The 72,089-nt window shown below is 36.1% G+C and overlaps 2 protein-coding genes and 1 long non-coding RNA gene across 3 annotated transcripts; 1 reads left to right on the top strand and 2 right to left on the bottom strand.

The window, feature by feature from the left end:
* Window positions 1-8,051: 8,051 nt before the first annotated feature.
* Window positions 8,052-24,312, bottom strand: LOC110713807 (transcription factor ICE1-like). The gene is made up of 4 exons (XM_021892247.1): window positions 22,934-24,312; window positions 21,489-21,707; window positions 8,878-9,048; window positions 8,052-8,444 (listed from the first exon to the last, which is right to left on the bottom strand). Exons 1-4 carry the CDS (start codon window positions 23,936-23,938, stop codon window positions 8,361-8,363), a joined length of 1,479 nt encoding a protein of 492 aa, XP_021747939.1. The 5' UTR covers window positions 23,939-24,312; the 3' UTR covers window positions 8,052-8,360.
* Window positions 24,313-30,623: 6,311 nt separating this feature from the next.
* On the top strand, window positions 30,624-31,884 carry LOC110713800. The gene is made up of 2 exons (XR_002510057.1): window positions 30,624-30,712; window positions 31,637-31,884. It is a non-coding gene; the product is annotated as an uncharacterized LOC110713800 (long non-coding RNA).
* A 13,021-nt stretch (window positions 31,885-44,905) lies between these two features.
* Window positions 44,906-49,258, bottom strand: LOC110713836 (probable DNA double-strand break repair Rad50 ATPase). Its single transcript, XM_021892272.1, has 11 exons — window positions 49,092-49,258; window positions 48,973-49,017; window positions 48,787-48,885; window positions 48,587-48,697; window positions 47,731-47,905; window positions 47,507-47,563; window positions 47,124-47,419; window positions 46,968-47,042; window positions 46,325-46,476; window positions 45,630-45,913; window positions 44,906-44,991 (listed from the first exon to the last, which is right to left on the bottom strand). The coding sequence occupies exons 1-7, from the start codon at window positions 49,161-49,163 to the stop codon at window positions 47,271-47,273; spliced, it is 708 nt and encodes a 235-aa protein (XP_021747964.1). The 5' UTR covers window positions 49,164-49,258; the 3' UTR covers window positions 44,906-44,991; window positions 45,630-45,913; window positions 46,325-46,476; window positions 46,968-47,042; window positions 47,124-47,270.
* Window positions 49,259-72,089: the final 22,831 nt, after the last annotated feature.

Raw genomic sequence — 72,089 nt, forward strand, 5'->3', positions numbered from 1 at the left:
TCTGAAGCTTTTCAATCTTTTCTCCATTTTAGACAATATGTGCATACTCAATTTGAAAGACCCGTAAAATGATTTCAAAGTGATCATGGTCGTGAATTCGATAATGATCCATTCAAACAATTTTGTCTAGATAACGGGATGGTTTTTAGATTTTCTTGCCCTCATACTTCTTCTCAAAACGGAAAAGTCGAACGTATGATTCGAACCATAAATAATGTCAACCGCACCTTACTTTTCCATGCCTCTCTTCCCCCGATGTTTTGGGCTCATGCTTTAGAGACCGCTACTTATCTTCTAAATATATTGCCAACCAAGTCATTACAAAACTTGACTCCGGCACAAGCTCTCTTTCGCAAAAAAACCCATCATATGATCACCTTAGAGTGCTTGGTTGTCTTTGTTTCCCAAATTTGGCCGCTACGGCTCCTCACAAACTTGCTCCTAAATCTACCCCATGTGTCTTCCTAGGATATCCTTCTAATCACCGTGGTTACAAGTGTCTCGACCTTTCCACAAATAAAATCCTTATTTCAAGACATGTGGTGTTTGATGAGTCAACTTTTCCTTGTAAAAATTTGGCAAAATTCAAATTATCGGATTACGAGTTCTTAGGCTATGATGATCAATCTCCTTTGCTCACTCACCCCCACCTAAGAAATCACCTCATTAGCCCAAACCCTCAAGCCAGCCTCCCCACTGGCCCAACTCAGCAGGCCCCCACGGATTCCCACCAACCTGGATCAGCGCACGCTGATTTTCCAGCGGGCCATCCAGCCTGCACTCCCCCCCCCCCGCCGCATCCCAATTGCAGCACTACCAGCGGCCGCAACAGGCCTGCGATCCCCTCTGTTTTCCACGCCTAGCCCAGCTGCCACACCTACCACCCCAGCTGCCACAACAAAGAGCCCAGCCGTACCACTGTATTCACCGCCACCTTTGCGTGGCATTGCCCCCTTGTAGCCCACTCGTCCACCTCCCCCTTCCCCTCGAGTCACCCGTAGTCAACGGGGCATATTTAAGCCAAACCCGAAATATTGTAACCTCTCTGTTCAAAACTCGGGTCCACCTCACCACAAATCCCCAACCTCCAAAATCATATAAACAAGCTTTAAATGACCAAAATTGGAATGCGGCGATGCTTGATGAGTATAGTGCTTTAATTAAAACAGGGACATGGGAATTGGTGCCTAGGCCTGCGGGGGTGAATATTGTTAATTGTATGTGGATTTTTAAGCATAAATACAAGTCTAATGGTGACCTTGAAAAGCACAAAGCTCGTTTTGTATGTGATGGCAGGTCGCAAGAAGTTGGTGTGGATTGTGATGAGACCTTCAGTCCGGTAGTAAAACCGGCCACTATTCGTACTGTTCTCAATTTAGCTTTGTCTAAAAAGTGGTTGATACATCAACTAGATGTCAAAAATGCCTTTTTACATGGTGATTTGCAGGAAACTGTTTATATGCATCAACCTCCAGGTTTTGTTGATCGGAGGGCTCCTACTCATGTTTGTCGGCTCCGCAGGGCTCTCTATGGTTTGAAACAAGCTCCTAGAGCTTGGTACCAATGCTTTGCAAATTTTCTCGTCAAATTGGGTTTTGTCATTTCCAAGAGTGACAACTCTCTTTTTACTTTCCGACAGGGTGATGATATGGCATATTTGCTCTTATATGTTGATGATATTATTCTAGCTACCTCTTATGACAGGTTGCGCACGGGAATTATTTCTCAGTTGCAAACTGAGTTCCCTATGACTGACTTGGGTCCTTTGAGTTATTTTTTGGGGATTGCGGTGACCCGCAAACCCTCTTATATGCTACTTTCACAGGAAAAGTATGCACATGAGATTTTAGAGCGTGCAGGTATGGCCTCTTGTAAGCCTGCAACTACTCCAGTTGACACTAAGTCCAAACTTAGTGCAGATGCAGGACCACCTTTTCGGGATCCTACTTTGTATCGCAGTTTAGCAGGTGCTCTTCAGTATCTCACATTCACCAGGCCAGATATTTCTTATGCGGTACAACAAGTGTGTCTATTTATGCATGATCCCCGGGAACCTCATTATGAGGCTTTGAAACGCATTCTGCGTTATGTTCAGGGTACCATTGATCACGGCTTACATTTATATCCTACTGTTTCACATCGATTGATTACTTACACTGACGCTGACTGGGGAGGGTGTCCCGATACCCGGCGTTCTACTTCGGGCTATTGTTGTTTCCTTGGGGACAACCTCATATCTTGGTCATCTAAGCGTCAACATACTTTGTCTAAATCGAGTGCAGAAGCAGAATATCGAGGCGTCACAAATGTTGTCTCTGAGGCGTGTTGGCTACGTAATTTATTACTTGAGTTACATTGTCCTCTACGGCAGACTACTATAGTTTATTGTGATAATGTCAGTGCTATCTACCTTTCTGGAAACCCGGTACAACACCAACGCACCAAACATGTGGAGATGGATATTCATTTTGTTCGAGAAAAGGTTGCTTTGGGAGAAGTACGGGTTCTGCATGTTCCTACTAGATTTCAGTTTGCGGACATTTTCACTAAAGGCCTACCATGAGATTTATTTATGGAATTTAGGTCCAGTCTTAGCGTACAACCTCCTCCCGCTACGACTGCGTGGGTGTGATAGATATTATATTTAGGATAATATTTGTCGCAGATTAGGATATATTAAATGTATATTTTGTATGTTTATCGTATCTAGGATTCCTAACGGAATTAGGCCTAGTGTTGTAAACTCTATATATTTGATCAATGGTACACACTCCAGATTGAGAAGTTTTCCCGAAATCTAACATTATTAACCTTCTAGTACAATCTTTAATGTTTAAGAGATTAAATTAGAGTCTTTTCACTTTCTTTCTTATATAGCTAGCTAGGCTGATCATGCAATAATTGTGTGTTTTTTTAACCTTTTTTTTCATACACAGTAAATCTAATTTATCTAATCGATCCTAAATTATCCACGCAATTATCCAAGTGTTTTTTTTTAAATAAAAAAAAAATAAAAAAAAAACTCCTTTTTTTTAGTTAATTTTGTAATGTATAGGGCTGTTCATCATCAAATCAAATACATGAAACAAGAAAAAAGTACTTTTCACTCTTCTAATTATTAAATTTTCTTAATAATCATGATTTCAACAAGTCAGAATATATTTTTTTATTCTTAATATGACACATACACGTGACTTTATAAAACTAAAAACCATAAAACTTAAAACTATAGTGATTGATAAAGTATATAACATATTCCTGGACCTCAACCATCAGTTTAAGCTTTTGGTTGAGACCCAGGAATATGTTATATATACTCTATCATTTACTATCCCCATTATCCTAATTTCTACCTGTACATTGTTAACTTGGCTTCAAAAACTTAGAAATATTCAAATTGGACACCGTTCAAGTGAGTATTTTACATTTAAAAGAGAGAAAGAGAAAGAGATCAAAGAGTTTTATTATTTACAATAGGGTCTCATAACTCATAAGGTGAGGTAATAAAAGAGTATAAAATGAGAAAAAAAAAAAACAAAAAAACACAAATTTTTATGTGTGGATGGTCACACGGTGTAGCTGGCCATTATATGGGTTACTTCGTCAGTGTAATAGGGGTTATTTGGTGAGTATTAAAGGAGTTACTTCGTCGTTGTGATAGGGTTACTCGATCAGTGTAATAGGGGTTACTCGGTCAGTAACTCCGGGGTTATTTGGTCAGTATAATACGGGTTACTTTGTTTCTTTATAAGTGGTCACACAGTATAACCGGCCACACACAAGACGAGTAAAAGTAGAGAAAACTTTAAAAGCATGGATAAAAATTAAATAGTAAAAATTTAAGAAAAGGTTGATAGGCATGATAGGTACTGTAATTTTGATTAAAGGATAATTGTATATTTGTATAAATGTTAATAAATAATAATAGTAGATTTTCTAAAAAAAAAACACAAAGGGTGTGCTGCATCCACTTTTCAAGCTCAAAGGGCCTTTCATGTGAGGGGGAGTGATAGATTATATAACATATTCCTGGGTCTCAACCATCAGTTTAATCTTTTGGTTGAGTTGGTCCTCTAATAGTAAATGTAATGTAAAAAGTGTTTAAATCACTTTTAGCTTTTTCTTGCATTTGTAGAAAAAGCCATATACAACTATCTTGAATTGGAGAAATTAGTATTAGACTACTTCAACGTTCTTCAAATTTAGTGGTTGACAAGTATCACTTTTGCCACAAAGTTGTAAAGGGTAAATAAATTTTTAATTAAAAAAAAAAGTAACACTATATTTAATTTTTGTAACAAAATCAACTTTTCACCGTAGGCAAAAGTAGTTAGTTGTTACATAAATGCAAGTCCAACTAGTCTCTACCTGTGTATCTTCACTGCCATATTTTCATCTTTGGAATAGTAAGTAAGAAGTGTCCCAACTACAAAGGTACAACATAAAGAGATGCCGTGAGTTTTATGGAACTTGCAACTTTTTTTTTTTTTTGGTCAAAATACAAGATAATAAGATAAATGGATACACTATATGACATACATGACCAATCAAATTTTGCTTATATCACTATAACATATTTATCTGATATTTCATCACCACCAAAATATATCTATCAAATATCATTATCGAAATCAATATCAATATCAATGCATAAGGTTAAGGTACCGACATAAATATTCAAGTCTCATCGTTTTATTATAATCGTTGTGAGGCAGTGCTAGTTAGTACTCACTCTTCTTCTAAATAAAGTCATACGCGGAGTATAATCTTTCGTAGAGGTAACAAACGAATTTCTTAAATTAGATTTGGTTATGGTCATTGGTATATTATGGGTCGTTTTGTTTGTCTAGCATTCAATGGGATTGTATTTAAATGCATCATGATGATATTTTAATTGATACTTTGTATTACATGTTTCTTTTGCTATCAAGTTGAAATTAGGTCATACTAATAATTTAAGAATAAAATTCGAATTGAAAACAACTAATACTCTCGTAATTGCTAGCTTAGGTGTAGTTTCTCATAGTACACCAAAAATATGAATATATAAATATTACCTCTATTTTTTATTAGTTGACACATTTTGACTTTAGCACTATTCACACACCTCACTTTCACCATGTTTTGTGATTTATATGTAAAGAAAAATATAGTCAAGTGGGAACTTGTTAGATTTGTCACACTGTATATTTTCAAAATATCAATTTTTTATATTTTTTGCTTATTGGTAATTAAAGATATTAATGATTAAATTTATTCGTTGACAAACGTAACTAAAGAAACGTGAAAGGAAGTTTTTGACAAGACATCTCAATTAATAATAATTGAAACACAAGAGTGAGCCTTAAACGCAACACCTAATAGTCTTCCCGTTCCATCTTTAAGACAGCCGCATGGTTTTCTTGGTCGGGTTTCATAACAATGGTTTGAGTAACTCTAATCACCTCTAAAAGCCGCACCCTTTTAAGATACCCTCATGAACTACTAAACGACCTCTAGTAGTCGATTATGTAAGTTGGTAATGAGAATGAATTTTAGTATAATTTCACCTGTAAAGTTGGAAGTAACATCCTAAATGTTACCTTTCACAGTAATGTTTACATCATTAATGTTCACAGTAATGCAATCACATCTCAAACTTGTACGGTAATAAGATGCTAATAAAAATGGTTGGAAAAAAAAAAAGAATTTCAAATACACTGACAGAATATTTATTGATTTTTCTAACAATTTTATACATTATACAAATTCACCAGGACAACCTTGCTTTAAAGAGAACTGCTCTTACACTGAATTACAATTTTGTAAAAAAAAAGGTATAAGCTATATAACATGCTCTAATTTAATAGCTTTACAATAGCACTAAAGCATCAATATATGCATTAAACTAAATTCTTTGAAGCTAGTCCAATACAATGTGGATAGATTCATCCTTTAGTTTGACTACCAAAATCCGAATATTCATTAAGACTGTTCTTTAGAATTCTCTCTTATGCTTTGCACTTCGTATATGACATTGACAGGGCATCGGCCTTAAAACAGTTTCGCCTTCCACTTTTTCCATGAAACTATGTGGATGATACAGAAGTTTTCTAAAGTGTGACCAGCATATCACTTTATTTCATCTTCCGCAAACAACACTTTTCTTTATTCTGTCTTTTCGGAACATTTGCGTGCTTCATCTGAGTTAACGCTTCTTTAGTAGGCACTACCAGGTGTTCTCCCCACCCTGTAACCAACAAAAAAAAAATACAATAACCAAAGCTCTGTGAATTTTGTGATAAAATGGAGGTTGATACAAATTTGGGATTTCTGCCACACTTGCAACTCTCAGTCTTCACAGTCAGTAATCCTGGCACTCTGTATCAGCAAACCTGCATGGTATTGGTATTGGTGCAGCAGATAAATAATTGGATCCGGCCACTAACAAAGTCTGTGTAAGTTCATATGTATACAGTGTAAATCTACAATTATTTGCAAAAAAGACAAAAAAATAATTCACTGAAAAACACCCCTTTTCTCTCAAAGCTAATGGAAAGTAATTACTGTATTTATAAGACAGATAATGAAAGAAATATGGCACCTTGGGGCAAAATGATGAACAATGTTCTACAGCACAGAAATTTAGTTGCTTCAGCTGGCTTCACCCCATCAGAACTAATGAAGATCCTTTGATTCCACGGCAGTGATCTCGATCTCCCTTGCTTGCTTCTGAGCTGTCTCTACCATAAAAAAGGCATGCACGCTCGCCCGCACGCGTACACATACACACACGCCCGCACGCGCACACACTCACATTTTTAAGATTCAAATTGTCCATATATATATATATATATAAAGAGGAGAGATAACTCTCATAACTTATACAACACATTTAAGATTCAAATTGTCCACATAGTAAAGACTTACTAAACCTCATGCTATTCATACGTTGTGTCAATTAAAGCTTATCATGACGAATCAGATAGCAAAACAGGAAACAGAAAATTCTTCTTCAAACTTTCAATACAAACACTGAAGACGGAAATGCAAATTGACTTCAGGCACCATACATGATTTAAATTTTACATGGTCTAAATGAAGAATGTAGGTCTAGCAAGAAAGTGGGTGCAGTAGACAACTCCTGTCCCATTTCATAGCTCACCTCTGAACCACTGTCCACCACAATGCCACATCATCCACATTCATCAATTATATAAAAAACGTTACTTTATATTGGTGATGTATCTAATGAAAGGGGAGAGGGGGCACTAATTGGGATACATGATCCCAAATATTATACGAATTGAAGAAGGGATAATACCAATGCAATCTAAAGAAAAAAGGGGAAAAAGCTGCAACTCACACGGTACTGGGCTTCTCAGGCATTCTCCTTGATTGAACAGCAACAATGCTAACAATACTTCTGACCTGCATTCTCTTATATATATAGAACTATAAATATAATGATCAGTCAATCAAACCAACAATAGCAATGTGGGGTTGAACATAATCTAATTATGGTTCACCATACATGCAAACAACATTTTAATTCTAAAAGTAAGAAAATCATGAGACACACAGCAAATTTCCAACTCGAGTGATAGATTGGCAAATTGACCCCATGCAAGTCATCTGTCAACCCACTATATGGTACGGTATTAAGGCACAATAGAAATGGACATTCCAAAAGGAAGACTCAACTACAACCTCAATGTCCTCAAGTAGCACATAACAAGAGTTGAATGGTGACTTTATGTGATGCTACTGTCTTCTTTCTGTACTACTGCATGCCACAGATGGCTCTAATGGATGGCCATGTTTGAACCCCAAAGTACGCTCAAGTAAGCAACACAGGCTTTCGGTACTTACATGAAAGTTCAAATGTACTCAAGAAACAACTGAGTAGTAACCGTCAACCAATTCATAAGGCAATCCAAAAACAGGACTCCAAGTATATATATGCAGCTATATTATAATAATATATATACAAGCTTCTGAAACTAAGGAGAGTACAGAGCAAGTAAAGAAGAAATCACAGGATAATAAATAAATAAATAAGAAACTCATTCTTCCCTACAGAAAGTAAAATTCCTTTATTCCATTTTAAGGTGCTCAAAAGAAACAATAAAATCTACAATTGTCAATCTTCTTCAACAATTTTAGCCAGTAGCCACTATAGAATGCAGCTAAGGGGAAAAGAAGGAATTTCCTTATCTCCAAGCAGGATAGATAAATTACATACTTTATCATATAAAACAAATGAAAAACTCCTAAATGATTAACCATTAACTGAAAGTAAAGTGAAACAGATTGCCAACAGAGCCTACTTGAAGGGAAGCCTTTACACAGAAGTTTTCATATGCGAGTATGAACAACTGCTACATGACACCATGGAAACCAGCCGAATCCAACAACACTGCTTTGATCTGCTCAGGCAAGATTTCATTCCCTTCCCTGCATTGCTGATTTCAAAAATAAGAATTGTGAATGTCTGTCCCTTTAATTGCTGACAAGACATATATTTGAAACAATCTCTAGTAATTAAATTTATTTCAAATTGCAATTGCTTCCATCTTGAAACATTGCCTAAGACTCTAAGAGCATAATACCCAACTCTATGGAAGATTGGATAATAGCCAAAACTCAAAAGTATTTGAAAAATTAGGGGACTGATCAGGTTTATAGGGGCAACAGGAAATTTTCATATTTCTGAATACAAAACTAAACCAAGTATAGATGCACATATACATTAATAATTTAATACAGCATCAGCAGAAATAAGTCTTTTTATAAGAAATTGATAGGGCAGAGCTCATTCAGTGAAAACAAGTTAATCTAAATCAAGCTATTCAATCTAATATTGCCTTAGATTATTGTTAAATAATATATCCTTACCTCTGCTCGAAATATATCCAATGCAAATCCATTAAAACAGCTAATAACACCTTGCTGAATATCCAGCCCAAGGTTCTCCAAAGCTTCTAAAGTGGACAGCAACAGACCAGGTCTACGAGCACAAAACAAGTGGATATTAACTGCCCTTCCTTCTCCAGCACTGACTTCAATCTATACATGGTGAAAGGAAACATGGAACCATTTAGATTACAAGAAAAATGGCCTATATAATTCCATAAATTAGCCCCAAGCATCAAATTGAAAAGCCAGGGAACATTATTGCTGATTAAGGCCAGCTGAAATCACTTTACTAAACAGAGTTTTGCTGATTTACTTCTACTGAAGTACGGATTAAAGCAATTGTTTTTCTTGTATACAAAACTGAATGCTATTCTAAAAATAAATAAATAAATAAATAACCTCCTTGAGGCAGTTGTTAAGCCTTGGATACTTCCACACTTTAAGAAGAAAATCTTCTGTCTTAAGGACTGTTTCACAAGATTTATCCAAATCAAAAATTAGGTTTTACCACCATATTAGTTTGTATCAAGGAATACAACATTTGGGCGTTTGTATTTAAATAGGTCAAGGTTTTGATTATATCTTAACATTACAACCTTTGGAGGATATTAATTTTAAACAGCTGAAAACCAAATACAACCTGTTAAATAGGTCAATCATGTCACATATCACACTAAGATTGGTTTAAAAGTTATTTTAATTACATTTTTCTCTCTCCTCCCCCATCCATTAAAAAAAATTAAATATATTCTTTTTTCTCTCTCCTCCCCCTCAGGCCTCAACACCACCACTGCTTCACCCACTTCCGAAACCCCACAACACTGCCACCCCTCTCCACCACCGCCCCACTACAACACCACCTCCACCCATCTTAAACCCATTCAAAACCACCCACCCACACACACGATACCACTCCCATCTACCACCAAAACAGCCCAACCATGCCCTAATTCATCTCATCCACCCCTAATACCACTCCACCATGCCTGAAACCATCTCCCTGACCCCTAAAACCACCCCTTAAGCCCACTAGAAATCCCCCTTTTGCGATAGTTCGTCAGCTAGGTTCATTTGTGGGTTGGCTTGGTTCGTGGTGGTCGATGTGGGGTGGTTAGATTTATGTTGTTCAGTGTTAGGGGGATGGGTTCATGGTGTTGGGCATACGGTAATTGGGTCCATGGTGTTCGGCGTAAGGGGCTGGGTTCGTAAGGGGGTCGTTGTGGGCTGGCACACCGGTGGTGGCCTGAGAGGCGAAGAAAAAAGAAAAAGAAGGGCGGTGGCTGGTGTGTCATGGAAGGGGAGGAGAGAGAATGAAGTTATTTTATATTATTAATAAAAAACAAGTTTTAATTTATTTTTAAAAATATAATTTTATAATTTACACCTATGATATGACGACACGTGTTGTGATAACCGTTTAAAATCAATACCCTCCAAAGATTGTAATGTTAAGAATTAATCAAAGATTGACCGGTTTGAATACAAATCCCCAAATGTGCGGAGTTTTAAGAGAAATTGGAGAAAGTAATAAAATATGGAGGAAGTGAGATAAGTGGAAGAATAAAAAAATTGTAAAAAGCAAAAGTAGTTGACAGAATTGGAGGAGAGAGAATATGAAATTAATAAAACATGATTTATGATAGGTCCACTAAGTAAGAAATTAATTAAATATTGTTAAAGTTTTCCAAATAAGGAAATGGAGCAAATATTTAAAAACGGCCGGAAATGAAAAGTGGAGCAAATGTTTAAAAACGGAGGGAGTATTACTCTTAGCAATTTTTACCATTGTTAATAATCCCATTATTTTTCTTCATGGAATAAGAAGAAAATATTAACTAATACTAAAATAGAAACCGTTGACATCATCTTATCCTAAAATTGTACACATGTCATGTTCTCATTAAAAAATTTCACTCCAAAACTATATATGATAATTTTAATTTTATTTTACTAAAAACGGGATAGCTATATGATTATTAGTAGGAAAAATTTAAAAAAAATAAAAAATCCAAACTATTATCTCCCTTCTCATTTTAATCCCAACTAAAGTTTTAATCAAAATAATCCCAACTATAGGGGAATATTCTCAAATTAATCTCTCTTACCTATAACCTGTGATACCGGTTAAAGTTTTTTTTTTGGTGAGAATTACTTTTTATTTATATAATTTAATCATTGTCACCGACCATTCACTTAACCATCACCGGATTCACCCCCAAAACTTGCGACCACTAACAACTGCCCTTCCGTCTACCACCTCATCAGTCATCAACACCCTAATCATATCCCCTTCTGGATACCATAATTTCTTGCTATCTAACCGGCCACAATGGACCCACCACCTGTCCACCTCCCCCTGCCACACCATAACCACAACAACCCCTTGACACAAAGGGTGGGGTGGGCAGGTGGCATAAAGGGTGGTTTGGCTGGAAAGATACGTTTGGTGGCTTGGGTCTGGGGGTGTAAAGGTAGTTTAATGGATGGACTTGGTTTGGGTAGGTGGTGAGATCAGAGGGTGGTGGTGGCTGGTGGGAGTTTGGGTTTTGAGAGTGTGTGATTTTTTTTTTTTTGAGGGGTAAATAATCAAACCAATTATATGTTGACACATTGTTCAATTTACCTGATTAATAGGTTAGCAAAAGGTTGAGACTAATTTGAGAAAGTTATAGTTAAAATTATTTTGATTTAAACCTTAGTTGGGATTAAAATGAGAAGGGAGATAATAGTTTGGATTATTTTTGTTAATTTTTCCTTAATAGTATCAATTACTGAATTAAAAAAAAAAAAAAAAAAAAAAAAAAAAAAAAAAAAAAAAAAACTGTTTAGTGTTCATACGTAACTATTCCTATTCCTAGGCTTTAAAGTTTTCTATGTTCAACTTTTATTCCATACCCAATCTATTCTCCCTAAAAAATAGTAATTTAATTTTTTTTTTCCTTCGGGTACCCCTTTAATCATTCAATTTTTCTATGTGCTTAATTTTTTTTTTTTTTTAATATTGCATGTATAATTTGTTTTGGAATTTTTTTTTATGTTTTATACTACCTCCGTTTCACATTTTTTGCAACTTTGAAGGGTGCACGGATTCCTAGACAAAATTTGTTTGTGAGTGTATGATAGAGAGAGAAAAATAAGAATGCATGTGATGAGGAGAGAGAAAGAGAGAAATGACAACCTAAAAAGGAAAGAAAACATTAGTTGCAAATAATGTGTAGCATCCATTTTTGGCAAAAGTTGTAAAAAATATGAAACGGAGGTAGTATTTTATATAAAATTATAAACAAGTTTTAAAAAATTTATTTGTTTAACCACGAGATTAATCTAATAGCATAATATTTTAGTTCAGATTCACTAATTGTAATACTTCACAACAATTTTCTCTTTCTCGACCTTTGTAGTTAAATCAGTACACATGACTAAGGGCGTGTTCTGATTTACTGGGCTGAGCTGAATTGTCTATGAGATATAAAATTAGGAACTGAATTGAGCTGAAATTAAGCTGAAGAGAATAAGTCCTAAGTAATCCCAAAATCACTAGTAATTTTTTATTGCTAAAAAAGCCAGAAAACATGACACGAAAATAGATCAACCTTCCAACTCTCTTGTGAAATTCATTTTTTCAATCTTTTTAATAGAATAAACTATACTCTATTATCAAAGGGTGGACAATGTACAAGCAAGCAACCAGGTTTCATGCACACTTACTAAGAAGGGTCATGCATAAATAAATCACGAGTAACAAAAGCACTCTAAGGCAGATTCTACACTATCACACTGACAATAACTTTTCCAGGGACAAGGTGAGCAGTACCATGATATTGAGTGGTTATAGTTTATACTTTTTATGAGATTGATCAGCCCATTGCATACTTCTAGACTTAAGTGGCTAATGTGCTAATCTAGTTGGCAGCATGAGATTCATGGCTATGGCATTTCATCTGCAATATCAGCCATGTTCTTCTGATTGCTTTGGAAATAACACTTATGAGACACAAAATCCCATAAACCTCCCACCGACCATAAGAAGACTAGCCGTGCAATGATTGATATCGATAACATTGCTTAGTTAGACTAGGCACATGAAAAGACTAATACCCCATCAACCTCGTTTCTTACACTGTAGTTGACCCCCTCCTTCAAGTAATCGAGTCCTTCCCACCAAATTCATAGTTCCTGCAATCTACTTAAATGTCTCATCTGTTACCTTTAACTAGCATGCATAGTTGGAATGTGATAATCAGCTGTGTTTTATGAGTGCGTATCAATCTCCCCTTGTTCCCAAATTAATTTAAAAGCTACAAGTGATAATAAAAATATAAAATAAAACTTTGCCACCGAGTACTGCACTAAATTTGTCACCACAGTTTAGTCACCAATTTCTGAGAAAATCCTCAAGCTGCCTAAGGGTATTCATACCATCCATTAAGGAATTATAGAAGGGAAAACAATAAAAAGAAAAACGAATAAAAAAATGATCATCATGCATATACATATGAGGTTCCATGACAATCGACCTAATTCTGTGCCTTGGCAAAATATAGCTATAATTCTGGTTATTGAGGTAATAACGGTTCTTTCCTACAATATAAGGCACTATAGAGCTCTCCCACTTCTATAACCCCTTCTCAATCTTGACTCTTAGTAAATTAAGCAATCTAACTCTTCTTGTCATCAGGTAGTGGTTGCTTCTACAGTAGAATGCATCCTCTACCATTAGGAGAACCTACATGCTACTGCAGTACTACAAATGTGGTCAACACTGCACCACTACCCATGAGAACCTCACAAACAAATGGAAATTAAACAAGAATTGCCCAATTCGTAGCCCGATATAATCAGTGAGAAGATAAGTGAAATAAGTGGCCCATTAACTTTTCAGCATTAGCAGAAGAAGTTCTCTCCTTGGCCATCAATGGGTGAGATAAGTGAACATTATAAATTTACAGCAAGAACAACTCAATTCACTTTGTGATACTCCTATCCCAGGATAATTGACACAATCTAACTTTGCACACATGACAATGTACTGGTTTGACTTTATTTTTATATGATTAATATAAAAGAATATTATTTTTTCAAAAAAATTATACTCCCTCCGTCCCTTAATACAAAGCCTCTTTCGACGCACTAGATTGATGTTATGGAACGGGTCAATAAGGTCAACAAAGCTATCGGACCAATTCAACCACCACTTTTGGTGTACTCCAGGCGCGCAAAACAGGGGCAGCAGCAAGGGTCAATTGTGAGAAGGAACAATGAACAACAGGACAAGGCCAATTAAGGAGAAGTTGAGGAAAGAAGGCAGCCTCCTTTAATCATAACCTTTGTGGGTTTCTATTTTAGTTAATTAATGTCACATGTTCTAGTTAAGTCTTGAGTATATGTATTGTAGTTAGGGGACAGTAGAGACTATCCAGAAATTAGTGAAAACACATGAGAGACTTGTGGCCTCAAGCTACTGTGAGATTCATAACCTCAAGTTATGCCTATCCCTTGTAATTCAATCATCAGTGAATCAAATACTCAAGTTTAAGCCTTGGTTCTTGCAAATTGTCTTAAATTATAATTGCAATAAGTTAGTCTATTACAAACTTGGTATCAGAGCGGTGGTCCTGCGGCCGTGGTCACCGGAATCCACCACCCCCCTTTTAAGCCAAAAAAAAAAAAAAAAAAAAAAAAAAAAAAGAAAAAAAGAGATGGAAAACAGCACCTCGCAGAGGGTGGACGCCCTGGAGGGAACGCTGGCAGACCTGAAAGCCCAGATGGCTACCATCGTGGAGAAACTACAAACCCCGGACGACAACCTGTCGCGAGCAGTAACAGCAGCCGTAAGGGCTGCCATGGAGGAGGAGAGACAAAAAATCGCGGAGGAAAGGAAGAAAACCGAGGAGAACGTAACAGCGCCGTTGATAAGGTGGAGGAACGTTTGATTCGCTTCCGATCCACGGTCGATACACAAGCCGCAATCGATCGCCAGAAGATCACCAAATTACAGGAGGAACTGGAGAAAACGAGGCAACCTCAAGCACAAGGAATGCAGCAACCTATTCCGGTGGTGGAAGAGAACAGCCCGCGATTGGGTGGGGGGAATAACCTCACGCCAGGTAGAGAGAAGCCGTACGAAGAGCAAGACTGGCCGCACTTTGAACAAGGGGATTGGCGCTGGAGAGGAGCCGGAGAGGGCGGCGGCGGTGGCGGAGGCGGTCACTGGAAGCACCGGAAGTTGGAGATGCCACTCTTCGACGGGTCAGACCCCGATAATTGGACGGCGAGGGCCGAAATGTACTTTGATTTTTACAAATTGACGGAGAAGGAAAAGATGGAGGTAGCGGTAGTGGCGATGGATGGAGCCGCTCTGAAATGGTTCCAGTGGGAGCAAAAGCGGCGGCCTTTTTATGGGTGGCCGGACCTCAAGCAGAGGGCCTTGAGCGAATTCCGACCTTCCCACTCGGGAACGCTCCACGAACAGTGGCTGGCGGTGACGCAAGAAGGGTCGGGGTCGGTGGCAGAATACCGTCGGAAATTCATTGAGATGGCGGCGCCGCTAGAGGACGTGCTGGAGAGTATCATGTTAGGGCAATTCATCCACGGGTTGAATAGGGAAGTGAAATCGGAGCTGAGACTCCTCAACCCGCCTAACCTTGAAAGAGCCATGGAAATGGCAGGAAGAATAGAAGAGAAGAATCGGGTTCAGCTGGGAAAGAAGCCATTAAGTAATTGGAGAGGTGGGTCAACGGCTGGGCCCTCAAACTCTGGCCCAATGCAAGGCAACCCAACCTTCAGTAAAGGAGGCCTCATAGCTTCCTACGGGCTGCCAGCAGCAGTGGGCCGCCCAAACCCTGGCCCAAGGCTCCTGAGTCCCAAGGGTCCGTGAATTTGGGCCGGGCCACGTCGGGCTCAAGTCAAAGTGTTTCCGGGGTTACGAGGAGGTTGACCGAGAGTGAGTTAGCAGAAAGGAGGGCAAAAGGGTTGTGCTTTAAGTGTGATGAAAGGTGGGGTGTAGGGCATCGTTGTAAGAGAAAGGAGCTTAGTGTGTTGTTAGTCGCGGAGGGTGAAGTCGAGTTGGAGGACGAAGGGCCGGAGTTGGGAAGTGACACCCTGTCGGAAGAAGTTGGAGGCATGTCGTTGTGCTCGGTGATCGGGATACACAACCCAAAAACGATGAAGTTGAGGGGAGTAGTAAAAGGGCAAGAAGTAGTGGTGATGATTGATTTCGGGGCTACTCATAATTTTTTAGCTATTTCGGTAGTAGAGCAAGCGGCCATACCCATCTCACAAGGTGGGGAATTTGCGGTATCCTTAGGAAACGGGGATACAATTCGTGGTAGAGGAGTGTGTAAGGGAGTCAAGGTGGAATTGAGGGGAGGTATCACCGTTATTGAGGATTTTTTTCCTCTCACTTTAGGGAGTGCCGAGGTAATTTTAGGAGTTCAATGGCTCGAGAAGTTAGGTCCGGTGGTGACTAATTGGCGTACTCACATCATGAAGTTCAACATCGGAGGTGTACCGGTGACCCTTACCGAAGACCCTACTCTCGAAAAGACCCAAGTTTCGTTAAAGGCCATGGTGAGGGTGCTTAAAAAAGAGAAGTTAGGCCTTTGGGTCGAATTCAACCAAGCTGAAACACAAGAAATGGGCCCAACTGAAGTTAGCCCACCTTCTTACTTGATGAATGTCTTGGGCCAATTTAAAGGGGTCTTCAATATGCCTAATGGGCTGCCACCAGAAAGGGGCCATGAGCATTCCATTGTTCTTAAAGATGGGGTCGACCCAATTAGTGTGAGATCATATAGATTCCCACAAATTCAAAAGGATGAAGTTGAAAGGCTTATCCGGGAAATGCTCGAATCCGGGATTATCAAACCGTCTTCTAGCCCCTTCTCAAGTCCGGTTTTACTCGTGAAAAAAAAAGATGGCTCGTGGAGGTTTTGTGTAGATTACCGGGCCCTCAACAAGGAAACCGTTCCCGATAAATATCCAATCCCGGTTACTGATGAGCTATTAGACGAGTTACATGGAGCAACGGTTTTCTCCAAGCTCGATTTGAAATCCGGTTATCATCAAATCCGGGTTCGACCGAGCGATACTCACAAGACGGCTTTTCGGACACACGAGGGGCATTATGAGTTCCTCGTGATGCCTTTCGGCCTCACAAATGCGCCGGCGACGTTTCAATCACTTATGAACGACGTTTTTCGGCCATATTTAAGGAAGTTTGTTTTGGTCTTTTTCGATGATATTTTAATATATAGTAAGGCAGTGGAAGAGCACGTCCATCATTTACAGTTGGTCCTTCAAAAGTTGGAAGAAAATCAATTATATGCAAATTATAAGAAATGCGAATTTGGGAAGGGTGAAATTGCATATCTTGGTCATGTCATATCGAAGCAGGGAGTTTCCATGGATGGAGATAAAATTCGATCCATTGTAGAGTGGAAAACCCCGAGGAATCTCCGTGAGCTTAGGGGATTTTTGGGATTAACGGGTTATTATCGCAAGTTTGTCAAACACTATGCTCAGATTGTCGGCCCCCTCACGGCTCAATTGAAGAAAGAAAATTACGGATGGACGGGAGAAGCCACGGCAGCGTTCCAGAACCTGAAGACCGCCATGACCACAGCCCCGGTCCTGGCTGTTCCTGATTTCCGCGAAGGTTTCGTGGTGGAAACCGATGCCTCCGGATACGGATTGGGGGCAGTAATGATGCAGCGAGATCGCCCAATTGCTTTCTTTAGTAAACTCTTGGGGGTGCGAGCTCGGGCCAAATCGATTTATGAGAAGGAGTTAATGGCTATCTCATTGGCGGTGGCGAAGTGGCGCCATTATCTATTGGGTCGATCATTCGTTGTGCGCACGGATCAGCAGAGCCTCAAGTACTTAACTGAGCAGCGAGAAGTGAGTAGTGAATACCAGAGGTGGCTTCGGAAACTCGTGGGGTTCGATTTCACCATTCAGTATAAACCGGGCACCGCCAACAGGGTGGCTGATGCGTTGTCACGCAAGGATGAAGCTCTGGTTATCAAACCAGTGAAGGGGACGAAGAAAGACGATGAAGTGGTTGAGTTTGGGTCTTTAGTTCACTCTTGTTATGTGGACTGGACTGATCTTGAGAAGGAGTTGGAGAATGATAAAGGATTGGGCCAGATTATGTTGGGCTTGAAACAAGGGAAAGAAGGGCCTAAAGGGTTTCACATTGAAGGGGATAGACTCTTTTATAAAGATCGTATTGTATTGCCTAACCATTCAAAATATATTGCTTTACTTTTGCAGGAGTATCACAGTACCCCCATTGGTGGCCATGACGGTGAGCTCAAGACCTATCTCCGGCTCACCGCCGATTGGTTTTGGGCCGGGATGAGAAAAGATGTGGCTAAATTTGTTCGGGAATGCGATGTTTGTCAACGAAGCAAGACTATCACTAAGCGGTCGTTGGGATTGCTCCAACCGCTCCCTATTCCCGAGGCCGTTTGGGAGGAAATTTCAATGGACTTCGTGGAGGGTCTTCCCTTATCCCGAGGAAGCGACGCGGTGTTAGTAGTGGTGGATCGCTTGTCGAAGTATGCCCATTTCATTGGTCTCAAACACCCCTTTAACGCCCTCAAAGTAGCAGATTTCTTTGTCAAAGAAGTTGTCCGACTTCATGGATTTCCGGCATCCATTGTGTCGGATCGAGATCGAGTCTTCATGAGTATATTCTGGAAGGAGTTGTTTCGATTGCAAGGAACGCATCTCCGAAGAAGCACGTCCTACCATCCTCAAACCGATGGTCAAACGGAGATCGTGAACAAGAGCCTGGAGATGTATTTGCGATGTTTCATTGCGGAAAAACCAAAGAGTTGGGCTCGATGGCTCCCGTGGGCGGAGTATTCTTATAACACCTCACCCCACACCTCTACTAAGATGACACCTTTTCGAGTGGTTTACGGGAGAGATCCACCCAAGCTGTGGCGTTTAAGGGCTGGTCAAACCATGGTTAGCAGTCTTGAAGAAATGTTAATGGAGAGGGATGCGATATTGGACGAGCTACGATTGAATTTGAACCGAGCCCAGCAAGTAATGAAGGGTTACGCGGACAAACAAAGGAAGGATGAGGAATTTTCGATTGGGGAAAGAGTGTTCCTTAAATTGCAACCTTATCGTCAGAAATCACTTGCGAAGAGACCATTTGAGAAGTTGGCTGCCAGATTCTATGGGCCTTTTGAAATTTTGGAGCGCATTGGCAGAGTAGCTTATAAACTACAACTACCACCACATTGCAAGATCCATCCCGTGTTTCACATCTCACAACTCAAGCGAGCATTAGGGGACTCTACCTGCCCGCCCACGATTCCATCCCAACTCTCCCCCGACTTGGAATTGTTGGTGGAACCAGTAGAATTGCTTGAGGTGCGCACCATTAAGAAAGGACCTGTTTTCGTGCTTGAAGTGCTGCTCACTTGGAAGGGTTTGCCAGCGCATGATGCTACGTGGGAAGAGTTCGATGCAGTCAATGAGCGCTTTCCCTCCTTCCACCTTGAGGACAAGGTGAAGCTCACAGGGGGGAGTGATGTTATGGAACGGGTCAATAAGGTCAACAAAGCTATCGGACCAATTCAACCACCACTTTTGGTGTACTCCAGGCGCGCAAAACAGGGGCAGCAGCAAGGGTCAATTGTGAGAAGGAACAATGAACAACAGGACAAGGCCAATTAAGGAGAAGTTGAGGAAAGAAGGCAGCCTCCTTTAATCATAACCTTTGTGGGTTTCTATTTTAGTTAATTAATGTCACATGTTCTAGTTAAGTCTTGAGTATATGTATTGTAGTTAGGGGACAGTAGAGACTATCCAGAAATTAGTGAAAACACATGAGAGACTTGTGGCCTCAAGCTACTGTGAGATTCATAACCTCAAGTTATGCCTATCCCTTGTAATTCAATCATCAGTGAATCAAATACTCAAGTTTAAGCCTTGGTTCTTGCAAATTGTCTTAAATTATAATTGCAATAAGTTAGTCTATTACAATTGACCTTATTTTAAGTTATTAAATATTAATGAAAGTTATAGGAAAAGTTGTATTATGAAACTTTATTTTAATACTATCAAACAACATATATTATGATAAAATATGTTTTTATAATGCTAGGTAAAATAAAAATCAAAGTTGATATATGAATAGTGAAAAAAAAGTCTAGAGGGAGTACCTATTTTAACAACATATTTCTAGATAAAAATATATTTTTATTACGTTAATTAAAAAAAAAATAGTCAATGTTCATATAAGAACAGTGAAAAAAAAAAAGTCCAATGTGTTTCAGGACAGAAGAAGTAGCGTTCAACATTAGCTTGAATAGCATCATTGATCATGTCTTATGCCTTGTCTCTTCTTAGATTAATTCTCCCTCTTTCAAAAGCTGTAACACTTTTAATAAGCAGTCAAGTCCTTGAAAATCAAGTGGGAGCTCCATATTTGGGCTACGGCTACCACCCAAAAAGATTTATGGTCGAAGAATTCCTCTCGTCTCAAGGTTATAATCGATTTCATATTGGAGTTCCACTTCCCATCCGATGACTTGGACTTTCCCCATGGGTTGGAACCCACTCCTTCTCAAGTCTCATAAGAGCTAGTCCACATAAATCAGCTATTTACCAAATTAAATGAAAAAAAAGGGGAACAACTCCTTTTGATGTGGATTAAACCACGTTTTTTAGAGGTTGTGCAAATTTTTGATGAAATAAAGGATACTAGCAATTAGGGATAAACCTACTTCGAGAAAGTTTGATCTTTTCCTCTAAAACAAGAAGTAACAATGAAATCAATTCGATTCACTCAAGCCAAGTCACAATTTTTAGATTTCATAAACAAGAGAAATTTCTTTTGTTGTTGATTTCTCACCCCTATTTATAGGGTTAATTGTACATGAAATAGTTTAGAAACCCTATCCTACTTGGATTCCTAATAGAGTTGGATTGCTAGCACAAAATCTTATCTAATTAAACATAATTAAATAAACTAACTCAAACCTAAATAATACTTTTACGGCGGTAAGGCCTAACATAGAAAAATAAAAAAATAAAAAAATAATAATAAACCTCTTTCAAGTAAAAAATAAAAGCCTATAGGCAAACTCAATATAACTACTAGAAACAAAAACAAGAATGTCCCATATTGAATATGCATCACATTTACATTAATACACCCCATGGGACACGAAATAAGGTTCCTAGTTCATGAATATCTAGGTTGTGGACTTACCAATTAATTTCCTTAAGTGACTTGGTGACTCCTTGGAAGTTGGAACTTCCAATAATTAATGTTTTCCACCTGTCACCTTTGTTACAAGCTGGATTCTTGGATTTTGGCAAATGCAAAGCTGCTCCTTAATCTAAGATTGCAACAAGTAATTAAGTGTGCTCTAGGGACTACCATCATTTTTCAAGGCATGTAGCAATTTGTTTATTTTATTTTTATAAATGTATCACAATATCTTTATCAAGCAAGCAAATCATCTTTATCAAGCCAAACCAAAGAAAAACAAAACAAAGCAAACTAAGCAACACAAGACCAAGGAAACAAAATAAGATATTCGATAGTCAATTCATAAAGTTACCCTAGCAAGCTGATTCTTGGGGACCGGTAAAGAATTTGGGGAAATTTCCTCCTTCACACGGCATGGAAGAGTTGGTGGGATAAGTGTAGAAGGATGAGAACTAGTTGGCATCAGAGGGCCAGGATTACTGGACTCCAATTCATTGTGAAGCTCACTAATCCTTTCCAAAAGCTCTTTTAAATAATCAATGGCATCTCCAAGTATTGAGGCTCTGTCCATCTGCAGGAGGAATACCAATTATCAAATAATATTAGTGTGTGTGCTTATTAAGTGAACATGAGAGTATTGTATTACATAGAGCAGTAAAAAGTACACAAAAATAATCCACAGTAAAGAAGAATTCAGTTGCACCAAAAGATTTATCAAGTCATGACCACAAATGAAATCAGGAAAAGATGCATCATAAAAAACATCCAGGACATAGTATAAACCAAACAATACTCTGTAGAAGTTGGAACTCGCAAGAAGCAGGCAGCCATCTAGCAGTGTTTTTATAATTTTATCTATCATCAAAGCACTCTGTATTCCGTAATAAGAAAGATTTTCACATCAAGCTTTTGGAAGCATCTTCCCAGTCTAAGGAGCCTTAGAAAGTAAGTCTATAAACCCCCTAGATTTATTTCAAGTTATCCAATCTACAACAAGCAAAATCATCTGCTAAACTCCAGATAAACCAGGTAAAGCTAGACTACAGGGTAATATGTTGATCCAGTGAAGTTTCACTAATCCTAAATGCCATAAACCCTCTAAAGTACCACCTTTACCATTTGAAATACCACCCCAACCATCCAAAAGTACTATAAAATATGCACCAGACCAGTCCACTGCAATTCTCAGATGTACAGCCCTACAGAAACAATATCGCCAAAGTCACAAAATATATGGGACTGGATTATTTATTGATCTCCGAGATCAATTGGAAGCTCCTCAAACTAGACCGAAAAACCATCAGCATAATTCCAACCAGCTTACTTTCATGCATGGTCCGATCATCACAAGCTCAGAATCCAGTTTTAAACTTTAACTTATGGTTATGAGATTATGTTGCTCTAATGATGACCACCTAAAATAACGTTGAACCCTGTTTACAGATCTAACCTTTTTGTCCCCACTTAGCAGCTAGCAAGTTATAATTCAAATCACAATCATTAAAAGCAAACTAACTCAATCATATATAAACCAATCCTTTTCAATTCTTCTGTATAACTACAAAATTAACAAGTTATAATAACACATAGAATCAAGTTCAATCATCCAAAGAGAACAAAAGGCAATTATCTAAAATTCATAAAGCTAGTAATCAAACACAATAAGATTATAAGACCCCAAAACCAAAAGGTGTTTGAATATATAATGAACCAAAATAAAGTGAGCTAAACTAAAGATGACCTTGATAATCTTAAGCAATAATAAACCAAATCAAAATTGGCTAAACTAATGCTGACCTTGCTAATCTTAGGCACAACAGACCTAAGCAAATAAAGGCGGTCATTAAGCTTCTTCCTCCTACGCCTCTCCGCCATCAGATTCTTCGCCGGCAACCCCTTCCTCTTTCCCTTCCCCTTCCCATTACCACCACCACCACCACCTGCCACTAAGCTATTGGTATTCGAGTTCGAAAAATTGCCATTATCATCATCATTAATACTATTATCATTGTTCATAGTAACATTATTATTATTATTACCAACATCACCTTCCTCAAATTGTTCATCAGAATCATAATTTACCATTGAAACCCCAAAACTCCCTTCAACGTCATCTTCCTCAACATCACCATTACCATTATTACTTTCCCTCTTTCTCTTCCCTCTTCCTCCCCAAAACCCACCACCCAATTCCCCCAACTTATCCGACCCGGTTGAGCTGGACCGGACCATAACCCGTTTCTGAAACAAACTGGGCTCAACCAGACCCGGCCCAGTACTCGGGCCCACTTCAAGGGGCATCAACATTTTCACCCGGTTACCAAACAAAGCAGAATTCGAATCCAGACCATCTAACCCAGAGAACCCAAACCCAGGTAACTCGAAACATGAACCCGGTTCTGTCGCATGAACCGGAGGAAGAAAACCCGGTTCAGTGCAGAAATTATAAGCACTTGATTCAAAAGGACTGTGATTATAGAACGAAGAAAGAGAAGATTTAGCAGCAGAAAATGGGAAGAACGGAAGTTGGTGTTGTTGTTGCAATGAAGAAGATGATAGTAATGGGTCGAATTGAGGTTGAGAAGAAAAAGACGACGTCGTTTGAAGAGTAGAAGGAAGGAGTAAATTGTCATTTCCAATTTCTGATGGTGGGGTGATAATGTGACCGCCGGTGAGGTACCAATCAGCACCGTCAAGCGGTGGTTGTTGAGGTGGATGCGGTGGTGGTCGTGTCCATGAAACGGCGTCGTTTTGGTCAGCTGTGTCGTCAACCCATGCGACGTCGTTTGATCTTGAAAGCATTTTGTTGAGGAGAGAGAAAGTGGGTTTCAGGAGGAGAGAGAGAGTGAGTGAGTTGGAGGAAAAAGGAGGGTAAATTAGAGTAACACGGTGGTTCAGAGAGTGCCGTGCACGGTGGTGCGAGACACGTGGTTTATGATTTATGGAGGCGCTGCTTCATGTCACGGGTGTGTTGGGTTGAATTCAATTTTGAGGTATGGGTTCAAGTTTCAACTTTTTTAAGGCTATTTTTTCATGCCACATACAACTATTGTTTTTGTCTTTTCTCTCTTCTCGGCCGACCTACAAGGTACTCGTAGTGGTAGATTGTACTCCCACTGTTTCGCATTAGTTGCAAAACTTGTAACACTTTTTTATTTATGGCGGTTTCATATTAGTTGCAAAATCATTATATTTTAACATAATTCAGCATTATTTTATAATTTTTCTCTCCACTGACCCCATTTTCACAAATCTTCTAACTAATATTAAAGTAGCAACTATTGCATCATCCTTACCTAAAATTAAACACATGTCAGATTGTCATTAAAAAAATTTCCCTCCAAAACTATAAATGATATCATCATGATTTTTTATTTGATTATGAGTATCAATTTTCAAAAATAGTCTATCCATCTAATAATAATAATTTAATTTTCTTCGTCCCCTCACTTAGCCCTTTTATTATTCAATTTTTATATGAACTCTAAATTTTATTTTTAATATTTGATGCATTATTTATTTTGGGAATATTTTTTTTTTAATTTTGGCATGAAAATATAAACAAATTGTATAAATTTTTTTTTAAAATACGAAACTAATCTAGTATTTTATTATTTCTCTTTCCTATCAAGTATCAACCACACACACACTATTTTTTTATTATTATTATTTCTACCGCTTACTAATAATATTTGTACTATAAGCTTATAAGGGTTTGTTCTCTTACGTTGAAATTCAGTTCAGTTCAGCTCAGTTCAGTTCAGCTCAGCTCAGTTCAGCTCCTAATTTCCTTCTCTTATAAAATATTCAGTTCAGTTCAGTTCAGCTCAATTCAGCTTAGTTCAGTTCAGTTCAGCTTAGTTCAGTTCAGTTCAGTTCAGTTCAGTTCAGCTGAGTTCAGCTGAGTTCAGTCAATGAGAACAGGCCCTAAGTCTAGTCTATATTCTTAAACTATGAGCCAAGTCTATTGTTGCAACTAATACAAAACGAAGAGAGAATGAAAATTGATACGGATACATTTGATGTTATAATATAAAAGTCGAGATAGGATCAACCAATAATCAAACTACTGAACTCTACTTCTTACTCTAAATTGAGGCATGTTGAAGGGAGTAAAATACTGCATTTGCTGATTGTAGGGAATAAATTCAAGCGTTAACCCCTAGCTCGAACCCCACTGTGATCATACACTAAAGTATGGTGGCGTCCAAAAGGGAAGAAGATAGAGCAAAAGAGTCGCCAACAAGTTTTAGGAACTTGTAAACCATTCACATGGTAAAGGTTACACCCCTTAACGATCCAAGAGATCGTCAACTCCATAAGGTCTAGAACCAAATAAGGGTTCGGGGATGAAGGTACAAATCCAACCTAAAAGAGATTGAACCTGCCCTAATAATAGGCCTCTACTTTATTCTGATCGTATTCATGTGCGCTTTTTAATTAACATACAATCAATAGGATTAACCCTAAACCTGTTTATCTATGTTGGTTGAATATAATGCACAAATAAAACTATTATTGGTGATCACTTGAATTATAATCAAATTAACTCTAACAAGATTATTAAATTCTCTTATTAAGCGTGATTACAAGTACAAATTCCCTTTAAACATGCATAAAAGATGTGATCAAGCAATAAAAATAAAAATCAAGCAACATAATAATAATAATAATAAATAATAAATAATCAAAACAATAATTATAACAATCATATTAATCATATTAATAATCATCATAATAACAATCATATTAATCATAATAATAATCATGTTGATCATAATAATAATAGTTATAGCAATAATAAAATTATAATCATAACCAAAACAATTATAAAAATAATTATAAATCATGTTAAAGCATAATAAAAATAGCAAGATCCTAGGCATGATACTAACAAGATTAATAACAAACCCTAGCATGTCACTAAGCGATAAAAATCAAATCTTTAGCCCTAACATGATACTAACAATCATAAATATTAGGAAGAACATAGGAGGCATCGTAACAATCATATTTGATATTAAAAATACCCTAGACATGATACTAAAAACATCATAATAACAATATAAACATGATTTCTACATCATAACATCAATAAATTAATTAAAGTACTTACTTTGATGCCTCGTACCTCTTTCTAATAACAAAATACACACGTTAGTAACTTCAAGTAAAATAATAAAACAAACAATCAAATTAAATAATCGAAATAGAGATTTGGGACCAAACCCTCAGAAATTAAACCTTTCACGTCTAGGGCGAAGGCAACTTCGAATATGGCTAGGTGTTTCTAGATCTTGCGAATGCGGAATTTTGTATTTAAAAGACAAGTATAGAAAAAGAAAGAGAAAGAGAGAGATGGTGAATGATTAAGAAAATCTTGATGAGAATTAGCGAATGATTAAAGAGAATGAGAGAGAATTGAAAACTGGTTGTAGGTGATTATAATTGAAAATCTGGTTGTTGATGAATGAAAACGGAGTTTTTAATACGTTATTTATAGAGAAAATCAGCCAAAAAGATAAAATATCAAAACAGAGCATTTGGCGCACGTTAAACAGAGCTAGCGCCAACGCCAGCTGATTGGCGCCAACATTAGCGCCAGGCGCCAATAGCTAGCGCCAAGCGCCAATAGCTGGCGCCAGGCGTCAATGCCTGGCGTTAGGCGCTAACCCTGTTTTTGACGTGTTTTCTCAAATCAGATAAATTTTGCCGTACAGGAAGATAAAATCGTATCTTTTCCTCAAAAATGTTCTTTGATTTTAATTAAAACTCTGAAAAGTCAACAAAAGTCAATTTATAAATGCTAATTGAATTAGGAATGAAAAGAACCTTCTAGAAGAATCTAGAAGACTAAAATCATTCCTAATTGCATTAGGAATGATAAATCATATTAGGCCCTCCCCTAGATCATTGGGCCGTATATAAGGCTCAAACCGGGCCCAGTTTAGTAAATTGGCCATAACTTCCTCAATATTCATCGGAATTGGGCTTATAATATATCGTTGGAAAGCTCTTGACAAGCCCCATCCAACTACACTACTATTGGGCCCATATCATGGACCAACCAAACTGGATTGACTGTTTTCTTAAAATAAGTTTTCAAAAATAGAGAGAAGAGAAAAGAAATTAAAACTTTCCGCAACACTAAACTTTCCACACTTTATCCTCTGATACATAACAAGGGATATATAAAAAAAAATCACGTACGAATGAACAAATACACATCCTCAGTTTAGAGTAGTATCACTGAGTGATCAAATAGTACCATTGAATATCCAATGGTATTATATGTACATGTAGCGGTACAATATATGCATTCATTAGTACTAAGTAAATACATATATAGTACCACTGGATATGCAATAGTATTTGTTGATTGACATCGAAATTTTGTCAAGATTTAGGTGTGAAATATAAGACATCATCTTTAAGATATTGTATAATATTTGATAGTTATCTTGTTTACTAATCTAAGACACTCTACTAAAGAGGGTCGTTTATAGGGTTTAATAAGGCTCATACGGAATAAGGCATAAAGACCCATCTCCTCCATACAAGGCTCGGATGACAGAAGTCTATAGGTGTATAGTATGGAATAAGCCAAAAAGGCTATGTACTATAAACACATGACAAAACCCTAGATATTTGAAGAGAGGAATCAAGATATCTACGAGAGTTGTAACCTCACAAACTATCAATAAAATCATTGTTTTCATATATTTTTTTGGCTCATTATTTTTATATTACAAGTCTAAATTTTTTTATGGTTTACAAATTGGCACGCTCGGTGGGACAATTTTCACTCTACATCTCAGCTCTCCAAGTTTTAAAATCCATGGAATCAATGGAGGCATCACAAATTTGCTTTCAAATTCTAGTATTCTACAAAAAAAAAAAAAAAAGGTATCCGATGTCAAATCCACAATAGGTCTTGAGGGGGCATTTGTTGACACTAATATTTTTGTTAATATTTAGGTGTTAGATATATGTAAATTAGGAGATAATATAAAAAAAAAGATATTATCTTCAAAATCTCGTAGAATATTTCATAACTATCTTGTTTACTACTCTACTACAATCTATATAAAGAGGGTCGTTTCTAGGGTTTGATAAAGCTTAGATGGATTATAGTCACAAATATCTTATCTCATCCCTACTACCAAACATTATAGGTGTATAGTATGGAATAAGCCAACGAGGCCATGTAATATAAACACGTATTAAAACCCTAGCCTGTTGGGAGAGAATTCTTAGTAAGCTACAAAATAGAAAAAAGATCAAGCAAAGAATACAATAATTGACTTCACTCACACATAATAAGGAAACAAGATGAAAATGAAAAGATGCAATGACAAAGATATCAAAGAATATTCAATAAAATTGTAGCTCATCAATCAATGACTTGATTGGGTCAATCAAGGAGTCAACAATCAATTAAAGATCTTATGAAGACTATGGAATCAATCAAATAAAAGCTAAATCAGGAAATGGGTCAATTGCTTGACGAAATATTTTTCGCGCGGTGGTCCCTAATGAGTACGGACAATACGGACTCAATTGCACATTTAGGAGTAAATCAGTCGCCTTACTGAGCCTTTATGAGAAAGGTAGCTTCCCTTCAAAGCTCAGACCGTTTGAAGACACGTAATGAATGCTTGGGCAACAAGCACAATCAAGGTGCATGATTGAAGGAGCAAATCAAGGAAATATCAATCACTAAGTCAACATTTCCTGAGATATAAAGATGTCAATCAATATTGTCAACATTACCATAACAACGAGGATTCTTCAATATTTACCTTTATTAGACTCACAAATCACTATAAATAGGATGCTCTTTGTAATAGAATTTATTCACACATTCATACATTGCATAATACAATTTACTTCACTTTTATACTAAAATCTCTAATATATGTCGTCTTTACTGACATCAATTCGTCCTTACTCAGAAATGCCTCTCTTATCTCGATCTTTGTTCTTCGATTTATAATTATTATGATTCTATTTATTGCTCTTAACTAATTCATTTGGAGGTTGTGTTTATTTTCTTTTGGCAGATTTGATTATTAAAACCCCATAAAACCTGTAACAAATTCCTAGAAACCCCTTTATAAGATTTGTCCTAAACATAGCCCTTTGAAGAAAGCAAGGAATCAAGAGATATACGAGACTTGTAACCCCACTAACTATCAATAAAATCATTGTTTCCGTATATTTTTTTTCTAGTTCTTTATTTGTATATTCCAGGTTTGAATTTTTATGATTTAAAATATTACATAAATTATCAGTGGTACAATTAAATTGAGTGGTCCTATCATATGATTGCAATCTGACAAAAAAATTATAGGGTTCACTCACTTATCTTTTTCTTTCTCTCTCTTTCATGGTACATGTATTCAACTACATTTCTTTCTATCTCTTTCTCTCTCTTTCATGGTACATGGTACATGTAAATACATAACAATACTCCATTTCTACTTACACCACTAAATCTAAGTACAAGTACAATAAAATGTATTAAGCCAAGCCTAATCTAGTGGAAAGGAGAGCACCTTCCAACCATGAGGTTGGGGTTCAATCCCTACTAGTGATAATTTGGGGGAGTGGGATTCCCTTATCTCCCCCCCCCCACACTTTTCCAAATTGTCTAGCCCATCCACTAACCCGAGTAGGAAGGACTTGTGAGATGTTCCGGTCCAATAGGCTACTTCTCCTTACCAACCCCCCCTCCCCCCCAAAAAAAAGTACAATGAAATGTATATTTATTTTGTTAATAAGAGTTTCATTCACTTTAAATTTGGTAACATACTTGCATGTTCAAGTCATGTCAATTTCGATTCTTGGGGATGTGAATTTTTGTTCCTCTCCCACTTATAGATCTTATTAAAGTATAGACATCCACTGTCCAAGTTAATGATGGTCATTATATTTTTAATTAATCTTTCTCTCTTCCACCTCAGCTCACTCATGTCTCATTTTTATTCCCACTTATGACCATACATACCCATTTATTGCCCTTGAAAATCTAAAAATTAATTGACAAACAAAAAAATAAAAATAAATAAATAAAACTTGTAGTCCAATAAAATCGTGACAAGTGGTGCTAAATAATGTCTTGCCCAACCTTGGCCAAAGGTCATGGGCAAAGCATTCCTCTCTCCTAAAATATAGTGTCTTTTAATTTTAATTTTTTTTTAAAATACTCCCTCTATTTTTTTTTAATTTATATATATATATATATATATATATATATATATATATATATATATATATATATAGTGTGGATCACGTAAAAACAAACCTATGGCTGAAAACTGAAAACGGGCAATTAAGACAATTAGATTACAATCTACACTAACTCAGCAAATCTAACGGTTGAGATTTTCTCCTCTATTTTCATGCTAAATACAGAGTATCTATACTTTCTCTCTCTCCTCCTTCATTTTCCACGTTCTATTCTCTTTCCTCATTCTTTCTCTCTCTTACTTTCCCAATTCTTCTGCAAAATCCATACTCACTTTCAATTACTTTGATTCTTCATCAATTTCTCAGCTCTACATCTATTATCATGTGAGTAATTCGGTTAAATTTTATTTTATTTGATTAATGTCGCTAGTTTGCTTGATTTGAGGTACTTAATTTAGCTTTATGCTTTATGAATTTAGTATTCCGAATTTCATGCGTATTTTTTTGTAGATTGAACTTGATATTTAGCTCCAAATCGGTGTGTTTTGAGTAATTTTGTTTTTGAGTTTTTCGTTTTCGATTTGAGTAATTTTTTTTTTTTTTGTGATTTTCTTCATAATTGTTGTTTTTTGAGTTTTTTTTTTCATAATTTCGTTATACCATTGTTTCTGAGTAATTTTTCAAGTTTTTCGTTTATGATTTTTATTTTTTTTAGTTTTTTGTTTCTGATTTTTGTTTAATTTTGTAATTTGCCTTTTTTTTAATTATCGACTTGATTTGAATTTTTGAGTATCAACTACATTTTCATTTTCATTTTCATTGTTGTAGGTTTGAATGGTATTTTGTTTAACTCTGATTGATTTTAGTTAATTAGGTTTCTATGAGTAATTTTTGCACTTAACTTTGTTGTCATTGTTTAATTTTGTAATTTTTGCATATAATCTATATGCATATTAGTGGAATTTAATCGTCACGTGGTTGAAATGTCGGTTGTTGGAGGCCGAAGGTTATGTTGGAGTCGGGCTTTGGTGGCAGATTGGTGGTTGTTGTGTGGGTGTGAGATGCGACTATAACTGATTTACAATTTGAAAGCCCGACTTTGGTTGTTGGAGTACGAGTCTCAGCTTTTGTCTCGTCGAAATGTAAATAAAACATCCAAAGTTGCTTCAATCACGTGGCTGTTATCAAAAGAACATCATGTGGCTGTTTATTTTGCCATTTATGCATCAGATTTGGTTTCTTGGTTTTGCAATTAGAATTTTTATATTCTTTTCCTATTAATTGCTACAATTGATGGTGTTTGCTTAGGCAGTTGCTCGTGGTGTGGTTCGGGAGTTGCTGCAGCTCGGATTGGTGTTTGGTCAGTGGTGCAGCGACCGAGATTTGGTACGTACGGTGGCGAGCTAATGGTTGCAGCTAGTTGTGCAATTGAGGTGGAGCTACTTGAGTGATAGCCTGATAGGCTTATATATAGTTTGGCATGTGGTGATATAGTGACCTTTAGGTAAATGGTTGTAACCTTGTTTCTATATGTAGTGACCTTTGTGGCTTTGTGTGAATATTGTCAAAATTGTTATACTTTAATATGGGGCTTGTTTGGTTGTCTTTAGTTTTCATGGGCACTCAAAATTCCCATGAATTTCCTTTTAGGTATGTTGTTTGGTTGATATGAAAAACAAAAATGGGGGAAGTCACAATTCATGGGAATTTTCACATCCCACAAAACATGGGAAGTTACTTATCCACCCCCCCCCCTTGGTCATTCACAATTCCCATGATTTACAAATTCCCACATGACAACCAAACATATTTATGTAATTCCTAGGAATTTTGATAAAGGAAGTAATTTCCCATGGGAATTTACTTCCTACATCAACCAAACAAGCCCATAGTTAGCTTTTTTTTTTGTATATAGTGACCTCTGGGTAAATGGTGTCAAATTGATATAAATATCCCAAGTTTATATATAGCTACCTTATTTTTGTACATAATAACCTTAGAATCATGGATACGTTGTAAAATTTGTTTCAGTCAGCCTATTTTTGTATATAGCAATTTTTATGTAAATGTTGTTAGAATTGATATAGTTACCTAATTTTTATATACAGTGACCTTTATGTAAATGGAGTAAAAAACTCAAAGTCGATATAATTACCTTATTTCTATACATAGTGACCTTTATGTAAATGGAGTCAACAACTCAAAGTCGATATAGTTATCTTATTTTTGTATATAGTGACCTTTATGTAAAAATGTTGTCAAATTTGATATAATTATCTTATTTTTGTATATAATGACCTTTGTGTAAATATCGTGAAAATTGATATATTTATGTTTATTTTTATATATAGTGACTTTATTTTTATGTATAGTGACCTTATGTAAATGTAGTAAATTTAGATAAAGTTACCTTATTTTAGTATGTAGTGACCTTAAAACGATTAACTTGATTATATGTAAGGTTGGAAAGATCTTTGGGATTTTAAACCGCCTGATCTTTTGTGATAATATTGAATGGTTGAGATTTGTTGTTTTCAGCTTAAGCCTTGTTTTCAGGGGAACCACCCCGTATATATATATATATATATATATATATATATATATATATATATATATATATATATATATATATGCACTAGTTTGACTTTTGCATTATTCAAATGTCATGTTTGACTTAATTTTTTTGCTACTATATAATAAACAAATGTTATTATATAATATATTATTAGATTCGTCACAATATCTACCTTTATATTATAACTAGATTAGTGCTCGTGCGATGAACGATATTAATAATCTATTTCCCATGATTAATTGTGTTATAATATAAAGATGAGGCAACCTGAGTGGAAAAAACAAATGCAATGCATATTGAAAAATAAAATCAAAAGGCAAAAATTATTAAAGTACAATAGAGCTTAGAAAAAAAAATATATTATTGTTGATTAGTGGTGTTGAAAATATTTAAAAGTTGTACATCCTCCGTTTTTAAATACTTGCTCCATTTCTCTTGGGTACGTATGCCGATGCAAATCTTTAATCAATTTTGTCTTTAATTATTAATAAGTATAAATTCTAACATTTGAAAATTAATAAGCTATTCATTGAGACAATTCCAACAAGTACCCATAAGACTATATTTTTTTCTTATGTATAGATAAAAAACATTAGTCAAAGTAGGATAAATGAATAGTGTTAAAAGTAGAAATGGTGTAAGTATTTAAAAACAAAGGGAGTATATATTATATTACATTAATGATGCATATTATTGCCAATAAAATCAATAATCAATAATAACTTGTAAAACAGACACCAGAAATGACACGTGTCACATCCTGGTGTTGTTTTTTCCCTCCAAAACTCTTCTTTCCTTTTTAACCCTTATTTTATTTATTATTATTAATATTTGATACTATAATAATATTATTCTAAATGTTTTATATTATCTTTATGACAAATATATTCCTTTTTATTTGGTGTTCATAATTATGCTATACACATTACCTAAATAGTTATTCCAACTCCTTTCTAATTATCCTTTAAACGAGTATTATTAGATTTTGCCAAAAAAGTAACAATTAAATTGATTCATAAAATTGATGTTAAAGAAATTCATCACTTAATTTTTTTTTCAAATATCTCTATCGAATATTTTATTTCAATTTCAATATAACTATATATTCAAATTAATTACAATTTTGTTCCTGAAATTTTACTACTATATATATATTTACACTAATTAAGGTTTTATAGAGTATAGTATGACTATAAAATAAATGTCGTGTTTGACAATTATATCATATGTCTAATTCCAAGGAAATGTAAAATGATGATAAACTTAATTATTACACCAAACAGTCATAAATAATTTGCATATAGAAAGACACGCCAAACGTAGTGACAATTGACATATTCTTTTTTTTATTTTATTTATTTTATTATTTTTTATTTTTTTAATTTATAAAATATCTATTACCTACAAATAAACTTTTAAGACAATAAACAAAAATGATCAAACTACAATGATTGGATAGCTTCAAACACATATTTTATAATTAATAACAAAGAATGACAATATCATATAAGTAAAGCATCATCCATAAACAGAAAATGTAATAATAAGATTAGTGTTGCCCAATTATAGATTGTCCTTGCCTTTAATAATCCGAGTAGTATTTATTTTCATTGAAATGATTTTTTTTAAGAAATAAAAGGTGATATATTATTTATAATTAAATATATTTATGTGTATGTTGTGCACTTTTACTAATAGTTTTAGTGGAGATTTTAGTTTGTTGTTTGATTTATTTTTTTATGTTTATTAAAAAGGCTTTTATAAATAAGTATTTACTATTCTCTCTCTAAAAAAAAGTATTTACTAATATGGTCACTAGCTTAGACCTCATTAAAGCAAGTTATGCCTTTGGGCAATCCAAAAAATCTATTTTCGTTTATTTTTTGCTTTGTTCATTAATATATAACAATGTAATTTCTATACATTTGATGTGTATGTTTTATCAAATTCTATTTGTTGGATATAATTAATTTTCTTAAAAAAGTTAGACTCACCGTGTGTGGCATAGGCCTTAAGCTAGTTATACAATTAATCTAGTGACTATATGACTAAAGACTTATTACTAAAATTTACATTAAAACTATTAATACAACATACATGTAAATATATAAATTACAAATAGTATATCACCTTATATCAATAAAATAATTTCAATGAAAATAAATATATCACCTTTATATCCAACATACTTTTTGTATTTATTAAGACATTAATTTTTTAATTATATAATATATATAAAAAAAAATTGATTGATATTTTACATTTTTCTAGAATTAGACATATGATATAGGTTTCAAACACAATATGTATTTTATAGTCATATTTAGTACTCCATTAGTTTAAAAAACAAAATATTAGATGTATTTGAAAATAAATAAATTAAAGTGACATCTAAAGTGATTTCTTAAAGATATCCATTGAGACACTAGGAAGTGACACAATATTCTAAAAATAAAATTAAAAAATTTTGCTAAAATGGGAGGAGTTTTGGAGGAATAAAAAACATCAGAAAGTGACACGTGTTATTCCTGACATTTGTTTTAATATTATGACAGTCAAACTGATGTTTTAAAAAAAAAGCATAGGAAGTATTAATTTACTTTCTCTCATTTTACCCACCTTCAATGGACAACTGTTGGGGTTGCTCTTAGTTTAGCATGGTTCTTTACAATTTTGAAAGAGAAAAAAGAAATGAAACTGCTAAATTATTTATGAGAATATGTTAAATTGAACAAACTCAATTACTTGATTTCCATTGATACGTCCATCGCCAATATATAATACAAGGTTTCCCTAATATGATAAAATTAGGAAATATCACAAAGATCTCAAAAGATTATATTCTAGGTACAAAATGTAGCAACTAAATATTATCATATAATTTCCTAAAATATAATATCCTCAATACCCCCCCTCAAGTTGGAGCATGGGGACTGTAAATGCCCAACTTGGAAAGAAGATGATCAAACTGAGACTTCCCTAGCACCTTAGTGAAAATATCTGCAAGTTGCTCCTTAGTGGAAACATAGGAAGGATCAATTAAGCCCTCTGTAATGGCATCACGAATAATGTGACAATCAATCTCAATGTGCTTCGTACGTTCATGGAAAACTGGATTTTGAGCTATATATAAAGCAGATTGATTGTCACAAAACAACTTGATCGCCTTAGGGTGTTCAACACCCAAACTCAAAAGCAAGGCCTTCAACCATTTCAACTCATGTGTGGTTGAAGACATGCACCGATACTCAGCCTCAGAAGAGGATGTGGCAACTGTAGGTTGTTTCTTGGTTTTCCAAGAAATAGGTGATTTACCAAGGAACACAAGCCAACCTGTCAACGAACGACGAGTAAGAGAACATGCCGCCCAATCTGAATCACACCATCCCTGCAAAGTCAGGTCACTATCTGCACTCAACAAAATACCCTGTCCTGGGGTACCTTTTAAATAACGAACCACCCTAAGAGATGCTTCCCAATGCTCAATTCGAGGCTCGTGCTTAAACTGAGAAAGAATATGAACCGAATATGCCAAATCCGGTCTAGTCATCGAGAGATAAATCAACCGCCCTACCAGTCTACGATAAGACTCAGGATTCTCAAGTAACTCACCACTAGCAAGACTTAGCTTGTGGTTCTGCTCAATTGGAAAACCACTAGGTTTTGCACATAGTAACCCTGCTTCAGAAACAATATCCAAGGTGTATTTTCGTTGACACAAAAACAAACCTGATTTACTACGAGCAACTTCAATGCCCAAAAAATACTTCAAAGGACCAAGATCCTTCATCTTGAAACAATCACCAAGATAAGCTTTGAACACATTTAATGCAGCGGAATCATTCCCTGAAATAATAAGATCATCAACATAAACTAAGACATTAATATGAACATTGCCTTTAGTGTATGTGAAAAGAGAATAATCAGAGTAAGACTGAATGAAACCATACCCTTTTAGAGCCGTAGTGAGCTTTGCAAACCAACATCTCGGAGCTTGTTTCAACCCATACAAAGACTTTCTCAAACGACACACCAAACTCGAATCCGAGCTCTCAAAGCCTGGGGGTAATTTCATGTACACTTCCTCTTCTAGATCAACATGTAGGAAAGCATTATGAACCTGCTGAATCTCCCAATTTTTTGAAACTGCTATAGCAAGAAAAGCGCAAATAGTAGTCATTTTTGCAACCGGAGCAAAGGTCTCACCATAATCAATGCCTTCTCGTTGATGATTACCAAAGACAACCAAACGAGACTTGAGACGCTCAATATCACCATTAGACAAAAATTTCGTCTTATACACCCATTGACACCCTAGAGCTTTCTTGCCGGGAGGAAGATGCTCCAATGTCCAAGTCCCATTATCTTCCAATGCCCTTATTTCTTCTTTCATAGAATGTGGCCAACCTTCGGATTTCATCGCTTCTTTAAAGGATTTTGGATCCTTTCCTAAAACAACGGCTGCAAGGAATTTGCGATAATTCACAGAAAACATGTCACAATTTATATAGTGTGCTAGAGGATAAAGCGTACCTGAAGGAGGGATTGGAGACGGAGTGGACGGAGACGGACTTTTAGCAAAAACTGAGTGAGTCACATAATCACGATGACGAACATTGGGAATTTTTTCCCGGAAACCACGACCCAAGGGAGCCGTGTCATGAGCTGCTGAGCAGCTGCCCTCCTCGGCTATCGCAGCTAGCTGCTGCTGGCAATCAGAGGAGTTGCTGGCCTCCTCGGCAGTCCCAGCCAGCAAGTTATGCTGCTGCTGCGGGGCTGCTGTACTGGCAGGCAGCTTGTTCTGCTACTGCTGCTGGACTGCTGTACTGGCAGGCAGCTTGTGCTGCTGCTGCTGCTGGACTGCTGTACTGGCAGGCAGGCCAGTGGCGTGGCTGTGTTGCTGCTCTGCTGTGCCAGCAGTCGCAGGGTCCGAATCATGGTACGAGTGCTCTGCCACACTGTCATCCCCCACATTTGTGCCCAAACCATCGTCATCATCACCCCGCAAATCAAACTCCACAAAATCATCATGAATGTCATAATTCGACTCATACACTTGTGACTCAAGATTAACATCTTCCGGAGTAGCAAATGGAAACACATCTTCCACAAACTTGACATCCCGAGACACAAAAAAAACTTTCGACTCAAGGTCATACAATCTCCATCCTTTCTTCCCAAAGGGATATCCCACAAATATACATTTCCTACTCCGACTTGCAAATTTGTCTCCATTTATTTTCTGATTATGAGCAAAGCACAGACATCTAAAAGTACGAAGGGCATCAAATAAGGGAGGTTTATTGAACAAAATTTCAAATGGAGTTTTATTTTGTAATAAAGAAGTGGGTGTGCGATTAATTAGGTGGGTAGTGGCAAGAACACATTCTCCCCAAAAATAAATAGGCAAATTAGCTTGAAACCTCAAAGCTCTCCCAACTTCAAGAATGTGTTTATGTTTTCTCTCAACCCTCCCATTTTGTTGCGGAGTCCCCACACAAGAGGTTTGAAAAATAATACCAGTAGCACTAAAATAATCATGCAAGCAATTAAATTCAGTGCCATTATCACTTTGCACCACCTTAATGGTTTGAGAAAATTGTCTATCAACCATTGCAACAAAAGCTAAGAACATTCGAAAAACCTCAGTTTTATCAACCAACAAATAAATCCAAACAGCCCGGGAATAATCATAAACAATAGTAAAAATAATAACAAGCACCACACGAAGAGACATGTCGATACGGACCCCACAAATCACAATGTATTTTTTCAAAAATCCTAGAAGCTCTACCATCACTCAAAAAGAATTTATCTCTAGGATGTTTAGCGCGCATACGTACCTCACACTCGTTAGAAAGATGATGTTTATTGCCACTAACATGACACTACTAGAAAACTGCTGTTTTCCGACGGAAAAAATCCCTTGAAAACACTTTGTTTTCCGTCGAAAAACCCGTTTTCGACGGAATTTCGTCGGAAACCGTCGTCGGAACACCCTTCGTAGGAAAATCGACCTTTTCCGACGAAATTTCCGTCGGAAACACTTTTCCGACGGAATTTCCGACGGAATCTTTTTGTCGCAAGTGATTTTCAGGCACTAGAAAAGTCCGTCGGAAATTTCCGACGGACACAAATCCGCCGGAAAATTCCGACGAAATTTCCGTCGGAAACTGATTTATAGAGTTTAAAAAAAAAACGCCGCGCCACCACTGGCGCGGCTCATCACCACCTCAAAACACCACAAGCCCTTAACTAACCCTAAGCCCAGACCGTCACTCCCTAAACTAACCAAGATCCAGCCACCACCAGTCCACCACCACCGAACCCTAACCCAGAACCACCCAAATCAGCCACCGTCACCGAACCCTAGCCCAAAACCACCCAAATTAGCCACTACCACCGAACCCTAACCTAGAACCACCCAAATCAGCCACCATCACCGAACCCTAGCCCAAAACCACCCAAATTAGCCACTATCACCGAACCCTAACCCAGAATCACCCACCACCTTAACCGACCCCTCAACCCGAAACCCGAAAAAAAAAACTGAAAAATTAAGATAAAATACAGAAAAAAAAAACTAAAAACAAAAGATTAAAACTTTGTAGATCTACTACACTTACCACAACAATTCGACCACAATCAACCAAATTTAGTCTTGAATTTGGGTATATAAGGTCAAGTTCGACCATTAAAACGCTAGATCTAGCATTTTCATGGTTGAACTTGACCTTAAAACCATGAATTTCCTCCTTAAACCATGAATTTGCTCCTTAAAACTACGAATTTGCTCCTTAAAACCACGAATTTGTTCCTTAAAACCATTAATTTTCTCAAAGAAGAGGAGGACGAAGCGAGAAGAGAGGACTGAGAAAAGAGGATTAGAGTAGAAAGAGAAGACGAGGAGAAGAGGAGAAGAGGAGATAGAGAACACCGAGAAAAGAGGAGAGAGAAAGAGAAGAAGATGAGGAGAGGAAAGAGAATGAAAAGGAGTAGGAGAAAGATAAAGGGGGCGGAACGAGAGAAGTGGGGTGTTTTAGGGTTTTGTTTTTGTTTTTTTTTTTTTTTAATTAGACTCCGACGGATTTCCGTCGTTAATCACCGACAGAAATTAATTCCGTGGGAAACTTAAAGTTCCGACGGAATATTCCGTCGGAAAGTACATATTTTCCGACGGAATTAGGTGTCCGTCGGAACAATTCCGTCGGAAATTAAATGGCCCTATTTCTAGTAGTGTGAGGAAGTAACTTAACCCCTTTTTCGGATGGATGACCCATTCGTCGGTGCCACAACTCCAAAGTCGACATTGCATTGCCTACATCCACATGATTCACCGAATCTGAATTGCTAAAATAGTATAGTCCGTCTCTCCTAGCTCCCGTCCCAATCAACTCCTTCGTTTGATCCTGTACAACACACATATAAGAATTAAACTGGACAATACAATTAAGAGTATCAGTAATGTGTGACACAAAAAGCAAATTGCAACTCAATTAAGAGTATCAGTAATGTGTGACACAAAAAGCAAACTGCTAAATTATTTATGAGAATATGTTAAATTGAACAGACTCAATTACTTGATTTCCATTGATACGACCATCGCCAATATATAATACAAGGTTTCCCTAATATGATAAAATTAGGAAATATCACAAAGATCTCAAAAGATTATATTCTAGGTACAAAATATAGCAACTAAATATTATCATATAATTTCCTAAAATATAATATCCTCAATAGAAACACATACTACTCCGTGATATTACTCGTAGTATATTAGAGCAAGATTATTGAAGAGGATACTTATATCCTCTCTTTTGCTCGCTCTCCTAATCTCTTATCGACACATCATATTCGCTTTCATCCACATAATTTTCCACTATTTCCTTCCTCTTCCTCTTTCTATTTCTATATTTTTTCACACATCATAGAGGATCCTCTCTCCTACTTTAAATGCCCTACCACTGGTTAATTATAACACAATGATATTAATTAACAAATAGTGACAATAACAAATTCTAGCATTGACTATTGAAAACGGATTTCATCTACTATCGTTAATAAATACAATACACAGACAGTTTTTAAAAAAACAATAACAATTAATGGGAAAAAAATTATAGTAATTAAGCTAGCCTAACATTGACAATAATAAAAACAGATGTCTCGTTAATTAATACAATGACTGATATTAATAAAAACAATGACCAATAACTGATAGTAATAAAAAAATGACAGTAAGTGAAAAAACATTAATAGTAATAAACCCTAATATTGACAATAATAATAAAAATTACAGCTACTCTTAATAATCCTTCATGGGACCCACACAGTAGAAATAAGCAAACTGTTTCATTGAAGGGGAAGGCAAAAAAAAAAAAAAAAAAAAAAGAAGAGTTTTGACCCACTCAACATTCCTCTTTCAAAAATTTAATATCCTCCTCACAAAGAGAATACTCGGTATATTGCATTCCCCTTGAAAGTAGTATCCCCTCTTACACTTTTACATTAAAGAGGATACTACTTTAGAGGATATTACTTTAGAGGATAATATATCCTTCCCAATGTGTGTGCTCTTGTGCCTTTTAGAGGGGTATTTGGTTCACGAATTTACCAAGTAAAAAGTTTGAATTTCGAATGATATCAACTCTTGCCGCTTTGTGAAAAAATTATAAGCCCCTAATTCTAGGGGCAAACGGAAGCTGGCATGAATGAAACAAATGCATTTTGATGCTATCACTTGATTAGAGGTCGGTGATCATTGGGCGGACCGAGCCGGGTCTAGGCCAAAAAAATCAAGTCGTATCTCGGGCCAGGCTAAACTTTGGATTGAAAAGTTTGTCCCAAATCCGTCCAAAATGGCCGGCTGTGCGGGGTTTTCAGGCCGGGTCAAAAAATTAACTATATTCATATAAAGTCTTCCCAAACCTACCCAATTTTTTCAAAAAATCGGGCCAAACTATGCCCAACCCAATTTTGGGCAGGAAAAAGCTACTCAAAATCGGGCCAATATGATCAGCTCTACACTTGATGAAACTGTGAAAGAGTGAAGCTAGTAAAAACAACCAATAAGCAGGATTCCATTAGTAAATAAACTAAGAATCTAATCTATTAGTCCGTATGATAGTAGTACGTGCAACTGAAAAGTATGCCCATGAGGCCATGAAACTCACCTATGAAATATTAAGTGGTCCACCAGACACCAAGGATGAAATTGACAATGCAAAAAGGTAAGAAGAAGAATTAGATTAAGCTGTATTTATCATCAAGTACTCGATTTCAAAAAGTTAGTCCTCATCAGCTGAATCGTGCTGATAGCCTGATTTTTCCTCTATGTACGGATTCAATGATGTTATGGTTTTATCAATTCAACATTATCGCCTTGACAAATATTTTACTTATCATACTTATAAATTAGGAAAATTTGGAATTTGGTACCTCGAAAATGGGGGCTATTGAATTTTAGTTCTGTTTAAAACTTTATTTTATTTTGGTACCCATCAAATTTTAAAATTATACCTTTTGGTACCTACGTCCAACTTCTGTTATGTTTTCCATTAGTGGGGCACATTATCTAATTAATTAATATTTTTTTTTTAAAAAAAAAAAAAAAACCCAGCCACTGCCACCCTCCCCGTCAGCCACCTTCCCCTATCCCGAGCCGGCTGTAAATGCCCAAACGTTCCCCCCAGCACCGGCGACTTCATCCCCTCCCTTTCCCCCGCCGATCTCCCTCCCCTTCCCCACTCTTGGTTGCCCCCGACATCTCCCCTTCCCCCTTTCCCCAAAATTAATTTTTTTTAGGTTTTGGAGATAAACTTTTGTAGCATTTGTTTTGTTCCAATATAGTTGTTCACCGAGTAAATATAAGTTGATATCAAATATCAACAAAACTTGTTAATATCAAAGCTAATTTTGTAAATTTAGCTCAAGGGTAATATTGTAATTTTAGCAACCATACCCCTTTCTCTCCCCTCTATCACCACCGTGCAACCTCTACTACCACCCACAGCACCACCTTTATCTTCACGAATCGACCCCTGTCGACCACCAATCGACCCCAGTCGACCACCACACGATCGTCGCACCAACATTCAGCCGCAGCACCAACATTCGACTGCCGCAACACCACTAGCTACCACCCACAGCACCACCTTTAGCTTCACTAGCCTTTACGAATCGACCCCAGCCGACCACCATAGGCCATTGCACCAACATTCGACTGCCGCAACACCACTAGTACAAGCAAATCCCTTTCCCTAAAGGGTTTGTATGGCCCTAATTTTTATAAATTGCTACTAAGGTATCGTTTTTTTGGGCGGCCGGCCATAGATCCGCGTATGTCGTCGACCTTGGGCATGGGAATGGAGGAGAGAGAAGGAAGTAGCTGCCATGGAAATGGAGGAGAGAGAAAGAAAAATTGGTCATGTGAGGGGAGGAGAGAGAAAAATTGGTGATATTAACAAAAGTTTGTTAATATCAGATATTAAGTGGGTCTGGCTCGTTGTTCACTTGTTACATCATCACCCTAAGCAGTATATATAATTTTTTTAAAAATTGGTCTATTTCACAGCAGACAAAATGTCATAAACACCTTTAATGGCCACTACTATTATACTCAATTTTCTACCCCTATTAAGTATTAAATTCATAACTGTTACTCGTAGATAATTAGCCAGACTCTTCTGTATAGACATGAAATTCAGGCCATCTATTAAATAGACCAATAACATTAAAATAAACATAAAATCAGGCAATCTGTTTAAATCATAGTAGTTGAAGTTACAATGATGTCCAGCCAATTTCTGAGGTGCATATACTGATGAAATATTTAAACCTCAACCCCCCAAAAGACATTAAAAAGGCACTACAACAAATCTGGTGGCTGAAATTGATGGCCGCTGCTATCATATATTTATACTTCACCGCATGCAGTTGCCTGCAGTCCAGGTGCACAAATAATATCATATTTTCAGAATAAATGAAGAGTATCATTTTGGGCACAATGGCAATTGTCTATAATGGTACACATCTACATTAGTTGTATGAGTTAAATTTAACACTGCGAATGAATATGAACTAAACTGCCTTCAGCATTAAGATTACAGTGCAACTAGGGCAGACTCTCGGGAGTTTAAGAATAATGGGGTGTGCCTTCGTAGGAATCACTTAAGTAAATCGGCTGATGGAGCCCCACACCTCCAATGCTCTAAAATTGCCTGGAGAGTATCATGTATTACGGTTTTCAGCCCAATTCTGCCCTAATTCAAGGCCAGATAAGAGGGTAGGCTATGTCCCTGCATCACATAACCCAAGAAATGTTCAAGAAACCAATATAATATATATAGTGTTGTTTTCGCATGAGATAAGCAGAAACATACACGGTATCATTAGTTGGAAACTAGCCAGGAGGTTATCAAGTATCTGCTTGAGTGGTAGAGCACTCAGAGTCCACTTGGCAAGCTGTGGTTGTGCAGACACACTACATAAAAGAAAAAGATGCATTGAAGTCCAACAATGATCAGATTCAGCTAATTTCAATTTACTGAAGAACTAAAGGAATTTTTAAGAACCAATCAAGAGCTAACTATGCTTCAGTCACTATATATAAGTAGCTGAAACTAATTCACAATTTCAGAATACCAGAAAGCACGTCTGACTAATCAACAATAAACACTGCATGTCCCCAGAATATCCCACGTCATTCAGATTGTAATGACACAAGGAGCAAAGAATAAGACGCATGGAGCAAAAAATGATGCAAACGAAGTTGTGGAATCAATTACATGAACAGAAGTTACTTTCTTGTACCTTTGCTTCATTGATGGGCTTGGTTTGAGCAGTAGTAAATGATTCAGGTCCAGAAGAAATAGACTTCGTAGAGCAAGCAGGCTACAATTTCATCACACGGTACCTCATAATTTAGTACTACACTACCACATATAAGAAAAAAGGTATTACATGTAGTCATGTATAGTCCCATACGCAAGAGATTTACTTGCCTCTTCTGCATGGAACTCCTGGACATTCGCTTCTTGAATTTCTGTGGAAGGGTATGTATCACACAGATCATGTTGTGAAGATGCTGCAAAAAGTAAAAGGCAACAAATTCAAAAGAAATAAAGAAGACAAAAACCATAAGTTCGTGCACCGGTTTTAATTCTTTACAAATGGTGTTGTGTTCATCAATAAAACAACATACGGAGTACTAAAATAGAGCCAATGTTCACGTGTTAACCCAACCCAACTCATCTCTAGCTTAAAGAAGACTCAATTTCCTTATAATAGTTAGCCAAGGAAAAAGTACAAATCTTCTTCTAGACTTTAAAGTGCTATATATGTAAATGCAATTTTCATTAAAATTTTTGTCTTGCCAATTGCCAATATAACCATCAACATCATAATTTTTCATGCCCAAGACAGGGTAGGGAGGATTGGATATTAAGTCAGGTGATTTATACAATACACCAGAATATAAAATCTTTAATAGGAGCTTTTTAGTTTTAGTTTTCTATGGATGAGCTTGACATAATTAATTCTTGAAGTCCAGAAAAAAGAAAACTTTCGAATAGTGCAAGAATCCAACCAATATGCAATTCCCCAATAGGTTGAAATTGAGACATGAAATAAGTGAATATACATAAGGTACAAAGCTTATGTAGACTTCAAAAATTTGAGCCTTGGGCCAGACAAGAGAAAGACCATGATCAACATATCAAGTACCTGTGCAACCGGCAAAGCCTCCGGAAGTAAGCAGTGATTCAGCATCCTTCCTCGTGCCAACCTTAGAATCTTCAGTCCTGAAGGCTCAATATGAAAAATATGAATCAGTAGATCACTAAGAATAATCACATATTGTCCAAAAAGAAATAAAAAAGGGAAGGAAGGACATCCACAAATTCTTAAGCCAAAAATTCAACTTCCTTAGTTTGAAGCCCCTTCGGCCCTTCCCCCCACCCCCAAATTGCTAATTTGACATATGTATGGACTGTATTCCCGTACTCTAGCTGGCAAGAAAACAAGTCAAAGAAATTAGGATTTAGGTTCACATATGACATATGTAAGTGTGATGTAAAGAATGCATGAAATAATATGTACATGGAATTCTTAGCATAAAAGTATTATTCTAATTTTCGGCTTAACATAATTTCTTAATATTGATCAATTCACATGATTTTCACTCATTTGCATTTATCTGTACTTACCTAAACTTATCTGGACTTATTAGAACTTATTCTAGTTGTAGTTGGAACATGAAATTCCCTTATTAACCCTTATCAAAACTTATTTGTCCTGAACTTATCTTATTAGAACTTATTTCCCCTGAAATAAGTGGAAATAAGGTGAAATGAACAAGTATTTATTTTTTTTCCTCTCTAATCTTTGGGGGGAGGAGGGAGGGATAGGTAGCAACGTACTAGGATTTAGGAAAGCCTATAAATGTCATATAATCTCCAGATGCTGATCATGAACGACAATGAAATCCAGAGCTTGACCTTCTCATTTCCTCTATGGGAATCGTACAAAATTTTTCCTTGCTTTCGATTATTGAGAGAAATGCTTCTTTGTCCTGTCATTTGGATCAGAATATCACAATTGGAAATATGTAGCATTCTGCAAATATGAAGAGAGATGCCATAGATTGTTGTTTTTACAATCTTGCCATGACAGCTGTAATTACCCTTTATACCATTAGATGTTACCAAAAAAATGTACATGAATATGAAGTTCAAAAGCTTTAGTAAACATACACAAGATTTAACAGGGTATGCGTCAATAACCTATTGAGAAAAGTATAATCCGATGACATTGATTAGTTTTTTCTCTTTTGAGAATGTAAAATCTGATGACCTTATTGATACTACACAGCTGATCATCACATTTTATACAATTATACATGTTAATTAGGTTTTATAAGAATGCCTAATCTATCAAATGGCAGATGTCCAATCAGGAAATCGGTATGATGATAGACAGTTGTCAAATTGTTATAATCCGTTCACATTAAGAATAAGCAAACAGTAAAACAGGGAAACTGATAATGACAACTACGCTAAAGACCTCATTCATATCTCTGAAAGCATGCTGGATCTTCTCTAAGACAACACCTAAACTCTTTAGTTCGGAATCCAAAGCCTGCAGTGGCATATAGAAAGTGAAAATTACAGCAAGGCAAAAATTAATCAAACTGAAAGGATGAACTACAAAAATCAGTACCTGCTTCTCTGATATTAAATTTTGTATAATAGCTTCCTTCTTTGATAGAGTTTTCTGAAGGTGACAGTAGTCAAAGCATAACATTTTGGAGATTGCTCACATATAGGAATTTAAGAAATCACTTAAGTTGCTCTAAAAATGCATAGATCAGAAGGATATAGTTTCCACTTGTGTTTGATTTTTGTTACTAATTCTTTGTGCTTCAATATGTGCTTCTAGCTCAGAAATAATCTTCTCTTTTCTCTGGAGCTCATCATTGTACTTCCCAAGCCTATTTTCCATTTCATTTATTTTTCCTGCATGACACAGCATCAAACACTGTTTAAGCCTGAATGAATCGAGAAAAGATTAGGTCAACTGGTGAGCTACAAAATAGCAATTACCCATAAGAACCTTCTCGGCCTCAGGAAGTCTGTCTAACTTTCTTTTTAAGCTGTTTACTGCACATATAGACTCAAAAAACGTTAATGGTAGAAAAAGAAGACAAGAAATATTGAGCGAATTCACAAGGCAATCACTGTAATAAATTTATATAAACTCTTTGCAACTAACAAAGTGAGTGATCAACAGAGGAAAAAAAAACTTTAGAATCAAGGTTTTTACATACCGACTTCCTCTTTTTCATTGACAACATGCCGCACACCATCAACAACTTGCTTTACAGATGATGCCTCCTTTTCAATAGCATCAAACAGTAACAAGTGTGACTTCAACTTCTCTGAGAGAAACTTGAGCTTCCGATCTCTTTCTTCAATTGAGCGTTTCATATCATAAGTTGATTCCTGAAACCAACCAATATATATGTATACTCAATGCTCTAAACCCCTCTGTATCCAATAGCAGAAGGTCCATTTGGACTAAAATAGAAGTGCAATCCAAAGCTGTTACTATTGTTAAAAAAAAAAAAAAAAAAGGAAGAACAAATATCGGTATAGCCCAGTGTCTCACAGGATAATAAGATATAATATAGCATTCATTAGCCTGCTAAACAGTAAACAATGAAGTTTTAAATATCCAAATGACTTAAGTCACATCTCAAACCAACTTACAGGTCTTACCTTATGGCAAAAGCTATGTTCAAAATTCGTCCAAAGAACTCATACTAAATCACTTGAAAAAGCTTAATGATACTTGACTAGTTTGCAAGTAGAGTATAAGTTTCGACCATGAATCCGTGATACTAAGCACTAAATGTACAACTCATAGTTGGGTGACCTCTTAGTCTTATCGCAAAGCCATTTATACTTTAGACTATAGTTGTACTTATGCTCGATTGTAAGTATTAGGTGATGTCTAAGTGCTACTTAAATAGTTAAATGTATCAAACCCACAACATAACATCTTGAAACTCCATCAACAACAATTGATGCAAAGCTATTCCGCTCTATTAAAGATTTCAGAGAAATCAGCTACATGATCATTAGTCATAATCAAACAAAATAAAGCCGTGACCAAAAGAAAACCTGATAAGCATTAACGAATTGCTCCCTTGATTGAAGAAGGCTTTGTATAGTGCAATTCAGCTCCTTTTGCTTGCTCTCAAGTAAAGCATTATCATTCTGGAGATAACTTACCTATCACAACAAACAACAATACTTAACAAAATTGAACCAGTTTCTCTCACAGGAATTTCATCGAACAGTTGATGTGCAAAAATACAAACCTTCCTTTCTAATTTCTGACGTACTTCAGCTGATGAAGACAATTCAGATTCCAATTCCTTCAATTTCCTCCCAAATTCTTCTTCTGATTGCTTCTGCTTCTGAAATTCAAAACAAAAATTACAAAAATACTCCATAATCAAGCTGAAAACTGCGGATTATACAGAATTGAAAGTGATTGGAAAAACCTGGGTTGAAAGGTGGAGTTGTTCTGTAGCAGATTTTTCTCTTTCCTGATTATTGCACAAGAGATGAATTAGAGAAGAGAGAGAGAAGAAAAAGGAGAGAGAAAGAGAGAATGGCTTACTCGAAGATCTTTGACCTCGGAGATTAGGGCACGAAGTTGGAGCTTGAGTCTGGAGAGTTTCAGCAACTCCATTTTCCCTCCAAATTTGCTCTCTTCCTTCGGCTTCTACCACAGTCTACAGACCTTTTTACTCTTTAATTCAAATATTAACCAATTTTCAAATTCATTTCCTCCCCCTTGACTCCTTGAGTCTTAAGTTCTTAACTACATCAAAAATGTGAATTCAAGTGTCTGAAGGCGTGTTCACTTTAAATTAATTTCAGTTTTGTTTGGTTCAACTTCTAAAATCTTCTTTCGTATGGAGTGAAATATTCATTTCAACTCTATTCAGTTCATCAATGAATGAACAGGTCGGATTTAGTAAAGTTGAGATGAATTTATTTTTAAATTTAACTCATGCTAAATTATTAGTCCCACCATTTTTTTAAATACATCACTTCTCTTCTTAAGGATGCTTTTTTTTTTTAAAAAAAAATACACTTCTATACGGAGTACTATATCATAGATTTATACGAAGTATTATTTTATGCGTATTACTTTAAACCACACTTGAATTATTTTATTATTTCTCTTCCTCTCATGGTCCCCACTTAAATAACACTCCGTACAACATTTACTTTTATCTCACATACTTTCTATTTTATGATCTTCATCTTTATTTTACTATATAAATTATTCATCCACTCACACAATATTAGACCATCTCTAATGGTGAGACTCAACTTTGAGTATTAAAATACAAAATGAGTTGTTTTTTTTTTTTATCTCCAATGGTGATACCCAACCTACTTCTCAATTTAGCAACTCATGTGAAGTCTAATTTTCAATAGTGAGACTTTCTAAAAGATACTAATGTCACTTTCAATTTATGGCCCACCAAATCATATTATAAGTTTTATTTAGAAAAAAAATAAAATTAAAACTTAAATAAATTACAAATCATATTATAATATTGATAAAGACCCACACTTTTTGTCAAATGAGACTCAAAGTTGAATATCTAAACTTAGCAACTTTCTTTTGGAGTTGCTAAGTTTAGATACTGTACCAACTTATTGGTATACATTGCAAAAAATACTTTCTCTCTCCTAAAAATACTCACTTGAGTCTCACCATTGGAGAGGGTCTTATATTAATATCCTAAAACTCTACGCATCACTAAGTGATACATTAAAAAAAAAAAAAATGGTAAAGAGTATACTCAAATAAGTGATATCTCAATGTTATTTTTTTCAAGTGAGCTTAGTTGGATAGGTTTTTGACACTTCTAAATTTATAAGCACAGTCATTATTATTTGTCCATTTTAATTGTAATCCTCATTTTTTTTTAATCATATGATACCTCCACTCTATTTCACCTATGATTAACCCGTGGCCATTAACACAGTGTCATTTAATGTTCAAAACCTCAAAAAATCATGGTTATGATCTGAGCATGCATTTTCTATCCTAAAATCCCACTTTTCATTTAATTTTTTTAATTCTTTCTCTCTTGATGCTTAACCAAAATATAATTTGTAGTCAAAAAAAATATAATTTGTAGTCAATGGTTTAGCCTTGCTCTAAAGGACTTAAGATCCTCGTGTACTTGCTTACTTGAATGAGTAAGGTAATGCCAATTCACTTACTCGTTAAAGTAATGTAACTATTTGCTTACTTAGCTTTGGACAAGTAAGAATGAATGACACATTCTAAAGCTAAAGAGCACACTAGAATGTGCTTCGAAATGTGTTAGCAGGTGCCGGAGCCGGAGTCTTGTTCTATTTCTATGTGCTTTGAGGTTGATAAACTTAAGCTCCGCCCACTAGCTAGATGGTTATGTGTCATGCTACAACCTATTTTTTCATTAACGTGTTAATTATTTTAGCAACGAAATTGATAGAATGAGGTAATTAATGTAAACTACTCCCTATGTTTTCTTTTGTTGTTTAAAAATATGGAAACTATTGAATGTTAAATGAAACCATATGATGAAGTAAAAGATATTTGGGAGTTATTTTGCCAAAATTGAAATAAAACAAAATTTGGAAGAGCAATGCAAAAAAGTTGATTAAAAAAAAAGCTGAGCAAATGTTGGCAAATTGGTCCGCATATGACCATGTCTTTAAACTAGTGCATTGTATCTAAAACGAACTAAGAAAACATCGTATCGTGGTGGGCTTAAATAAAAGCTCATGCACAATCTTAACTTTATGTCGACGGTAATTTTATTTAAGTTTTTTTTTGCTATTTAAAAAAATAATAATAAACTAGCCAACGCACTTACCATTGCTGATTCCTAATTTCAAAATTTCTGTCTCTTTTGTGTCTAACCCCTAACTCATAAGTCAAGACCAGCCAGCTCTTGATCTATTTGCATCTCATTCATTTAATTTCCTTGCTAATTGCCTTTATGGCTGGTTTGGTGCATAGGGGCCATGGCCTAAGGGAACAATCATAATGTTATCGCCTTGTACGTCTTCAAGTACAATAGAAAACAGCTGGTTGTGTCCATTAATATACAAGTATAATGTATCATCACATATAAAATTTCCAATTTGGAGTCTATATATTATACATGCATGCATCAATACATTATACATCCCATCGCATTAGTTGTTGTTTGTCAATAGTTCTTAAAATAATTGATTAAGATTTTAAGGGTCCATCATCATCCTTGGATCCATTTATAGCTTTAATCTGTATGGTAATATGGGACTTCTAAACAAGTTCATGTATGTGTCATGTGTATGATGCTCTCATCATTCCACAAGTCTTTCATTCTATATTATCATAAATTTAAAAACGAGACAACATGGATTATACTAGACTTGAAATCTATCTTGAATCAAAAAGACAAAAAGTTATGTTATATCTAATTAAGTAATTAATCAGGCATGTATATTGTATATGAAATTTAAAAGATTTGATGATAAAATCCATACATTAGTATAATGTGGAAGGGTCATTAGTATAATGTTGAGACTACTGGATCACAACCCAAGTCTACTGGATCACAGCCTAAACATAAGCAGTCCAAGACTGAAGACCAAGAAAGGAGACAAGTCAGCAAAGTTGTTATATCAACTTCTGCCGAGTCAGCAATTAGTTTTGTTATTTTCTTTAAGTTGTGTTTTACTATATAAGTAGTTAGTTAGCTTCATTTACTCATTCATTCAATTCTCTCATAAAACACTTTTCTCTCTCTACTGTAGTGAAACTTTCTCTCTCTACTGTAATAATGGAGGTTTTCTCCTTAATCAATAAGAATTAGTTCTAGTTAAGGCAAGAGCTCGGAATCTACGGATAGAGCAATGAAGCCAAGAAAATAAATCTCTGTGTCATGTTCTTTGATTTCTGTTTTTTTTGTCATGGTATCAGAGCAAAATCACGAGCGATCGATTTAGGGTTTCCGCGATTCTTTGAGGTATTTTTCCGCAAATTCCAGTATAAATTCTTCTAGATTGATATTTTTCTTGTTGACTTGAGGATTTTTTTCTTGAAGAAATTCGATTAGTTGATTTCGATTGTTCGAATTGGTTAAGATTATTTGTTTTTTGAGGTGTTTTTTGCTTGAAGTTGTTGTTTGAGGTTTTTTCTGTGAATTTTTCAATGGAATCACAAGGAAATAGAATTCTAGAACCTACTCAAGATCCGAGTTCAGTTTATTACATTCATCCTGCTGATAGCACTAGCCTTAAGGTGTTTTCTGAAGTATTTGATGGAGAGCATTATAGCTCGTGGAAGAGGTCTATGATTCCGTATTTGTCAACTAAGAATAAGATGTGTTTTGTTGATGGTAGCCTTCCTAAGCCTGTTGTCACAGATCCTAAATATAGAGCTTGGATTCGATGCAATGACCTGGTTATAAGATGGATCTTAGGTACTCTAGGACCATTGGTGACTAAGAGTGTTTTCTTTTATAAGAATGCTCAAGATATTTGGAGAGATCTTGAAGAAAGATATTGTCAGACTTCGAATGCTCAATTATATGCTATTCAGGAAGAGATTTTTGGTACACATCAAGGAAATGATAGTATTCCAGAATATTATGCAAAGATCAGGAATCTTTGGGATCAATTTGATGATGTTTGTCCTATCCAATGTGTACTTGTAATGGATGCTCTTGTAATCTAACTGCTAAATTCTTGAAGATTCAGCAAGATCAAAGGTTACTGCAGTTTTTGATGAGACTTAAGATGGGATATCAACAAATAAGGAGTAATGTGTTGTTGATGATGCCATTACCACCTCTTAATCAGGCTTACAATTTTTTGCTACAAGAAGAAAGGCATAAACAGCTTAGTGACACTACTGGATCTACTGAGTTCTTGCTTTTGCTGCAGACAGGTATTATTATAACAAGACATACAAGCCACCTCATATGTCAAATCAGAATTCTGGAAATTTTGGAAGTCACAACAATACTGGAAGATTTTATACTGGTAGTTATTCTGGAAGTCAAGGCACAGGATACAAGAAGAAGGATTTGTTTTGTGAATACTATAAGATGACAAATCACACTGTGGACAAGTGTTTTAGGCTGCATGGTTATCCATCTGACAAGCCTACACAACATAAGAAGTATGCTCATTATGCTCAATCTAATGATAATGAGGGACAAATTGAAGATACTGAGATGAGTTCTGCCTTCACCAAGGATCAGATCAATGCTATTATGCATTATATGAAAAGACAGAAAGATGTTAAACATGATGATATTCCTGCAGAATCCCCTGAGACTAGTAACTGTTCAGCATTCTTTGCAGGTAAACTCTGTCTCCTTTCTCATTTCAAATCTAGTTGGATAATTGACAGTGGAGCCACTGATCATATTTGCTATAATCTGAGCTTGTTTGATACATACACTGAGTTGCATAGTAAAGATAATACTATAACCATTCCTGATGGTAGGAAGATTCTGGTAACTCATATAGGAAATGTGAAAATTAACAGTCACATAACTCTGAAAGATGTGTTGTATGTCCCAGAATTTCAACTTAATATCAGTACATAAGTTGTGCTTATATAATCATTGTTTTGTCAAGTTCACAAGTGATACTTGCTTAATACAGGAGCATTCACAGACTCAAGAGATTGCTCTTGGTAAGTTCTGCTCAGGACTGTATTTTGCAGATCAAGGTTCTGTTGCTAAGCTGAATTCTCCCACTGGTGATTCTACTATAACTGTTGATAAAAATAAACATGTAGCTTCTACTGTTTCTAATGACAAACTGTCTTTGAGCTGTAGTTCTGCAGATGCCAAATTGTGGCACCTTAGATTTGGTCATATGCCATTTAATAAGCTTCAATCTGTTTTTCCTGATGTAAAGTGTAGAAATTCAGATGATATTGTTTGTCAAATCTGTCCTAAGGCAAGACAACATAGGTCTTCTTTCCCTATAAGTGAAATAAAAACCAGTTTACCTTTTCAGTTGATACATGTTGATATTTGGGAACCTCTTATTCATCAGACTTACACTGGATGTAAGATGTTTGTTACTATTGTTGATGATTTTACTAGGATGACATGGGTAAAGTTTATCAAATTCAAGTCTGACGTTGTTCCCATACTAGAAGCTTTTGATGCTTTGTGAAAAATCAGTTTGGTCTTTCAATTAAATGCATAAGAAGTGATAATGCAAAAGAGCTTACAGAAGGTCCAATATTGAGTTTTTTTTTTTGACAAGAATGGTATAGAACACCATAGAAGCTGTAGTGATACCCCATAGAAAAATGGGGTGTTGGAGAGAAAACATAAACACTTGTTAAAGACAGCTAGGGCTTTGTTTTTCCAATCCAAATTGCCAATAAAATACTGGGGAGAATGCATTCTATGTGCCACTCACCTTATAAACAGAATGCCCTTGTCTGTGCTCAATAATACCTCACCTTATGAGAAACTTTTTAGTGTACCTCCAAATTTAGAACATCTTAAGGTTTTTGGTTGCTTATGTTATGTGTCCACCAGCAAGACTCATAGGACTAAGTTGGACCCAAGAGCTGATGCATGTGTTTTCTTGGGATATCCTGTAGGCCAAAAGGCTTACAAAGTTCTGCATCTGGGGACTAATAATTAAGATTACAGTCTCTAGGGACATTACCTTTCATGAAAAGCATTTTCCATTTCACTTGAAAGATGCTGAAGCAACACATACACCTATTTTTCAATTTTTCATGCCTAATCCCACTTTTCACCATTTTTTTGATGACCCCTTCTCTTTTTCATCTACTCCCATTCCTGTTTCTGTTCCCATCTCTAACAGTTCTACTCCTTCCTCTCCAACTTCTTCATCTTCTCCAAACACCCTAATAGACATTTCCATACCCTTACCTACCCAAACACAAAACCAACCAACTGTTAGAATTTCTGACAGACCTAAGAAAACACCAAAACATTTTGATGATTACATGTTTTCATCTACTTCTCATTGGTGTAATTTGGTGTCTTTTAGCAACATTCCAGATGCTCACATGACACTTGCTGCTAAATCTCTTGACATTACTGAGCCTAGAACATATAAACAAGCTTCTACTCATTATGGTTGGGTTGAAGCTATGAAAAAGGAATTACATGCTTTGGAAGTAAATAACACTTGGGATATAGTTGATCTTCCTAAAGGGAAGAAACCTATTGGGTGCAAATGGGTGTTCAAGATTAAACTCAAGGCTGATGGTACTATTGAGAGGTTCAAAGCAAGATTTTTAGCCAAAGGTTACACTCAAAAGTATGGTATAGATTATCAGAAGACATTTTCCCCTGTTGTGAAAATGTCAACTGTAAGGGCTCTCATTGCTTTGGCTGCTTCTAAAGGATGGTCATTGTTCTAACTTAATGTGAACAATGCCTTCCTTCATGGTGACTTACAAGAAGAAGTGTATATGTAGCTACCTGAAGGTGTTACAGGACATGGTTCTAAAGTAGAGATGGCAATGGATCGGATTTGGATCGGGTGGAGCTTCACCCGCATCCATCCATTATCCTAATTGCTCCATCCACATCCATCCGTCATCCGCTTCACCCATCATCCATATCCGTCTGTCCATCATCCGCGGATGAAACAGGTGGAGCGGATGACAAATGGATGAGTACTAGAATGAAAAAAAAAAACTCACATAAACTTTAATTTTCGTTTATTTATATAATAATTTTTTAATTTATTAATAAAAAAGAAATAATAACCACATATTGTTTGAAAAATTAATTTGCAACAAAAAAAAGACAAGTAATTTTCTTGCACATTCTATATTTTATTAGTAAAATTCTTTGATTAAAAATTTAATATATGTTAAACGGATGGGTGGATGGTTAGCGGGTGAAAAAAATATCATCCACATCCGATCCAATCCTTCATCCGCTTCATCCGTCACCCGCTTCTCATCCATTTAATTCGGGTTTTCGTCCATTTATTTTAAGCGGGTGGAGCGGGTTAGCGGATATCCACTTGGGTGAAAGTAAATTGGATAAAAACCGAAAACCGAATAAGCAATTCGGTTCGGTTTTTTTTCGGTTTTCTGTTTGGATCGGTTTGAAAAAATGGAAACCGAAATATATCGGTTTGGATTCGGTTTTGGGATTCGAAAAACCGAAAACCGAACCGAAGTTTATTAAGCCCACTAATCCCAGCCCATTATCCTACATATATATATCCAAAACCCTAAACTGTTCCCCTCTTTTCCCATTTCCCTTTCACTTTCTCTTGGCACCTTCCTCACCAAATCCCTAGATTTCCCCTCTTTTCTCCCTCACCACCTCACTCCGTCCGTCCACCACCACCAGTCTAGAAGTCCAGTTAAGGTATCTCACCACCAGTTCTTGTTTCGGTGTTTGTGCTCTCAACGTATCTCAAAGTTGTTCGCCGGCCGCTCGTGTTCCATTGTTCGTTTTCCATCATATCACCACCACTTCACCGCCGAACACCACCACGTCTCCTCACCACCACCTCTCTAGTCAGTCACTCAAAGGAAATGATATTAGTAAAGAGGTGCATAAGCAGAAGGTTTTATTTTTCTATTTAATTTTTTTATAACTCAAAGGAAATTATATTAGGAAATGAATAGATCTGAGGTTTTGAGCCAAATTATTGAAGGAATGCATGAAGCAGAAGATCTGATTTATTTATTTAATTTCTTTTTTAATCGGTGGACAAATTTATAATGGTTGATTGTATGTAATTAATTCTCAGTTTAGTTTGTGTAATTTTGTGTTTATAATTATAAAGATTGCTTAGTTTTCTTATACTTCAATTTGCATCTGGTAAAAAATTCGGTTTATGGATCGGTTTCGGTTTGCTAATCAGAAATTCGGTTCGGTTCGGTTTGGTTTGGACCGAATTAAAATTCGGTGTGGATTTGGATTGAAAAATGTAAAACCGAATTATTTCGGTTTGGTTTTGGTTTGGGCCATAATCCAAACCGAACACCGAACTTTCACCCCTAAATATTGCCATCCCTATTCTAAAGTCTGCAAACTTAAGAAGTCACTCTATGGACTTAAGCAGGCATCCAGACAGTGGTATGCTAAACTGCAGACAGAATTATAGCTCCAAGGTTTCAAGCAATGCAAAAATGATAACTCTATGTTTATCAAGAAAGAAGGTGATAGAATGACAATTGCAGCAGTTTATGTGGATGATATCATCCTCACAGGGAATGATCTTCAGTCCATAGATTCCTTGAAGCTTCATTGGATAAGGTGTTCACTATCAAGGATTTGGGCAAGCTCAATTATTTTCTGGGTTTGGAAATAAACTATTTGCCTGATGGGGTGGTTCTTACTCAAAATAAGTTCACCAAAGAAGTTCTAGCTGACCGTGGTCTTGATCTTTCAAAGAAAGTTGTCACTCCTCTGCCTGTAAATCTAAATCTTGGTAAATATGATGGTGTCCTGCTTCCTGATCCTTCTCAATATAGAAGCCTTGTTGGTAAGCTCAACTTCTTGACAAACACAAGACCTGATTTGTCATTTACTGTCCAGAACTTGAGTCAATTCATGCAAAAACCAAGGGATTCTCATTTACAGGCTCTTCAACACACCCTCAGGTATTTGAATAATACCACTGGTTAGGGAATTTTGCTGAAGGCTATAGACAAAATCACTCTACATGCATTTTCTGACTCAGACTGGGTAGCCTGTCCTGATTCAAGGAGATCTGTAACTGGTTATGTTCTTCAACTTGGGAGCTCACCTATATGCTTGAAATCAAAGAAACAACCTACTATCTCTAAATCTTCTTCTGAGGCAGAGTATAGAGTTATGGCTCATGCAGCATCAGACATCACTTGGATGGTCAGTTTACTAGGTGAACTTGGGGTAACAGGTCTGCCTCCTGTGGTTCTGCATTGTGATAATCGGTCAGCTCTTCACATAGCCAGGAATCCTGTCTTCCATGAGAGGACAAAACATATTGATATTGATTGCCACTTCACCAGAGAAAAAGTGATGGAAGGGTTAATTCAATTGACTTATCTTCCAACTACACAACTTGCTGATGGTCTGACAAAGGTATTGCCATTTGATCAGTTCAATTCTTTACTTTCCAAACTTGGCATGTTCTTTCCCAGCCAAGTTTGAGGGGGGGGGGGTGTTGAGACTACTGGATCACAGCCCAAGTCTATTGGATCAGTGCCCAAACATAAGCAGTCCAAGACTGAAGACCAAGCTTACAGAAAGGAGACAAGTCAGCAAAGTTGTTATAACAACTTCTGCCAAGTCAGCAATTAGTTTTGTTATTTTCTTTAAGTTGTGTTTTACTATATAAGTAGTTAGTTAGCTTCATTTACTCGTTCATTCAATTCTCTCATAAAACACTTTTCTCTCTCTACTGTACTGAAACTTTCTCTCTCTACTGTAATAATGGAGGTTTTCTCTTTAATCAATAAGAATTAGTTCTAGTTAAGGCAAGAGTTCGGAATCTACGGATAGAGCAGTGAAGCCAAGAAAATAAATCTCTGTGTCCTGTTCTTTGATTTATGTTTTTTGTCATATAATGTGTCATGTATACTTAGACATTACTCCGTAATGTTTAAAGTTGTGTATTTCATACAATTTTTAAGAAACCAAAAGAGTACTGAGGGTCTGTTCTCTTCGGCTTATTTTCAGTTCAGTTCAGTTCAGCTCAGTTTATTTCAGTTCAGCTCAATTCATTTCATTTCAGCTCAGCTCAACTCCAATAAGTTCAGCTCAGTTCAATTCTTAATTTCTTTATCTCATAAAATATTCAGTCCAGTTTAGGTAATCAGAACAGGCCCTGAGTTTTCAGCTTAATTTAAGCTCATTTCAGTTCAGCTCTAATCAGTTCAGTTCCTAATTTTCTTCTTTCATAAACAATTCATTTCGGCTTTATTCAATTCAGTTTAGTTCAGCTCCAATTAGTTCAGTTCGGTTCAGCTCACTTTAGTAAATTAACACAGACCCTAATTTGTAAATTTGAAATACAAATTATTGTGGTCAAATGTAAAGCATAAACTAGTTGTAGTGCTATCATGCCTAATCAACAACTCACTAAATTCGTTAGATCACATGACTAGCTCTACTACTCATTAAAGTAATTTAAGCAGGTATGCTACCAAACATGGGTCTTATATGTCTTTAGATACCTTCCCTTGTTAGGTTATACATCACATGTTTTTTCTCTTCTAAAAAATAGAATCTATGTATGTATTATAGTGTTAACATCTAAGTTACAAATTAACACAATGTTCACGTGCAATTTCGTATTCCTTTAAATTGCACTATATATAAAACATTAAACATAAAACACATAATCAGCTTGAATTATGGATTAAATTTACTAAGCAAATAAAATTAAGAGTTTAATTTACTGACAATTATTAATTTATTATAGAGAGCCTAAGGCTCCAGGAAAGTCATTGCATTGGCCCCTTGCAGCTCCTCAAACTTATTGATAATTTTACTATTGGAAGCAACATATTCTATAAACCATATATTCAGAATTATAGGTCACATAGCAATATATATATGAATAATAAGGCCTTTGTTTTCAAATGGCTTTGATTGATGGCGTAGAATGAACATTGAATGATTAGCTTCAAAATAAATGAACAAACATTGCCTTGGGAGTATTGTTGAGGTAGCTCAACTTAATTAATCTCTAATGCTTACAACTATGAGTGTTGTATGGAGATTGAAGAGCAATAATTATGTTTACAATTCGATATCTTAATTGCATATCTTTTATGGCGCTCAAGGGTACTGTATCCATAAGGTTTATTTACAAAACTAAGGTGATTCTTAAGGTCACGTGTAGAGCTAGGTTTGCGATTTCTTATCTAGTTATGACCTAATAACCGAGTGAGCTGAGTGATAGGTCGGTCAAACACCAAGGTCGGCTAGCCGAGAATATATGGATCGATCACTCAGTGTGGCTATTATAACGTCGTTGAGGCCAATTGACTTCATCCATCATATCTCCGAACAAATAAATAGTAGTTTGGATATTGTATTATTAGACACTGAATTGGAAGATCTAAGATGATAGTGGCATTGATGTGCAAATAATCTTTCATACTCCATTCGAAGTAAAAAATTCTAGTCATAATTATTATAGACTGATTATAAGTCAAAATTTTTAATACGAGTTAAGAAAGTTGTTAAGTTAGTAGTAAAGAATAGTAATAACTTATAGGGATAGTTTGTAACTTGTACGTATCATTTACAAAAATAGGGCAGCCAATTGATTCATTCTTAAGGTGCAAATTTAGCAATTTATTTATGACTTGTGAGTTGATGATGGACTTAATAACTTAATTAATGTAAGTTTGTAACGTACATGACTGTCAGCTATATTAATCATAACTCTACGTACACAAGTATGATGTAGTACTCTTAATTAATATGTGCATGATCTCATATAACCATCAGATCATTTAAAGTTAATTACACGCCACTTAAATTCAATTAAGACTGTTCGTTGATTGTCATATTCTCGTATACTCCGTAGCACCTTGATTCTAGCAGCTCCAAAAACCATGTATATGTACGGAGTGATTGAGTGAATGTTTATGCTACTTACTACGCTTCCCATTGTATGTACATTCGTACTCCGTATTATATACCTGTATATATGAAGTTTCTTTTTTTTTTTTTTTTTTGAGAGCGAATATATACGAATTGAAGTAGCACTCCTTCGAATCACTACTTTTGTTTTGTTTTGTTTATTTTTTTTTCACTTTTACTTTTGTTTTTTCTATAAGTTTTTATATATTTATGTCTTACTAAAATAAGGATTATAAATAAAAAAAAAAAAAAAAGAAAGGATTGGAGGGAGTCCTTCATAACAATTATAGACATTACTCTCTCGGTTTGAAGCTAATTACCACATTTTCTTTTATAGATTATTCAAATTAATTACTTCATACTACATTAGAGCAAGTTTAGCCCCAAGTGTTAAGATTTGGATGTGACATCATTTTTTGTGGTCCCATTGAAAATGATATCATCAAATTCTTGTTAAGACTTATACAAATTTGTCACTTTAGCCCTAAGACTTAAGAGCATAACCAACCGTTAACCATTTAGGATGGTTATTGGGAGAGAGAATGTGAAAAAATAATTAAAAAATGAAGAGAGAGAAATTTTTGGGAATAAAAAGCAATAACCTGGTTGTGGAAATAACCTGGTTATAAAGCTTGTTGGTTATTGAGTGAAGTAGTAGGGCCAATTTGCTTGGCCATTGAGTGAAAGAGAAAGATTGTGTGGTGGAGTTGGGTAAAAGTAAGAGAGATAAAATATGTAACCATGGTCAACCATTGGGCTACATTGGTTATTAAGTGGTTATAAGAGTGGTTATAAATGATGTGGAAGATAGAGAAATTAATTAAATAAGTGATAACCATAATGGTTGTGGGCAATCATTGTGTTTACTCTTAAATATTTGACATATTATATGTAGAAAAGTGTTAAAAAAAAGGATAATGAAAATAAAAGTGAGGTGGGTGAAGTGGGTCCCAATCTCAAGTCTTAAGTTGAGTCTTGGAATTTCAAGACTCAACTTGAGACTTGATTGGGATTTTTGAAGAAAAATGGGAAAAGTCTTAAGCATAAGTTTTAAGACTAAAAATGATGATGTCACCCCAAGTCTTAAGACTTGAAGCTAAACTTGCTCTTAGTATTACTTTTTATTATTATTTCTCTCTGGTTTTCTAAACAAAAAATTAACGGGATTTTCTCTCTGGTTTTTCTTCCAAATTAAAGTGCATTTTTTCTAAACAAAAAATTAAGGGGATAAGTGGATTCCCCCCCCTCCTAATTATTGTTCTATGTGTACTTTTTTCCCCCCTTAAATTTGTGACAAAATTATAATCGACCCCCTCCCCTTCCCCTACCCTTTTCGGCCTTCCCTAACCCTAAACCACCACCGTACCCCAAAACCACCCAAAACGAATTTATGTTTTTGCTTATGGTGGTTTTGGGGTAGGGAAGGCCTAAAAGGGTAAGGGGAAGGGGGGTCGATTTCGGTGGGGGAACGGGGCTGGGGGCAGATTTCAATGGGGGGAAAGGGGGTGGTTTTGGTTTCGGGGTGGGGGTTGGGGTTGGGGCTGTTTACGGGTGGGGGAAAATGAAGGGGGGCAGCGTAGGGAGGGGATGGGAAGCTCTGGGTGCCGGCCGCCGGCAGGGGGGAAGGGGTGGCTGGTTTTTTTTTTTAATTTTTTTTTTGGAATAAACTTAATGGATTTCGTTAAGTGGCCTGGTAGTGGAATTTTAGGTGGTAGCCAAATTAAATTAAAAATAAAATGGGTACCAAATGTAACACAAGGTACTTTCGCCGGTAGTAAATGTCAATTTTTCCTTATTTTTATGGTGGTGTGTGATTGAATTGTGGTGGTGGTAGGTAATTCTGGGCGATCTAGGGTTAGAGTTTGGGAGGAAGGGATGAAGGGTGATGAAATAAGGTGGGTTGTGGTGGGTGCGGATCTGTGTTAGGGGTGGTGACATAAGGTTAAAACTTGTTTAATTATGTTAGTATGGTTTAGTTTGGTTTTGGTTTTGTTTTTTCGGTTTGATTGGTGTGGTTTGCATCTGTTTTTTGCAAAATTTGATGTTTATGATGCTTGATAGGAAAATTCAGTGCGGTTTGGTTTTTTTTTAGAAAACCGAAATTTAGGTGGTTTGGTTTCGTTCGTTTTCAAAGCTAAAGTGGTGCAGTGCTGTTTGCAAATTCCAAAACCCGAAATAAGGTGCGCGTGGTTCGGTTTTGGTTTGGGCAATAAACCAAACCGAAAACTGAACTTTCACCCCTATATCTGGTTCCCTAAAAAATAAATTATATTTGCTTATCTGATTTGGTTTCCTTCAAAAAAAAAAAACTTATCTTATTTGGTTTGATCTGATCAGATTGTCAAATTTAACCAAACTTTGACATTAAAAGTACGATAATTTATAAGGAAAAAATGTATTAAGTTGGGTCTTGTTAAATTCGTAGCAATGTGTATTTTATTAGTATGCAATTTTCATAATTTTTTCATTACGAAATTAAAAATATTTAGAGATAAAAAATTGCACATAAAACGCTGATGTGATTTGAGCTTATTTTTTCTGATATATATGATTTTATCTGAATTTTTTTTAAAAAATAAGTAAAAATAAGTTGAACTAAATAAGGCCTTACAATGGACTACAATCTACATAGGCACTTGGAATGGGGGTTATAAATTAAGGGGGTAATAAAAGTCAAAGTAGGTAAATTATAGTTGATTAGAGGTATTAGTGTAGGGAGAGTTGGAGACAAGGTGTTTATGAATGAATTAAGGTTGTAGTGACATAAGGAAAAGAGAGCGGTAGATGAATTATTACTCTCCAAATGAGGGTAATAGGTTACCCACCCTCCCCTAGTGTAACCTATTACCCCCAAAATAAGGGTAATAGTTTCTTTTCTTCACCTATCACCACACCATCACTATATAAATCTTGTTACAATCACATCATCACCAGCTCTCCCTTTCCTATATTTACTTTAATTTTTTTTGGTTTGACTTTTATTACCCCTTAATTTAATACGTACTTCCAATCCAAGCGCCTCCTAATAGTGAAAACATGTACTTATTATATATTTTCTTCGAATAATAAAGTTTATATATAAGAGCAAGAATCTCATAGCACAATGGAGCTAGGCTTATGGGCTTCCGTTCTCATGGTTGAGACCCGAGTTCGACCCGTCGCCATTGGGTAATAATACCCTCTTGAAGTCTTGATATTCCCTTGATAGGAAATCAAGGTGGGCCACCCTTTACCCTTAACATATACTCCTTCCGCCCCCATTTATAGTTCTCATTTGGATTGGGCACATTTGCCAATGCAACACATTGACCGTAAATATCCTTAGTTGCTTATTAGTAAAAAAAAATATAGCAATTGAATATTAATAATTTATTCATCATGAGAATCAAATAAGACCCAACATGACTATATGTTATATCTTATATATTAAGAGGAATTTAGAAGTTTCTCTCACATTATGAATAGTGTCAAAATTACAAATGGGAACTAGATCAAACTAGATGATTAGCATTCATTATTCACTTATTGTATAAAATTAGACAGGAACTTTATTTGTTTACTTATCTTATGATTTAGTGGGAAATAGTGTTGAGGCATTGACTATTGAGCAAGTGGAAGACACGTCAGCAGAAGTTAGTTACAACTAACTTTGACAAATCATAATTAGTGTAATAAATATCTTTCTTTAAATTGTTGTTTTTATCAGATATAAATACTCTGATGTAATCATTATTACACTAAGTAATATCATAATTTTCTTCTTCTCTCCCAACAATACTTTCTCTCTCTTCTTTCTCTCTCTATAACTAATTTTCCTCCATTGATGAATGTTGAAGTTTCAGACTGCTAAAGTTGTCATGGTATCAGAGCAACGATCTTCCTGTGGATCTTGATTGTTCGTTTGATCGTTCCTTAGCTCCTTGTTCTACGATTCGTTCAGCTGGCGAGTCTCTGGTTAGTTCTTCGATTTGTTCCTCGATCTGTTCTTCTGTTCTTCGATTCGTTCTACGCTTTGTTTGAATTGGTTATGCTATATTTTTTGTTCGAAATTAGTGGTTGCATGTTTTTTATTCTTCTGATTATGCTGAATCTTAATTGCGATTGTTGCGATTGTTGTGTTCGCTACAATTCCTGAGGTTTTTCTGCTTGATTTTGATTTTTTGCCTAATTTTCTGTAAAATCCTTCATAAAATGGCTAATATCCACCTCTAATTGATCCTTCACAAAATCCTTCTTCACCATTTTATTTGCATCCGTCTGACAATCCTAGAATGAAAATTGTTTCTGAGAAATTTGATGGAAATGGATATGGAGATTGGAAGAGATCTATGCTTATTAGTTTGTCGGCAAAGAACAAACTAGGTTTTGTGGATGGTTCGATTTCTGAACCTGATGTTGGTGCGCATGATTTCAAGGCTTGGGAAAGGTGTAATAGTATGATAATTTCTTGGATCTTAGGTGTTTTGGATCATAATTTGGCTAGGAGTGTACTGGACTTTAGCACTTCTATGGAAATCTGGCTTAATCTGGAAGACAGGTATGGTGCATCTTCTTGAACAGTTTTGTACTCTCTGGAACAATCTATTAATCAGGAAGAACAAGGAGATGATGATGTTTCTAATTTCTATACTAAGCTCAAGAGGCTTTGGGATCAGTTAGATGATGTTGATCCATTTCCATTATGTCATTGAACTAATTGCACTTGCACTTTGACACAGAGGTTGTTAAAGTCTCAACAGGAGAAACGTCTTGTTCAGTTTTTTATGAAACTGAATGATGGATTTGAGGTGGTCAGAGGAGGAATTTTATTGATGCAACCACTGCCATCCATTTCTCATGCTTATAGGTTACTGATGCAAGATGAGAAACACAGGTCATTGAATAAGGATCATAAGGAACTAAATCTATCTGTTACAGATGATGCTATGGCTCTTGCTGTTGGTAGAGGAAGGTTTCAGGATAAATGGAACAATAGGTCTTTTCAGTCTTATAATTTTCAGAACAAGCAGATCCTCAATAATTCTTCTAGGATGTATTCTGCTCCACCTACATCTTCTGATAATTCTTTCTAGAGGAAGAATATGAACATCAACTATTACTGTGATTTCTGTAAGATTCTTGGTCATAGCATTCAGAGGTGTTTCAAGCTCAATGGATTTCCTCCTATCTTCAAGTTTGATAGACCTAAAAAGACAGCAGCTGCAGTTCACTATGGTGAGACTGATTACAATTTTGATGATCAAGGAAGGATGATTTTATCTCCAAGTAGCACTCAGCAGTTTCTACAAGTGACGACTAAGCAAAAGCCTTCAACAGAAGAGTCTGAAGATGTTGGCTCAACTAGATCTGCTAATGTAGCAGGTAAAATCTGTCTACTATCCTCTTTATCTAATAATTGGATAATAGACAGTGGGGCAACAGATCATATCTGTCATGATAGATCTGTTTTCACTTTCTTGAATAAAATCAATGGGTCTAATAACTTCATCACTATACCTGATGGCACTAAGGTTCTTGTGTCTTACAAAGGAGATGTTCAGTTAAATTCTGACCTAGTTCTAAAAGATGTCCTGTATGTTGTTGATTTTAAGTTCAACCTGATCTCAATCCCTAAGATATGCATGGACTTATATTGTTCAGCTGTATTCACTAATAACACATGTATTCTTTAGAGTACTTCAATGAAGCCACATGTGCTTGGTAGTTTGAAGGATAGTCTTTATTATTTGGAAGATTCTCTGGCTCAGGGTGCTAAGAAAAGGTTGGTTGCTGTTGTTGCTAAGTCTGATGATGTGATCAATACAAAGTTATGGCATCTCAGGCTGGGTCATATACCAGTTCAACAATTGGGGTATGTTTCTTCTTTCAATAATGTTGTTAGTTTGGGTGAATCTTTTTGTCAGCTATGCCCTACTGCTAGACAACATAGGTTTCCTTTTCCATCAAATTCTATCAAAACTTGTTTTCCTTTTGAGATGTTGCATTTGGATGTTTAGGGGCCTTATAGCTAGAGAAATAACACACACTGGTTGCAAGATCTTTTTGACTATTGTAGATGATTTTACAAGAGTGACTTGGGTTTTCTTTATGAAACAAAAATCTGATGTGTTTACTGTATTTCAGAACTTTGTGTCATTTGTTGAAAATCAGTTCAATACTTCTATTAAGAGGGTGTAGACACCCATTTGTGTCTCCCCAAAACCAAACCCGGTGATGAGTGCCTTTCACGTCGAATCATAATCGAATGAAACGAAGTGTGGAAAGGTCTAGTGTTGCGGAAAGTTTTATTTCTTTTCTCTTCTCCCTGTTTTGGAAAACTTTATTTTAAGAAAACATCCAATCCAGTTTGGTTGGTCCATGATATGGGTCCAATAGTGGTGTAGTTGGATGGGGCTTGCAAAGACCTTTCCAACGATATATTATAAGCCCAATTCCGATGAATATTGAGGAAATTATGACCAATTTACTAAACTGGGTCCGGTTTGAGCTTTATGTACGACCCAATGATCTAGGGGAGGGCCTGATATGATTTAACATTCCTAATGCAATTATGAATGGTTTTATTCTTCTAGAACATTCTAGAAGGTTCTTTTCATTCCTAATTCAATTAGGACTCTTCAGAGTTTTAATCAAGATCAAATAGCATTTTCGATGAAATTATATTATTTTATCTTCCAGTACAGGAAATTTATCAGATTCTCGAAAACGCGTTGAAAACCACTTTGGCGTCCAACCCCAGGCCTTGGCGCCTGGAACCAGGATTGGCGCCAGGCGCTAGCCACTGGTCCTGACACCAATTAGCCAGGTCTGGCGCCAAGGTTGTTTTGCGATCTTCAGACTCTGTTTTGTTAAATTATCTTTTTTGGCTGATTTTCTCTATAAATATCGTATTAAAAACTCCGTTTTCATCATCTACAATCATCATTCACCAATTTTCCTGATTTTTCATCAACTCTCTTTATTCACCAACTTCCTTCATTATCTACATCAAATCTCATCAACTCTCTTCATTCATCAAGGCTTTTAATTAATTCTCTTTATTCATTCATCATCTTTCATTCATCAATTTTCAATAATTCTTTATTATTCTTTCTAAACTTTGCTTTTTAATACAAAATTCCGCATTCGCAAGATCTAGATACACCTAGCTATATTCGAAGTTGCCTTCTCCCTAGACGTGAAAGGTTTTAATTTCTGAGGGTTTGGTCCCAAATCTCTCTTTCAATTATTTAATTTAATTGTTTCGATTATTATTTTCCTTGAAGTTACTAACGTGTGTATTTTGTTATTAGAAAGAGGTACGAGGCATCGAAGTAAGTGCTTTAATTGATTAATTGATATTATGATGTAGAAATCATGTTTATATTGTTATTATGATATTTCTAGTATCATGTCTAGGATAATTTTAATATTAAATATGATTGTTATGATGCTTCCTATGTTCTTCCTAATATTAATTTATGTTAGTATCATGTTAGGGCTAATGATTTGATTTTTATCGCTTAGTGACATGCTAGGGATTGTTATTAATCTTGTTAGTATCATGCCTAGGATCTTGCTATTTTTATTATGCTTTAACATGATTATGAATATTATTATTGTTATTAATGATGTTGATTATTTATTATGTTGCTTGATATTATTTTATTCTTTATTGCTTGATCACCCTTTTATTGCATGTTTAAAGGGAATTTGTATTTGTAATCACGCTTAATAAGATAATTAATAATCTTGTTTAGGGTTAATTATGATTATAATTCAAGTGATCGCCAATAATAGATTTGTTTGTGCATTAAATTCAACCAACATAGGTTAAACATGTTTAGGGTTAATCCTATTGATTGTATGTTAGTCAGAAAGCGCACATGAATACGAGCAGAATAAAGTAGAGGCCTATTATTAGGGCAGGTTCAATCTCTTTTAGGTTGGATTTATACCATCATCCCCGAACCCTTATTTGGTTCATGACCTTATGGAGTTGACGATCTCTTGGATCGTTAAGGGGTGTAACCTTCACCTCGTGAACAGTTTACAAGTTCCTTAAAAACTTGTTGGCGACTCTTTTGCTTTATCTTCTTCCCTTTTGGACGCCAAACTTTTAGCCGTAGCGCCAGACGCCAGTATTGGCACCAGGCGCTACAGTTAAAAGTTGGCGCCAGTCTCTGTTTGCTGGCGCCAATTTCCCCCAATACCGAGCCAGAAATATGCGTTCTAATTTCGACCGATTATTCGTATTGTTTGCTCGATCCTGCTTCTTGATTGAATTTTTTCTCACTTTTCTGAAACCCATATGTGTTCTACATATGGACATAACCCTCTAGGAATTCATGCTCTATCTACCCGATTGAACGCTCCTGGCAACAAAGGGTATATCTGAGATGTTGAATTCACCAAACCATGGAAGTGAGTTTTTTCTAAAAACTTGCGGTGTCCTATCCACACGCGTTAACCCTTCACGGTTAGGCTTCTACGCGGTGCATCTGGACAATTAACCATGGACCCTATTTGACTAAACCATATCCCGAACTTTAGAGAACTAGAGCCATGGTTAGGTTGCGAACTCATTGCATCATATTGTGCCTACTTGACTAATTGTGCATTATTTGTTGTGCATATATATTCTATGTTCCTCTTAACCGTTTGTTTATTTGTGTTGAGATTAAAATTAATGACTTAAAGAACTTTGCCTAATTAGTTAATTAATTAATTTGAGTCAACAAAGTTTTTCCTTTTTTTTAATCGGAATTGACCTAGTACGACTTTAGGCATACCCCAGCTGACTAATAATACCGAAGACAGTCCCAGACCAAAGCTCCAATGTTGGCGCCAAAGTCTGAGCTGTAGCGCCATTGTATAGTGTGTAGCGCCAGACATTTACTAAAAAGTCTGGCGCCAATCACCATATTGTGACGCCAGTCCTGTCGCTTGGCCGACAGTTCGGATTATTTGTCGAGTCATCACCTACTGTCTAATCAGTTAGTTTTCTGTTTAATTAGGTTAATTTTGCCGACGATGATGCTTAACTAAATTAATGTTCGAGTCTAGGCACTAAGTCCCATGGTCTTACGCAAGAATCCAAACATGTCACTTACACTCAATAACACACACCAATGCACATGTCTTGACCATGATTAAGAGAGTCTTGTATGCGCGCGTTTTTTTTGTCATTTTTTTAGGGGGGTAAGTCGGATATTAATCCTCCAATAAATAATAATACTTAGTTCCCTAAACACATGTACATTATTGCTCCCTAAAAATATGCATATACTTTTTTTAAAAAAAATAAAAAAACCATAAAGTCAAATTGATTCGAGTTAGGTAATTAAAACGCAAATTGGCTTAATTTACAGTGCGTGGTCAAGAAAGGAAGGACGATTAATCAAAGATAACCTCTTCGTACAAGTCCAACTTTTCGACAAACCTATAGCCCGCAAGAGGGAAAGCAAGAGTCATAGTGGCAACTCAAGAAGAAGTCAATGATCTCAAGAACCAACTGGTACTGTAACTAAGACACTGAAGCTTCTCGCACTTAAGATCGAGGATCCCGTGAAACAACAACAAATGAACCTCATGCAAGAGAGCCTAAGAAAGTTGTCCAGCGACTACAAGTTTCAAGAACTCACATCCCAAGGGGTCTCGGTGGATAAAGATCTTCTTCCGCAGAAGTTTAGTGCCAACGACATCCCAAAATTTAGGGCAATCGACAACCCCTACTTTCATCTAAGAGCATTTGAAACAATAATGAGTATCAAGGGTATCGATAAGAAAGTCTTCCCTTCTCTGTTCTCACTATCTCTCGAGACCGTTTGCCAACAATGGTTCTTTTCTCTTGAAAAAGAAAAGACCTCTACCTGGGAATCCATAGAAAACGCTTTCGTTGATAGATACAAGTGCAACATTCAAGTCGAAACTGACCATAGAGAACTTGAAATACTCAAACAGAAGGAGAATGAAGGATTCACTGCTTTCTTTAACAAGTGGAGAGAAACCTCAGCTAAAATGATCGAGGTACCAAGTGAAAAAGAGTCTGTGATACTGTTCATTAAAAACCTCCAAGAAAAATATTCAAAACATCTTAAATATCAAAATAACCTTCATACTTTTAAGGTTGTTTATGATATTGGGATTAATACTGAAGATGACTTGGCTAAATCTAAAGCTGCCAGCAATAACTCCAACAGTGGCTGGAAAGGAAAGAAGAGCGACAATTCTTCTTCTTCCAAAACCGCCCACTCAAATAATGTTAGCACCTTTAATCTAGGAGAAGTCCTCGCTATGAACAACCAAGGACAAAAGAAACCATTTAGGAATTTCACTCCTATTGGCATGAGTTATGACACCGCATTTAATCGATTAAATGCAAAAGGTCTTATAACTCCCATTGGACCATTTGGGGATCCACCAGTTGAGAAGAGGTCGCCTAACTGGAACCCTAACGCACATTGCAAATATCACCAAGGTAGGGGCCATTCTACTTAAAGTTGTTGGAAGCTCAAGGAAGCTATCCAAGACCTAATTGACAGTAACAAGATGTCGTTGCCCCCTGCCAGTAAAAAGCCAAGCATTGACAATGCACCTCTAGCTCATACTTTGGCTATCTCCGATGAAGAAAGCGAAGTTGACCCCTCATCTCTCATTAAGCCTGTCAAAGCAACCAATGTTGAAGAAGGAGAAGAAGAGATCTTTTTCGATGTCAAAGATAACTTTCCAGAACCAGCAAACGAGAAAGACATACGAGTGCTCACACTGTTTATGAGGGAGACATCGCAACTGTTACGTGAAACTCTTAAAATTATGAACGAACTTCACAAGAAATATAATGAACTTCCTAAAAAAGAGTTCACACTAGTGAAAATGACTTATGAGGCAAAGTACTTTCCCTTACAAGTCACCGAAAGACCCAAGAAGAGCAATAAGGTTTATACTCCAATTGGGATCCTGTATGCACAAATGTTCGAAATTCTCTCCGAGAGTGGCAAGGTCAAACCTCTCGAACCGAG

The sequence above is a fragment of the Chenopodium quinoa genome, unplaced genomic scaffold (genome assembly GCF_001683475.1).
Source record: "Chenopodium quinoa cultivar QQ74 unplaced genomic scaffold, ASM168347v1, whole genome shotgun sequence".
NCBI classification, from domain to species: Eukaryota; Viridiplantae; Streptophyta; class Magnoliopsida; order Caryophyllales; family Amaranthaceae; genus Chenopodium; species Chenopodium quinoa.

Excerpts from the sequence above, each read along its gene's own strand:
- LOC110713807 (XM_021892247.1), bottom strand. The coding sequence starts at position 23,938 with ATGCTTTCAAGATCAAACGACGTCGCATGGGTTGACGACACAGCTGAC. Across the intron at positions 21,708-22,933 it reads TTGTGCCTAAGATTAGCAAG|ATGGACAGAGCCTCAATACT; the intron begins GTCAGCATTAGT and ends TTCCTCCTGCAG. Across the intron at positions 8,445-8,877 it reads TGGATATATTTCGAGCAGAG|CAATGCAGGGAAGGGAATGA; the intron begins GTAAGGATATAT and ends TTTTGAAATCAG.
- LOC110713836 (XM_021892272.1), bottom strand. The coding sequence starts at position 49,163 with ATGGAGTTGCTGAAACTCTCCAGACTCAAGCTCCAACTTCGTGCCCTA. Across the intron at positions 49,018-49,091 it reads CCGAGGTCAAAGATCTTCGA|GAAAGAGAAAAATCTGCTAC; the intron begins GTAAGCCATTCT and ends TGCAATAATCAG. Across the intron at positions 47,906-48,586 it reads AATTCGTTAATGCTTATCAG|GAATCAACTTATGATATGAA; the intron begins GTTTTCTTTTGG and ends GGTTGGTTTCAG.